Source organism: Eptesicus fuscus, chromosome 13 (genome assembly GCF_027574615.1).
Source record: "Eptesicus fuscus isolate TK198812 chromosome 13, DD_ASM_mEF_20220401, whole genome shotgun sequence".
NCBI classification, from domain to species: Eukaryota; Metazoa; Chordata; class Mammalia; order Chiroptera; family Vespertilionidae; genus Eptesicus; species Eptesicus fuscus.
The window spans coordinates 6,300,512-6,372,600 of NC_072485.1; the positions used below are offsets into that span (position 1 = coordinate 6,300,512).

At 44.5% G+C, this 72,089-nt stretch overlaps 2 long non-coding RNA genes and 3 pseudogenes across 2 annotated transcripts; 4 read left to right on the forward strand and 1 right to left on the reverse strand.

The window, feature by feature from the left end:
- Positions 1 to 5,888: 5,888 nt before the first annotated feature.
- LOC103293842 (protein FAM118B-like) lies at positions 5,889 to 11,685 on the forward strand (annotated as a pseudogene).
- A 1,144-nt stretch (positions 11,686 to 12,829) lies between these two features.
- On the reverse strand, positions 12,830 to 17,973 carry LOC114234630 (uncharacterized). Its single transcript, XR_003620833.2, has 2 exons — positions 17,843 to 17,973; positions 12,830 to 13,002 (listed from the first exon to the last, which is right to left on the reverse strand). It is a non-coding gene; the product is annotated as an uncharacterized LOC114234630 (long non-coding RNA).
- Positions 17,974 to 18,080: 107 nt separating this feature from the next.
- Positions 18,081 to 19,920, forward strand: LOC114234631 (uncharacterized). Its single transcript, XR_003620834.2, has 2 exons — positions 18,081 to 18,163; positions 19,073 to 19,920. It is a non-coding gene; the product is annotated as an uncharacterized LOC114234631 (long non-coding RNA).
- Positions 19,921 to 20,285: 365 nt separating this feature from the next.
- LOC114234626 (protein MEMO1-like) lies at positions 20,286 to 21,878 on the forward strand (annotated as a pseudogene).
- A 22,460-nt stretch (positions 21,879 to 44,338) lies between these two features.
- LOC103293844 (60S ribosomal protein L6-like) lies at positions 44,339 to 45,144 on the forward strand (annotated as a pseudogene).
- Positions 45,145 to 72,089: the final 26,945 nt, after the last annotated feature.

Here is a 72,089-nt window from a genome sequence, read left to right on the forward strand (position 1 = left end):
TTGGAGAAAGCCAGTACCCTGCTTGGTCACATGGTTCAGGGCAGTCTTTCCAGGTAAGGAACGAACGTTACTTTCCTGAGAGATGGCAAGGAAGGAACTTCAAGACATTTTGGGAACCTCAAGAACTTGAGGAATTCATCCAAGTGTGTAGGTATTGCAGGAAAACCTGATGGCACCTAGGTGGCTCCGCTTCTTTGCACTGAGGGGCTAGTTAAAGCTCAATCATGGAACTCCAGCAAAGCAGATTTTAAAAGAGCACATACAATCGTGTTCATGCAAACAACCAGGCCAAATTGAAACTAGACTTCATACAGTAAATAAATTGATCTTAATTTGGCTCTTTAATAACAAAGAGGGTGATTTTAGGGGGAAAAATTGTACTTCAATAGACTAATACACAGTTGTGAATATTAGACTTTCATTCCATTAATTGTCTTCAAAGTTTTATTTTTCACCGATGAATTAAACTGGGCCCTGGATGTATTTAGTTTTCTTAAATATTTGCCAATACTTCTTGCTGTATATATGTCAATAGCTCTTTTGAATAGAAACTAGAACACAGGCTATTCTTAAACAGGCTGATTAAGGGAACAGGCATCGCGCTCTCTATCCCCTGAGATTCGGGCCCAAATCTGTGGTATGCTTCCCTCGTTAACCTCATGGCTTTTACCCTTTTCAGAACCACTGGCCTGCCTGTTCCTAGCACTATTGTTTGGCCCCTATATAGTCAACCGTCTAACTAAATTCATACCCTCTTGCTTAGAATCCATCAAACTACAAGTGGTCATGGAAATGGAACCCTGCAGGGATAACCCAATTTTCTACGGCCCTCTAGATCCTCCTCTCCTGACAGAAACCTGACTGCTAGGCTCCTGACAATGCCCCCACTCAGCAGGAAGCCGTCTGGATTAGGGATTTTGTTTGCTGGGAATTTTTTTTTCTTTAATTACTGCTTCTATTTCATCAGTTGTTATTGGCCTATTCAGATTTTCTGATTCTTCCTGATTCAGGTTTGGAAGATTGTATTTTTCTAGGAATTTGTCCATTTAGTCCATATTGTCCAACTTGTCATATAGTTGTTCATGATATTTACTTACAATCCTTTGTATTTCTGTGGCATCAGTTGTTACTTCACTGCTTTTCTTTCTGATTTTATTTGGGTCCTCTCTCTGTTTCTTGATGAGTCTGGCTACTGGTTCATCAATCTTGGTTATCTTTTCAAAGAACCAGCTCTTGGTTTCATTGATCTTTTGTATTTTTTTTTTTAGAGCCTCTATGTTATTTATTTCTGTTCTGATCTTTATTTCCTTGCTTCTACTTACTTTGGGCTTTTCTTATTATCTTTCTAATTATTTAAGTTGCAGGATTAATAGTTTATTAATAATTTTATTTCTTGAGGTTGCCTGTAGTGCCATAAACTTCCCTCTTAGGACTGCTTTCACTGTGTCCCCTAGATTTTGTGTTGCTGTGTGTCCATTTTTATTTGTTTCCAGGAAGTTTTTTATTTCTTTCTTGATTTCACTGGTAACCCATTCATTGTTTAATTACATACTATTTAGCCTCCATGTGTTTGAAGGTTTTTGGGTGTTTTTCTGTAGTTGATTTCTAATTTCATTCCACTGTGATCTGAGAAGATGCTTTATCTGATTTCAATCTTCTTGAACTTGTAGAGACTTAATTTGTGTCCTAACATGTGGTTTATCTTTGAGAATGACCCATCTGCACTTGAGAGGAATGTATATTATGCAACTTTTGGGTGGAATGTTCTGTAAATGTCAATTAAATCCATCTGGTCTAGTGTTATATAGAGTCACTGTTTCCTTGTTAATTTTTTTGTCTGGAAGATCTATCCAGTGAAGTTAGTGGGGTGTTAAAGTCCCCTACTATGACTGTATTGCTGTCAATCTGTCTTTTAAAGTTCTCCAGGAGTTTTAAAAATATATTTAGGTGTTTCTATATTCATGCATACCAGTATATGTTTATCAGAGTTATATCCTCTTGTTGGATCGTTCCCTTTAGTATTATGTGGTGACCTTTATTATCTTTTATTATGGCCTTCATTTTGAAATATATTTTGCCAGGTATGAGTATTGCTACTCCAGCTTTTTTTGGTTTTCATTTGTATGGAAAAAAATTTTCCATTCCTCTACTCTCATCCTGTGTGATGCTTTTGTTCTGAAGTGGGTCTCTGTAGACAGCATATTATATGGATCATATTTTCTTATCCATTCAGCTATCCTATGTCTTTTGATTGGAGCATTTAATCCATTTACATTTAACATTATTGCTAGGTACTTATTTATTGCCATTTTAATTCTTTAGGCTTATACTAGTATTTCTCTTCCTCACTATTTCTTCTTATTACAGCAGTCCCTTTAACATTTCTTTTTTTTTAAAATATATTTTATTGATTTTTTTTTTACAGAGAGAAAGAGAGAGGGATAGAGAGTTAGAAACATCGATGATAGAGAAACATCGATCAGCTGCCTCTTGCACAACCCCTACTGGTGATGTGCCCACAACCAAGGTACATGCCCTTGACCGGAATCGAACCTGGGACCTTTCAGTCCGCAGGCCGACGCTCTATCCACTGAGCCAAACCGGTTTCAGCTAGTCCCTTTAACATTTCTTACAATACTGGCCTGGTGGTGGTAAACTCCTTTAGCATTTTTTTTTTTTTAATTTTTGTGTGTCTAGGAAGCTCTTTATTTCACCATCTATTTTGAATGATAGCCTTGCTGGATATAGTAGTCTTGGTTTCAGATCCTTGCTTTACATTAACTTGAATACTTCATGCCATTCCCTTCTGGCCTGTAGAATTTCTATTGAAGAAAATCAACTGACAGCCTTATGGGAGCTCTTTGTAGGTAACAAATTCCTTTTCTCTTGCTGCCTTTAAGATTCTCTCTGTCTTTAATTTTTGGCTTTTAAATTATGATCTGTCTGGGTGTGGACCTCTTTGGCTTCTTCTTGCTTCTCTGTGCTTCTAGAACTTGTGTGACTTTTTCCTCCACCAGCTTAGGGAAGATTTTTGCTATTATTTCTTCAAATAAGTTATCTCTTGCTCACTTTCTTCACCTTCTAGAACTCCTATGATGGGAATATTGTTATGTTTCATGTGATCCCACAGCTCTCTTAAGCTGTCCTCCTAGTTTTTAATTGCTTTTTACTCTCTGATTCTGATTGATTTTTTTACACTGTCTTCTAATTCACTGATCAAATCCTCAGATTCCCATAATCCTCTGCGTGTTCCATCCAATGTGTTCTTTATTAGTGCTATATCATTCTTTATTTCAGACTGATCATTTTTCATAGTTTCTATATCTTTTCTTATGCTGTTGAGCATCTTTGTAATCATTATTCTGAACTCGATAGCTGATAAATTTTTTATATTTATTTTTATCTTTATTTCACTTAGCTCATCTTCTAGAGAATTCTCTTGTTCTTTGAATTTGGACTTTTTGTCTCCCCATTTTGGCTGCTTGTTTGGATTTATTTCTATGTATTATGTAGATCTTCTATGACTCCCAGTCCTTTTGTAAGGTCTCTGGTGCAGGACAATGTCAGATGCTGTTTATGACTAGCCCTGAGTACCATGTTTGAAGCTATCAGTAACCCACAGCTTGTGGCTTCCTCTGCTGGGGCTGGGTGCCTTTGGAAAGGACCAAGATGCATACCAAGGTCTGCTTTCCTAGCACCTGGTCCAGAAGCAGATCAGGCAAAGACTCAAAGCATCCAGAGATCCGCCTCTGCTTGCAGGCTGGTTGTTATTCTCAGTCTCTTAATGAGCCTCAGGGTCTGAAGGGTGGAGTGATTGTTTTCCCCCAAGCAAAAGCTGCCTGGAAGTTAAAAGCCTGCTGGAGAAAGATGTCCTCTGCAGCATGGGAGAATAACTCAGCACAGGAAACCAGGCAGCTGCCTTCTAAATTCTAGCCCCAGGGCCCCCAACTCCTCACACAGTTCTAGTCCACTCTGCCCTCCCTCTGCCAGAGTCCAAGGTGAGTGGCTGCACACAAAATTTTGTGCATTGGCCCTTTTAAGAGGGTGCCTATATTTCTAGCCATCTCTCCCTGGCAGACAGCAACGCGGCTGTTTTTCACAACCAGATGTTATGTGGGCACCTTTCTCCTTTCTGGTGCTCTGGGCTGAGGAGCACAGCTTGGGGTTTAGACCCTAGAGTTGTCAGTGGGAACCCCCATAATTGATATATCCCTCTGGAACTTCAGTTGCCTTCTGTGGGAGCCCAGCCAGACCTCTCATGCTTCCATACTTCCTACCAGGCTTTATGCAGTCTCCACTTTACATCCTTGCATATAAGGACTCTCTCTAGCTAGTCTTCAGTTGATTATTCAGGATTTATTTTCTATATTTTAGTAGTAATTCCAGTTTGGTCCTAGGAGAGGGTCAGTGTAGCTTCCACTTAATCTGCTGCCATTTTGGACCCCTTAAAAAAAAAGGTGGGATGGTGTTGAGAATGTTCTCTCTGGTGATGTGGCTGAGCTCAGATTATAGGAGAAAACATTGAAGGGAGGAGACAGGTAAGGAAGCTGGATCAAATCAGGATGACCAAGTTCTCCCCACTGAGCTACTTCTCTGAAATAGAATTACCCATTACCTGACATCAGCAATCTTTTTGCCAAATATCTTCATTTTTGAATGCAAATTTCAAGATGCTTTTAGCTAGGAATACTTATCTAATTCTCTGTTACCCAGTGTGCATGGCCTGCTCATTTTCTCCTTTCTCCTCTTTGTTGACTGTGCAGCTACTGGCTGACTCATCACCTGTTAGCACAGCCTTAGTGGGGAGCACACCTAATGGAAAAAGTCTCAGTGTTGTAGGAACAAGAGAGGTAATTACTAATTACTGAAATGTCTCAAGGACATTTGAAGGAGGCAGGCATCTGCCCACTTTCTGGAGGCTCCAGGTAATTAGCAAACAGGTTTGAGACACCTTGCGGTGGCCTGAGGAGAGAGATGGCTGAGAATGAGGCTTTCAACCACCTTAGAAGATTCACTTATGGTTTTTTGCATGGTGAGCTTCTCACTCTGAAGGATGGCTTTGGGGTCGGACGGAGGGGCATCCCTCAACAGTGCCATCCTGAGAAGGGTGTCGCAGAAAGAGCTCCATGCGTTCCTGAATGGCAGGGGACTAAAAGAAAGCGAATGGAAGTAAACTGAACCCTTCACTTGGTCAGACTCTGAATAGTTATGGTGTAAACTGTGTATGGTGTGTGGTGCAGGGGGAGAAGTCAGCAGCCCAAAGGGGCCCTTGGAGAGCTCTTGCCTCAGGAGGAAGCTCAGGTCGGGGAACCCAGGCACAGAACTTTAAACCCTGGTAACTGGCAGCCACATTTTAGAGATGCCCTTATTTAGCTCACTTTGCTGGAGAAGCTCAATAGAGCGTCCACATATCCCGAGGCTGTGGTCTGAGGAAAGCCCACAATGACAGGCTCTTTAGATGCTGCAGACTTTGGATCAGATCTCAAACCAAAAGCCTCTGGCTATTTCCCTGGAGATACCCACAGGGTAACAAACAAATGGAGGCCCAGGGTGGTCCAGTTCAGGCTGGGCCACCACTCTGACCCCACTTGGGCATCTCAATGTTCTCACCCCCATGTGTGTGTGGAGGAAAAGAGGTTCCCGTGGGGAGGGCCTGTCCTGAGCAGGAGCAGGCTGAGGAGGGTTCCGAAGCTGGTGGGCTGGTCATGCTTGCGTTCCAGGTGGAGTCTGGCAGAATGGATCTGTAGTGTGGGGCGGATCCCTCTGCCTGAGGTTTATCCTGATCCCTGGAGGTGAATTTCATCCCCCTGGTGGAGGTCTGGGCAGACACAGGTCCAGGCCTGATCTGAGAGCAGAAGATTGAAAAGAAGCAGTGATAATGAACTGAAATGGCTCTGATGCCTCCGGTCCGGCTGCCAGTCATTGTGACTGCAGAGCTCTACCCAGATATCAGGAGGAGATGGTCTACGGGGACAGCCACCTGCACCAGTGAGGGGCAGGCACAACAGGTCACCAACAGGCAGTGCAGGTTCTGCAACCACCTTCGAAGCCTCACTTCGGGCTTTTGCATGGTGAGCCTCTCACTCTGGGGTCGGGACCAAGGGGTGTCACTCAACATCCTGAGAAGGGTGTCACAGAGGAGCCCCGGTGGTTCCCGAATGTCAGGGGGTAAAGGACAGCAAAGACGTGAAAGAAGTAAACTGAGCCCCTCACTTGGTCAGACTCTATGTAGGGACAGTTATGGTGTAACTGTGTGTGGTGTGTGGTGCAGAGGAGCAGTCAGCAGCCCAGAGGAGCCTTTGGAGCTCTTGTCCCAGGAGAAAGCTCAGGCTGGGGCACCCAGGCAGGTAACTCACTTCCTCATGAAAGAGCTCAACGGAACTCGGAACCCTGGTAACCAGGCAGCCACAGTCTATATAAGCTCCTGCCCAGCTCACTTAGCTAGAGATGCTCCAGGGAGCAGCATGTTTACTTGTTGCATCCCCAGGTCTCAAGGCCTTGGCCTCAGGAAAGTTTCAGACTTTGAGTCAGATCTCACCCCAGGCATGTCTGTCCTTTTTCCTGGAGGGACTTCAAGGTAACAGGAAGACCTGGGGTGGTCCAGTCCAGGCCAGGCCATCACTGTGCTCTCACCTGGACATCTCTAGGCTCCTCCCCGTGTGTGTGAGAAGCAGGAGGGCTTCACATAGGGAGGGCCTGCCCTGAAAAGAGTGTAGGTTGAGGAGGTGTCGGAAGCCAGGTGGGCTGGTCACGTTCACACCACAGGTCAAGGCTGGCTGGGTGGACGTGAAGTACAGAGCGCTATCCTCTGCCTGAGGTTTCTCTTGAGCCCTAGAGGGGAATCTCATGTCCCCCAGGTTCTGATGCCTCCAGATGGGCTTATGGCCATTCTCATCACAGAGCTCCGCTCAGGCGGTCTTTCAGGAGGTGGTCAGACCACTCCATCTCCCCTGGTGAAATGCAGGTGCGCCATGCAACCAACAAGGGTCAGTGAAAGCTTGGGCTGACTGGCTACGGAGGGGTCTCCAGAAACAGGGCCCAGACAGGGCTGGGCTGGCCCAGAGACTGCCCTGGACGCTTCCCAGATCCCACCCATGTGCACTTCTTCCTATGCAGCCCTGACCTGGAGCACTGTGCCCACTCCCTTGGGTTTGATTTGAGAACCTGGAGCCCCCGAGGCAAAGGCCAGCCATGAGAAGGCAGTGGGGTGCATGAGAGCATATAGGCAGGGGGCAGGGCTGGACACGTAGAAAGGAAACTCGGAGTCTGTCATTGGGCCAGGAACAAGGTCTGGCTTCAGATCACCCATCTGGAGGAAGATGTCCTGTGGTGAGTCCTGGGCTGCGGCTTCTCTGGCGGGCTCTGGCTGTGTTCTGTCTCTGGGGGTGCGGGGGGTTGGGGGGGTGTAGTGGTACATGGAAAGGCAGGCACATGGGTGATCTTTCCTCCTCTTCCAGCTCCAGGATTAGCCCAGCTTCAGTGCCTGCACATCCTCAGGAGCCAGATACAGGTGCAGAAGCCAGTGCAGAAGTAAAGGCAGCTCCCAAACTGGAGGAACATCCACTCCAGCAGCCTCTCCAGAGCTGCGGCCAGCACCAGCATCCATTTCCTCAGCAGGCCTGCGGCAGGAGACGGCACGTGAGCAACATTCCACAGCACCCCCCCGGGGGAGTCATCACCTGCACCTGTGCCCAAGAGCTGGAAAGTCACCCATCCCGCCGCAGGTAGAACCGTCGCCAGCGCCTGCAATAGATCTGGCACATGACCCACCAGCCCTGAAAAAGAGCTGGTTTCAGGAAGCTCCTCAGTGCCAGCTCTGGAGCCTCTTAAACTGCTCCCCGACCCAGAACTCCCTTTACCCTCCCCTTTGGAGCGTTTGTTTCGGTGTTATTTAATATTTTTGTTTTAACTATTGTATATTTCAGCTTATTTCAAGTTGTAAATTACATGTCATAAAATGTTTTTGTTTTAAACTGTGCAAATCATGAGTATTATGTACATTCACGAGGCTGTGCAAACATTGCCACCATCTATTTGCAGAATATTTATCTCCCCAAATGGAAACCCTTTACCAAAAGACTCACTCCCCATCCCTCCCTTTCTCAGCCCCTGGCAACCTCTGATCCGCTTTCTGTCTGTGTTCCTTTGCCTATTCTGGAGGTTTCCTATAAAGGGAACCCTACACAGCTGCCTTTCTGTGGCTGCTCACATATTTCAAGAAGGGACAGATTAGTTTGTTTTCTGTTTTTATTTGCACTAGGATTTTTGTTATTTGAAAGGGAAATTCCAAATGAATTAAAGATTCAATTTTTTTAAAAAAGTCCTTTTAGTTAGAATGTGCGTAATCTCAGGGTAGAGTAGAGGCCCCGGAGCCAGGAACCAGTCGGGAAATATCTGGTTCTTCCTGTGCCCAAAACAAAAGCAAGAAAAATGCAGAAAGCTGGAAAGAAAAACCATACACTGAGAAGCGTTCCTTACAACCCAAGGCCAGAGAAAGGGTTAACACCCCTGTCATGCAGGAAGCTCTCCAAAGGCAGTGTGTTGGAAATGGACAGAGAGCAAACACATGCATTTCCAGGGAGAGGCAGTGCACACTCCAGTACATGTGCGGGACACCTGACCTCCCAGTGGCAGCACACACCCTGTAAACACTGCGGGGAGGGCACTGGCACTCTCAGACCGGCAGGCTTCTCCTCAGGAGGCAAGCAGCCCTGGGACAAAGGTAGGGAACAGAAGCCCCAGCAGAGCCCCTAGAGAGAAGTGGGAAAGGCCAGCTCTGAAAGAACAGCGTGCAGGACCCTTCAGACTCCCACGGATGCTCACCTTCTCCTGGCAATGCTCATTCCAGGAGGTGACCCCACAGAAATACTTGCACAATTTTTAAAAGATGTATTTTCAAGACCACCCATCAGAGCACTGGTGAAATAGCCGGGTATGGGAAACACTCATGTCCATGTAGAGAGGTCGGGGTTTTACCCGCCCTGCTTCACACGGAGGAGTGGAGCGCAGCAGCTGTTAAAGGAGGTGCAGGGGTCTCTATGGGCCGCAGATGAAGACCTCAGTGATGCTCTTAGGTGAGACATGTGGACCAACCGTCTGCATCCAGAAGCCCACCTGTTAGACAACATGTGATTTCAACAGGCGGACATGCAAATGTGTAAATGCATGTGACAGAGACAGAAAGAGACAGAATGAGAAGCAGAGAGCCTGAGAGAGGCCCACCAAACCTCTCATGATGGTCACCTCTGAAGGCGACACTTGCAAATCAATTCTCCTTTAGATGGTGGTTAAATTTTTTATAAAGTGCATTGCTTTTATAATTCTAAAAACATTAAAATCATGCTAATGTTATCCATTTATTACTCATTATGGAGTTAAGGCAATTACTCAGTTCTAAATTTTTATCCTCCCCCGAGGATATTTTTTTCCCCATTGATTTTTAAAGAGTGTGAAAGAGAAGGTGGGGGGGGGGGGGGTGGGGGGGAGACACAGAGAGAGAGAGAAACATCATCGATTGGTTGCCTCTGTACCTGCCTAGACCGGGCCAGGGAGCCAACCCACAACCCAATACGCGGGCTGATTCTCTAACCAGCCAGGGCCAGTTTTAATTTTTAAAGGTGATTATCACAAGGAAAATAAGGATTTATTATAGTAAAATAGTGACTTCTAAAAAATAAAGTTATTGTGGGGTTGTTTGGAGCTGACACAGAATGAACAGAAAAAAAAGAACTTCCACTAGAGCAGCAGTCGCCAACCGGTGGTCCGTGGACCACTGGTGGTCCGTGAGGTCCGAAAGATTGGTGACCGCTGCACCAGAGGGATGGGTGGAAAACCAGGAATACACAGCACCCAGAGGAGATCAGAATGGACTTGTCAGATGCTTCCAACAGAAACTGGATGGCTTCTACAAGGAGCCAATCCTCTGAGATAGACAAGAGTTTTTGGATCCTTCTATGATGGTGCCCTCCCCCTTCCCCCAACCCCCGAAAAAAGCCCAGGACGCTGCTTCTAAAAAGTGAGAAGCCGTGGGAAGTTGTGTTGGTGATCAGAACACGCATCAGTGCTTTGGTTGCACCTCAGGTTCCAGCCCTGAAATCCTGGAAGGGGTTAATGTAGGGACAAGAAAAAGGCCTTTTCTTATCTTTGCTGTGACCTTCCATAATTTATGAAAAAAACACCTGGTAATTACACCCCAAGATTTTTGGCTCCTCTGGTTCAGACAGCTCTTCTGTTCAAACTTTGGGACAAGATAAGCTACTCCCAAGGTTGCATTCTGGCATCTTCCTCCTCCTTGCTGTTTTCACAATCAGGGATAATTCACATCAAGGACTCTAGTTAGTAGAAAGTTCCCTTCTCTCTTCCCTTCAAACAAACCTCTTTTGAACGCTTCATAACTTTTATTCTAAGTTTGTTTTACAGGCTTGGGAAAAATACTGATAAGACATCTCCTTAGGATATCTGCCAGACTATCTCCTGAAAAGCAAACAAACTAACTTTTCAAGACACACCCCTCCCACCCCCATATCTGCTCAACTTCAACACAATCACACCCTCCCTTCCTTGTCATCTAACATCAGCAACCAATTGTTCTTTAAAAGTGAAAGCCATTCTTTCTTCCCCTGTCCTGTATTGATGAGCAATACTTGGCCCTTTCCTCCCTCAGAAAGTAAAATAAATTTCCTCCCCACATCTATCTCTTCTTTCAGTTATGAATTATTTCACAGCCTGAGTCACTGGTCAAACCCTAACAGTTAATTCAGGCCTTCGTGATGCTGTCACTGACTTTGATCTTCTAGAAGATAATGAGAGCAAAAAATTTCAGGAATGTCTCCATGAAAACAAGAATCTTGTTCATGTTGCCCATGACCTTATTCAGAAACTCTCTCCTCGTGCTAGTAATGTTTGATCCACATATTTCAAGTATTGTTTATATGAAGTATTCGATGACTTGGAGTCAAAGACGGAAGACTCTGAAAAACAGGCATTTCAGTCAGTTCTCTGCCTGATGGAAAATGGGGCCCTGGAATCGACTACAGGTTTCGACAATCTCCTGGCACTGTACACAGCATAGCGAGGGAAACAACCTAATCCCTTGACCTTACTGATGAACAATAGGTTCTAGAGTGGGCTCAACAGAAGCGGAAGTTGGGCGTGGTACACATCCATGGGGTCTACACCAACCCTAATGCACTGTCCTTCATCCAGCTGGGGACCGGAATGTGCTCAGGAACACTGAAGTTACAAGAGAGGCTCAGAAACTCTATGAAAACAAGTCATTTCTTTCCCTGGATTGTGGCCAGACTGTGGATGACACCATTTTCCAAGCCCTTTCCTGGAGGCCGCCAAGCATAATTCTTAGAATGTTTCATACTTATTTGGAGAGGAGATGTAGATGAGTTCAAGAAGCTTTGAGAAAACATGCTGGACAAAGGGATCAAGGTCATCTGCTATGGAAATAAATATGCGATCTTCCAGAACATTTCAAGCGACTGACCTGTGAGCTCTCCACAAGGGGTAAGTTAGGGGTGGTGAAAAAGTTAGCTAAATGGTTCATCTGCAGTACACAGTGAAAGGAGAGACCACAGTACAGAACGCTACAGAAGTTACCACATAAGACCAAGCAATAAGGCCCTACCATGGACACTGTTTAACAGTAAACTTACAAGAACCCATCACAGCTCCTAGGAAAAACCAAAAGCCAGAAGTTGAAAGTTGGGGGTAGCCAACCTACATGGGATATGTGTGTGTGTGTGTGTGTGTGTGTGTGCGCGCGCGCGTGTGCGCGCGCGCGCGCGCATTCCAATTTAATCCTTCATGCTGGTTGGTTCTTGGTCTAATGAGGTCTGTTCCAGTTCAAGAATTCCCAAGTGACAACGCAGCTCCCCACCCCACCCCTAGGCTGGACATGCCTGTGTCCACGCACAGATCAGTGTGATATCCACTGAGTAGGTTGCTGCTCTGCAATGAGGGACTTTGGATGTAGACACTGTGGAACCACAATGGCCCTCGTTACAGTTCTGTACTCCATTCTTGGTTTTCCACTTAAGCTTAATGGCTTTTTAAAAACAAGACTTGAAGCTCTAGTTTTCTAGACCTTTTACAGTGTGCAGTATTTTACATACCTGAGCTGTATTAAAAGCTTGTTCATTTAATAAAAAAGAATAAACAACAGTCCTTCTCCTCAGGAGGCACACCCTAAACGGTTGTGTCCAGTGTTCCAGTCCTTCCCCTTAGTGAGCCTCTGTTCCCGTGCACACACACGTGTGCATGTGCAGGTGCTCGAGCATGTTCAAATATGTGCCTGTGCAGCTTGATTTGACCCTTCTAGTGTTTTCTTTCCTGCAATTGCACATGCAGTCAAGCATCAGGGATACTTGTCTATAATCTGGAATCACTCACTGGATGAATTAAAACAACACCTCAGTTGTGTTTCATCTATATAGCCACCTAATTCTGGGTACTGAAATGGGCATGAGAGTGTGGTGAGAGAAAACATGGTCATAAGTAGTACTGTGGCCAGCACGTCTCCAGGGAAGTGCTAGGAATCCAGAGTTAAGAGCAGGTGATCTGGTGTCAGCCAACATGGCCTCACTGGTGTCTGTAGGAAGGAGTTAGCACCTCTTCCTAATAACTTTCTTCCTATGCCAATGGTTTGACAGAATATATTTTGGAGAGTGTTGGTCATGAAATCTGTCCTGCTGATCACAGGATTCCAGGTAGGACCAATGGGGGAGATTTCCCAGGACCAGTCAGAGTATACCATCAATGAGTTTGAAAAATGTATGCTCTGCCAAGCAACAGAGTAAACGCTACCTATTTGGATTGAAAGTACTGTACAAATTCAAATTTTATTTTGATTCATGGTGAAATAACTGTTGTATTTTCAATTTCCCACAAGTAAGAGAAAACTGTACAAAGATCCTTTTGTATCATTTCCTTCCTGCTCCTCTCCTTTGTCGTCTATCTTCCACTCAGAAGAATGGCCCAGCAGAGGCTCACATCCTAATATATAAAAAGGGATTGAGTGAATGGTCAACAGAATAATATTATAATATATTCATTCACTAACCACCCCCACACCCCAGTGCCTTGTTCACACCTATCAAAGCTCCCTGAGTAATTCATGATCAGCAACCACGAAGGTACTGACAGTTGTTCTGTGTTCCCCTAGCTCCATCTGAGAACCTGTAGGCACCTTCTGAAATCTAAACATCTGCTATTTTAAGGCCCCTTTATCTTATAAAGAAACTAGAGGCCCAGTGTACAAAATTCGTGCACTGGGAGGGGGTCCCCTCAGCCCAGCCTGCACCCTCTCCAATCCGGGACCTCTCAGGGGATGTCTGACTGCCAGTTTAGGCCCGATCCCACCTAAACCAGCAGTCGGACATCCCTCTCACAATCCGGGACCACTGGCTCCTAACTGCTCCCCTGCCGACCTGATCACCCCTAACTGCCCCCCCCCGCCAGCCTGGTTGCCCCTAACCCCCTCCCCCCCGCTGGCCTGGTCGCCCCTTACTGACCCCCTGCTGGCCTGGTTGCTCCCCAACTGCCCCCCTCTGCTGGCCTGGTTGCCCCTAACTGCTCCCCCGCTGGCCTGGTCACCCCTAACCCCCCTGCTGGCCTGGTCGCCCCTTACTGACCCCCTGCTGGCCTGGTTGCCCTCAACTGCTCCCCCCCCCACTGGCCTGGTCGCCCCCAACTACTCCCCCTGCCAGTCTGATCGCCCCACACAGCCTGCTGTTCAGTCATTTGATCGTTCTTCACTAACCCCCCTGCTGGCCTGGTCACCTCATGCAGCCTACTGTTCAGTCTTTTGGTGGTTCCTCACTATCTCCCCTGCTGGCCTTGTCGCCCCACGCAGCCTGGTGTTTGGTCGTCCATCCAGTTGTTTCAGTAGTGGTGGCCCCTGGCTTTTTATATATTAGGATGTTGCTTTCTTCTTAAATCAAATTCAGATGTGAGAATCTGACAATGTACAGTACACATGACATACAAAGGGCCCTTAATGTGGTGGATCAGTGTAGACTGTGGGTCTTTTACCAGTTGATACCCTGATAGAAGACAACTTTTTGAAATGATCGTTGTCTGGTGTCCAGAGGAAGGGATTAGCCCCTCTTTCTGACAACTCTCTTCCTATGCCTATGGTTTGACAGAATCTATTTTGGAGAGTGTTGGTTATGATGAAATCTGTCTTGCTGGTAACAGGATTCTAGGTAGGATCTATTATAACCTGAAAGTGGTCTTTTTCTCAAGACCAATTTCCCTCAATTGAGAATTTGTAATTCACAGTACTTGAAAGGTACATGCTCCATGAAATGCTCCTTCAATTTTACAGGTGTCCACTACACTTTCTTTTAGGATCTTTGACCACTCACTCAACCACTGTTCTGTATCTGTTGTGCATGTGTGTTTTTAACTCAGTAAGAGTATAAGAAAAGACCCATGTAAAATTGCACAACTTGATCTAACCCTCATAGTATTGTATATAAATTGCCGATTCCTCAAGCATTAGGACTATTGATATGTATACTTGAATCATTTGCTGTCTGAAAAAAAAGTTGACTTTTATCTATATAGCCATCCTAATTCTGGGTTCCAAAAATGTGCATGTAGATGTGGTTAGAGACAATGGTCCCACATGTAGGTCTGTGGTGAGTGAGTCTCTAAGGAAGAGACTCTAGAGGAAAGAAAAAAAATCTTCTGGTGTCAACTGCACAGTCTCACTGGTGTCCAGAGGCAGGAGTGAGCCCCTCTCACTAGTAACTTTAGTTGTGATATATCTGTTTCTACAGAGTAGATTTTGAAGAGTGTTAGTGATGATGAAATCTGTTCTTCTGGGTACCAACACTCCAGGTAAAACCAATGGGGTAGGGTTCCTCTGAGCAGTCAGAATTACCAGCAGTGTGTTTAAAAAGTTTTGTCCTGCCAAGCAACACAGTGCACCAAACCCATGTTTAAATTGAAGGTAGTGTAGCTGCTGTGGCTCAGTGATTGAGCATCAACCTATGAACCAGAAGGTCATGGTTCAATTCCCAGTTAAGTCACATGCTTGGGTTTTGGGCTCGATCCCCAGTGAGGGTCTTGAAGGAGGCAGCCTATCAATGATTCTCTCTCATCATTGATGTTTCTATCTCTCTCTCTCTCTCCTTTCCTCTCGGAAATCAATAAAAATTGAAGATAGTGTGAAAATTAATTTTTACACAATGAATAATTTTAAGTTTTTAAATTCCTCGTATGTAAGAAAACTATACAAGGACTCTATTTTCTTTCCTTTTCCCCCTTTTGTCATCTGTCTTCCAACCAAAAGGATGGCCCAGAAGCTCAGTCCATATTCGTTAACCATTTTCATACCCTCTAGCCCCTTGTCCAAACCAAGAAGAGCTCCTTGAGTATTTCATCATTAGCAATCACCAAGGTAGTGATGGTTATTTTGTGTCCCTCTAGCTTTGAGACCCTGTTAAATGCAACTTCTAAAGTAAAAACATTTGTGTTCAAGTAAGCACCCCTTTATTGATGTTATATAGAAATGTTGCTTTAATGCTTTCTTTCTGTTTCTTTCTTTTTTTTTTTTGTTAATCCTCACCTGAGAATATATTTTCCATTGCTTTTCAGAGAGAGTGCAAGGGAGAAAAAGGACGGGGAGGGAGAGAGAGAAACATGGATGTGAGAGAGACACATCAGACTGGTTGCCTCACACACACACACACAGACGGAAGCAGGGCTGGGGAGGGCAGGAAGGAGAGGGGAGGAGTGAACCACAACCCAACTATGTTTTAGGTTAATGTTGACTCTGTGTCTTTTCCTCGTTGAATATATGATAGAAAAGAACATTTTGAAATGACAGCTTCCATTATAAACTGGATGGTGGAGACTTTCCCTCACAGTTTCCCACCTTGGATTAAGTATTTTGTAATTGGCTTGCCAATGAACTTGATAGGTACATGCTACAGAGAAAGCCCCTGCCTTTCAACAGGCTCATCTCTACTTGCTTTTGGGTCTTTGACCTTTGATTCCAAACCTGTTTTAGATCTGTGCTTTTTTTAATTTACCAAGAGTTAAAACAGACCTGTGTGTGAAATTGCATAGCTTGACTTGATCCTCAGTGCTTTTTTAAAATATAAATGTAGAGGCCTCAAGCATCAGAAATGTTGATATAAATTCTGGAATCACTCACTGGCAGAAAAAAAAAGTTTGCTGTGCTGTGAATGCAGACGAAAGAGCAGGGTGGCCTGGTGTCAGGCAGCACAGCCTCACTGGTCTCTGGATAAAGGGGTGAGCCCTTCTCCCTCATAACTTTCTTCCTGAGGTCTGTGTTTGCAAAGAGTAGAGCTTGGAGAGACTGATAAGATCTGGATATCAACATTCTGGGTAGGACCATTTGGGAGGCTTCCCAGGAGCAGTCAGAATACAACAGCAGGAAGTTGATTAAACTTACGCCCTCACACTCAACACAGTGCATCCAACCTATATTTGGATGGAAGGTACTATGAAATTTCAAATATTAATTTGATTCATGATGAATAATTGTAGGTTATTCAATAGCCAATATGTAAGAGAACACTGAAAGACTCTTTGTATTCTTTTTTTGCTTCTCTCCTTTGCCATCTGTCTTCTACCCAGTAGGATGGCCTAGCAAGGTTCAGGCCATACTTGTGAACTAACCACCACCATACCCTCTAGCCTGTTGTCCTCACCTATCAAAGCTCCCTGAATCATTCCTGATCAGCAACCACGAAGGTGCTGAAGATTGTTCTGTGTTCCCCTAACTCAGTGGTCGGCAAACTCATTACTCAACAGAGCCAAATATCAACAGTACAACGATTGAAATTTCTTTTGAGAGCCGAAAACCAACTTCTGCGCATGGGCCACGAAGTTTCAATCACACTGTACGTGCATGCCCGCACATGGTATTTTGTGGAAGAGCCACACTCAAGGGGCCAAAGAGCCGCATGTGGCTCGCGAGCCGCAGTTTGCCGACCACTGCCCTAACTCCATCTGAGAACCTGTTAAAGGGACCTTCTGAAGTCTAAACATCTTCTGCTTAATGTTCCCTTTATTTATGATATATATTTCTTTCTTTTTAAAAAACTTTTCAATTCAGACATGATAATCTGACAAGGTATGGTATACATGATATACAATATACAAAGCAACATCATGTGCTGGCTTGGTATTTACTGTGGGTCTTTACCAGTTGATAGCTAATAGAAGAAATCATCTTGAAGTGAGAGCATCCATTGTAAATGAGATGATAAGTTCTTTTTCTCAAGGTCAATTTCTCTGCTTGGATTTAGTATTTTATAATTGGCAGCCCAGTGTACTTCACAGGCACATGCTCAGGGAAGAGAGAAACATCAATCAGTTGCCCCCATACATGCCCTGATTGGGGATTGAACCCACCACCTTTTGGTGTATGGACAACTCTCCAATCAACCAAACCAAACCGGCCATAACTTCCTTCTTGATATCTCTTTTTACGGAGATTTTGGAGAGCGTTAGTGATGATGAAATCCGTCCTGCTGGGTAACAGGATTCCAGGTAGGACCAATGGTGTTTTCCAAGAGCAGCCAGAATATACTGGCAGTGGTTTTGAAAAAACTACATCCTGCCAAATACAGTGTGTACCCTAAAAATTACTCAAATGGAGGTACTGTGGAAATTACATCTCTCAGTTGATTGAAATAATTGTAGCTACTTAATGCCATGTGTGTAAGAGAAAGCTGTGAAGAGGCAAAGCCATACTCTTTTCATTTACATGTGGAAGGTCATTCTACTTAGTCCATCAGTATTGATACAAGCACAGATTGACATTCATTTAGAAGTCAAGTATGAGTGCACCCACTGCCAGGCTGGTCAGGTCTCAGTCAAGGTTGCACAGACATTAGCTGAAGTCCACAGTCAGCCACATGTCAGGGCCTATAGACTTAACACATTAACCCAGCAAAGCTCCTGCCCAGCTGGCTGCTTCCCAGCTTGTTGCATTAACTGCTCTTCCAGGGCTGGCCAGTTGAAATAACTGCTGATTCTTGGCAGAGCTGTCATATGACAGTTGGTTTGGAATGTTCTAGATTCTGAGATAGTCTGAGAGTCACGCAGACTGTTGACCACTGGTATGGTCACCTGATCATGAGAAGGGCTCAAGGCAAAAGATCCAACCCTGAATGTGTGTGTGTGTAAAAGGAGTGGGGGTGTCCATGAGTGCTTGTTTTTCCCAAGGGACCTCAGAGAGGCTTTGGTTGGAAAAAAAAATGAGCAGGAGGTTAGTCAGGTTTTAGAATCCTTTCCTGACTCAGGCCCTTGCCTGCATTTCTTTTCCAAATATTAGGCTGGTGGCCTGGATTGCTCTAAGGAAGTCTAAACAAGTGACAAAGACACAGATTGTTGGCTGTTCTGTGGAGAAAGATAAACTATATGAGAATATGTTAGCATAGGTAGCTAAATATTAATAAAGGAAGGGAGCAAAGGGAATTGGACATTGTTGAGCCCAATGGGTTGTGGAGCTGAATGGGACATCGAGCCTGCTGCATTAAGAAGCTACAGCTTCACATACCCTCTCGGGGATCACAGCATTTGCCCACCAAGGGGATCAACATTCCTCAGCCCCCCACTTTAGGAAGGAAGGACCACTTTTCTATTTCCCAGGTCCGTTTGCCCAGACTATGGGGGGAAGGGACAAACAATAAGGGGAGGCTCCTCTGCTGGGCACATGTGCAGTAGGAGCCAAGATGGCACCTGGGGGAGGAGCTTTCACTGTGAGGCATGCATAGGAGGAACTCAGGTGGTGACCATAGGAAGTGGAGTCTAGCCTGGGGAAAGGATCGAATTGGGTAAGGGCCACAAAACCTGGGAAGTCTTAGGAAATGGATTAGATAGGAGGAGGAACCATCAGAAGCTCGTGAAAGATTGGGAAGTGATTAGTTTGAAAGGGTACCAGGTCCTTCCCAAGCCTGAGATAATATAACCCAAGCTTAACAAAACTGTGTGTGTGTGTGTGTGTGTGTGTGTGTGTGTGTGTGTGTGTGTGTGTGTAACATGTGCTTACCCCATTCATTCACGTGTTCTCTCTCCATAGCAACCATGAGGGCCTCGCAGCCACCTGGGGCCTGTGGCAGACCATGTGGGCTTGGGCATCGCACCAGCCAGAGTGCAGCTGGGAACACAGACTAAGCTAGCCAGATGGGGACAGGCGTGGACTAAGGTTTGGCATGGCACAGAACTTTTGGACACTGGTCTTTGTACTGGGCCTGATGAAGACAAAGCTGGACTTTTTTTCATGGCGGGACAGACAGAGATGAGACTTTGGGAACCTGGGGGCAGCCTGCTATTTCCACCCAAATAAACCTTACCATCAGACCTCATCCCCCCATGTGTGTCCCAAAAAATGCTTTTCTCATGACACCACAAGGACCCCACTTCCACTGGCAACAAATATATGCGAGCAGGGTTTTATATCAATGAACCAAAGATGCCCCATATTATTGGCCCTGTGTTTTTTACAGCACAGCAGGCTGGACCGTTTGTTCAAAAACTACTTGACCCAATTCCAGTTCTTACCCATGCTATTGATTAAATTATAGTTGAAGTGAACTCATTTTAGCCATTTCAAGTGTTTGGGTAGTGTGGGACCTGTAGTGCCGTCTTCTGGCCACAGATCACATGGACCCGGGGTATGAACCAACAACTCACTGCAGCCCTCCGGGTTCTCTGACCCAGAGCCCCTCACCGTGGTGCTCAGCAAAATCACTACACACCACAGGTCCCTGGCTGAGTCTCTCCTCCCCCTGGAGCCACCTGCCCTTTTCACTTTCTAGATGGGGCGCCATCCTGTTGTCTCTGGAAGGCCGCATGCTGGGGTGAGCTCCCCTGCATGCTAATCTGTCAAAGTGCTCCCCAAATAAAGCCTGTTGTGTGTTGCTGCCAGCTTTGGTCATATGTTTTCCCTTGATCAGCATGAAACCCCTGAACTCAATACACAGCAGAGCTGGAGCCAAGAATCAGGTGCTGCTGTACGCTGTGGGGCAGTGAGGAGGGAGGCTGCTGCCTGGTCCTCAGCCCCCCAGACCGAGTCCTGAGTGGTTCTGGGAGGAGAACACGTTGCCCCACTTCTTTATACATGTGCAGCCCAGCGGGTATGCCATCAGGCCTTTCCCCTAGAGCTGCAGAAGGAAGCCCGTGGGACAGGTGGGGGGCCATCTTCATGGATATGCAAATTATGCGTTTGTACATCCGTTTTTATCTTTGAACTTTAGCTTTGCATTGAAATATTATGGGACTATGGGACGTGCATGAGCATAGGAGATACCCAGATAGCAGTCTGTGCGCTGCGGGCTCAGGCATGGACTCAGCAGGCCAAGGGCATCACACAGTGGTGGCTTGGCCTGGCGGCCAGGTGTGTATGTGCACCCCTGAGTGTTTCAGGGACCACAGGTCACCGTAATGCTAGCAGTAGAAGACAAACTAAGTTACACAAAGTAATATAGTATTATGTCAACTACAAGTTGACATAATGAAAAATGATTTAAAATTTTAAAAAGAAATAATGAATTTAATATAAAAATCATTGTAGTAAGCAAACCAGAACATTTATTTTAATTCAGAAGAACCAATTATTAATGAGGAAAACAATATTAATATTCCTTCATAATTGCAGATAACAGTGACTTAATGAATAAACAGGCATTTTGAATTATACACAAATCCAGATTCCAACTTGGTTTCTTGTACAAATCTCCACATTCATGTGACATCTTTTTCTGAAATTAATTAAAATACTAATTTTGTCATTGAAAAAAAAAAAAAGGTGATGCAAGCTGCTATGAGTTGGGGGTGGGTACGGGGAGTCCCTGAAGGAGTAGGGGGAGGGACGGGCTTAGAGTTACTCAGGTGGGGTTACCAGCGGTGGCTCTGGGAGCCCAACTGGGGGCGGGGTTAGGAGACCGTGGGGCCAGCCAGTCAGAACCAGACCCTGCAGAGGAGCAGTGACTTCGGGGGTGGAGCCAGAGCTTTCTGGGTTTCTGTGAAGTCTCCATGGGCCCCATTTTCTGAAGGTTTCTGGAGTTTGTGGTGATTATTGCTTCAGCCACCACTGCCCCTCATTTCCCTCCTGGGCTGGGCTGATCTGATCCCTGCTGTGCCTCCTCTGGGGCTGGGCCCAGCCGTGTTTCCTCCCCTAGTGGACCTTCTCCCGCCACTCCCACCTCCTCCTCATTCATCCTCCCGCAGCGCAGGGACACAGGCACCAAGAGGTGCACCGAGTGGTTTGCTGGGAGCCAGTCAGGCCAGGAACTGGCACAGCCTCAGAACCGCAGCTGAACGCACAGCTGAAGGTTGTCTCTCACAGGCACAGTCTACACAGAGACTTGCTAGAGTCATCATTGCCCCCCATGCAGGATACACCTCCTGCGAATCTGTGCTGCTCAGGCTTACAAACAAGTGGACCCATCTATCCCTGGAGAAGTCTCGTCCTCAGGCCCTCACAGCATGTGCCCCTCTCTCATGTGCCATTTCCAGGATGGATATATACAGGACACCTTTGTAGGACCTTCGTATTCACAAAAAGATTTACAGAAACATGTGGAAGACAGGAATGTTCAAACGCATGTCTCTGCAAACAGATGAAGATGAACACAGTGCTGAAATGCACTTGCGTTATCAGCTAAAGACATGGGAGGGAATGACTCCCAGCGGGAGATTTATGGACCCATTGAACACCTAGATGAACTGGGTATGAGAGTTACAGAACAATGAGACCCTGTATCTCTTAGCAATTGCTTGAAGAAATATCATAGTCATGTGTGAGGAAGACATCCCAGGGGGTGCTATTAAATGCTATCACAGAGCTCCAGAAGAATGGGACAAATATGAGCTTTTCTCTTTGAGTTACGCCCTGTCAAGCAGTGTAGAGACTAGCAAGACAGTTCAGTGAGTTCTGCTGCTGAAACACTCAGTCCACTGAACCTCTGAGTCCTCAGGGATGCCACCTGCACACTCTCACACTCCGTTCCCAGCCCCAGCCTAGCTCTGACCAACACACTGCTGGGATTCTGAAACCTCAGGCTAATAGAACTTTCTTCTCTTTTTTTTCTAGTAGGTGTAGTCCTCCTTAATTTTAACTCATTGAAAATGCTTTATAGTTTAGGTCAGTGGAAGGAAAACTGACACCAAATATTTTTTCCTAATTTTATTTTTCAATTAGAGTTTACATTCAATATTATTTTGTATTTGTTTCAGGTGTACAGCATAATGGCCAGACAATTATATATTTTGAAAAGTGCTCCTCCTTGATAAAAACAAAAACAAAATAAAACAAAGAAAACCTAGTGGGTATTATGCTAAGTGAAAAACTCAGATAAAGTCAAATACCGTACGATTTCACTTACATGTGGAATGGAAAGAACAATATAAATAAACAAACAAAAAAAAACTCATAGATACAGAGATCAGAGTGATGGTTGCCAGAGGGAAGATGGGTTGGGGAACTGAGTGAAAAAGATGAAGGGATTAAGAAGTACAAATTGGTAGTTATGAAAGAAGAAAACAAGATGGTGACATAGATAAATGTAGTTTTCCCTGCCTCTCACAACCACATCAAAATTACAACTAAAATACAGAACAACCATCATTCAGAACAGCCTGAAATCTAGCCGAATGGAAGTCCTACAACTATAAAATCAAAGAAGAAAGCACATTAAGACTGGTAGGAGTGTCAGAGGTATGGAACGAATTGGTCTACACCCACATGTGGTGTGTTTTGAATTGGGAGGGATATCATGGCTGAGGAGGCATCCTGTGAGGAGCAAGGGATTCCAGCCTCACACCAAACCCCTCAGCCCAGGGTTCCAGTGCTGGAAAGAGAAGTCCCTGTAACTTCAGGCTATAAAAACCAGCAGTGATTGTGGCTGAATGACACTGGAGGCTGCTGGAGTCCCAGGCAGTTCCTCTTAAAGGGTCGACACATGGACTTACTTAGACTCGCTCCAGTGCTGGGGCAGCAGCTTGAAAGGATCCAGGGACAGATGGGGAGGAACTAAATTGTCTGGCATCAAGGCAAAAACTGGGGGGCAGCTTTCTCCCAGACAAAAGTGCTGGCAGCGCTCATTGTTCCTATGCTGAAACCTCCCCAACCACAGAGCTGACTGGCAGGCACCATATCTGAGACTCCTTCAACCTGGCCCACGCTGTTTGCCCTTCCCTGAGACTTCTCCCCACCCAAATTGCAGCTCACCCAAACTGATTGTAGTGGCTTTCCACATGAATGGCCTGTCCTGGCTTAGGCTTCAGACTTCCCTAAAATTTCTCAAATAAGTAGCAGCTGGACTCAGTGTACCCCATACCTCTCTATAAGTGGCCCCAGCCCAGTACTGGCAGCAGTTTGCCAAGTTCTCAGCTTGGCCTCTCCTAGGCACCTCCAAGCCCAACACACATAGCAGCTATCTGCAGATCACTCTGTAGCTCGTGTCAGGTGGTCCCATAGGCAAGGCCCAGGCAGTGGCTGACTTTGTACCTCCAGGGAGGCCCCACAGCCAGTGCACCCGATGGATAACTTCAGACACGTCGGATAACAACTCTACCACATCCACAAGCCACACACTCAAGGGGCAGACTCAGTGAGCACCAAAGCCCCACTGAAGCAAGTCCTGCTCCATAGGGGTGCCTCCTGCACAGAAACCCTTCCACTGTATTTGAAGCTGGCCCTCACAGCCAATTGGCCTGGGGGTCAATTTATCCCAGTGATGCCAATAGCAATCAAGGCTCAACTACAATAGGACAGTGCACACAGCCCATACAGGAGCACACCTAGATTGCCCAGCTCAGGTGACTGGGGAGGCTGAGCCACTGGGCCCTACAGGGCACCTACTATACAAGGCCCCTCTACTAATTTCAAGAGCCATAGCAACTCTACCTAATACATAGAAACAAATACAGGGAAGCAGCCAAAATGTGGAGACAATGAAACATGTTGCAGATGAAAGAACAAATCTTCAGAAAAAGAACTAAATGAAATGGAAGCAAGCTAACTACCAGATACAAAGTTCAAAACAATGGTTATAAGGATGCTCAAGGAACTTAGTGAGAATTTCAAGGAAATAAGTGAGAACATCAACAACACAAAAAAGGACCAGGCAGAAATGAAGGATTCACTAACTGAAATGAAGAATAATTTACAGGGAATTGACAGTAGAGTAGAGGATGCTGAGAATCGAAACAGTGTTTTGGAATAAGAGGAAGCAAAACAAAACATACCCAATCAGGACAGCAAAAAGAAAAAAGAATAAAAAAATATGAAGATAGTGTAAGGATCTTCTGGGACAACTTCAAGCTTACCAACATTCGAATTATGGGGGTGCCAGAAGAAGAGAGAGAGCAAGATATTGAAAACCTATCTGAAGAAATAATGACAGAAAACTTCCCCTACCTGGTGAAAGAAATAGACTTACAAGTCCAGGAAGCGCACAGAACCCCAAACAAAAGGAATCCAAAGAGGACCACACCAAGACACATCATAATTAAAATGCCAAGAGCAAAAGACAGAGACAGAATATTAACCCTTTGCACTCGCTTGCTTTTTTCTCAATTCCTTTATTCTAATGCTAACCGTGTCGAGTCACACTCAACATCCGAGTGCAAAAGGTTAAAAGCAGCAAGAGAAAAACAGTTAGTTACCTACAAGGGAGTACCCATATGACTGTCAGCTGATTTCTCAACAGAAACTATGCAGGCCAGATGGGAGTGGCAAGAAATATTCAAAGTGATGAATAGCAAGAACCTACAACCAAGATTACTCTACCCAGCAAAGCTATCATTCAGCATTGAAGGGCAGATGAAGACCTTCACAGATAAGAAAAAGCTAAAGGAGTTCATCACCGCCAAACCAGTATTATATGAAATGCTGAAAGGTATTCTTTAAGAAGAGGAAGAAGAAAAAGGTAAAGATAAAATTATGAACAACAAAGTGACGACAAATACATATCTATCAACAAGTGAATCTAAAAATCAAGTGAATAAAAAATTTGATGAACAGAATAAACTGGTGAATATAATAGAATCAGGGGCATAGAAAGGGAGTGACTGACAATTCTTGGGGCTGACAATACAAAGGGCTGAAATAAATGAGTAATCGTTAACATAAAATAATAGAACATTTTAATAAAAGTTAATATTTTTTCTTAAACATCAACTTACCAGACACTGAATAACTGCACAAATTAATAAATATAATGCAAATAAACCTATTTTTCTTGTTCTCCGAAAGCGAAATATTTCCTGTTGCGCACACCAAAGAAGTCAGTCCAAGACTAATGACGTGGCAATTGGCTGCTAAAATATTTGTTGCTAGTATTAGTGGAGAGAAATGGTGCATCTACACGTAAGACATGTAAGGGAAATGAATGCAACACCATTATAGTAATCAGTCATTAGTGAACGTTGTAGTTCGTTATTAATAACTAGAGGTCTAATGCACGATGAGTGGATTAAAAAACTGCAGTACATCTACACAATGGAATACTACGCCGCTATAAAAAAGAAGGAACTTTTACCATTTGCAACAGCATGGATGGAACTGGAGAGCATTATGCTAAGCAAAATAAGCCAGTCAGAGAAAGACAAATACCACGTGATCTCACTCATATGTGGGATATATAATGATCAACATAGCTTGATGAACAAGAATAGATCCAGAGACAAATGGCAGGGGAGCGGATGGCTAGAGAGCAATCAAAGGACTTGTATGCATGCATATTAGCATAACCAATGGACACAGACACTGGGGTGGTGGGGGGTTGCCCCAGGGTGGGAATGGCTGGGGGGGGGGGGTCAAACAGGGAAAAAGGAGACATATGTAAAACTTTAGATAATAAATGAAGAAGAAGAAGGAGGAGGAGGAGGAGGAGGAGGAAGAGGATCAAAATATAAAACAACAACAACAACAACCACAAAACAGTGATGAGATAGTAAAAAAAAAAAAAAGAAGAAGAAGAAGTTTGAAACAACAATCAGAAAGAATATATGCACCCCTATGTTCATAGCAGCACAATTTATAATAGCTAAGATCTGGAAACAGCCCAAGTGCCCATCAGTAAATGAGAAAAAAAAAAGCTGTGGTACATTTACACATTGGAATTCTATGCGACTGTAAAAAAGAAGGAGCTCTGCCCTAGCTGGTTTGGCTCAGTGGATAGAGCGTCGGGTTCAATTCCGGTCAGGGCACATGTCTGGATTGTGGGCTCTATCCCCAGTAGAGGGCATGCAGGAGGCAGCCAATCAATGATTCTCTCTCATCATTGATGTTTCTACCTCTCTCTCCCTCTCCCTTCCTCTAAGAAATCAATTAAAATATATATTTTTAAAAAAGAAGAAGGAGCTCTTACCCTTTGAGACAGCATGGAGGGACCTGGAGAGAATTATGCTAAGCGAAATAAGCCAGTCAGAGAAAGACAAGTATCACATGATCTCACTTATACGTGGAATCTAATGAACAGAATAAACTGATGAACAAAATAGATCTCGGGACAGGGGGAAGGGGGGCAGAAAGAGATTAACCAAAGAACTTGTATGTATATATGCATAGCCCATGGACACAGACAATAGCATGGGGAAGGCCTGGTGGTGGAAAAAGGGGAGGGGAGTGGGGAACATCTCTAATACTGTCAAGAATAAAATAAAATAAAAAAGATTCCCCTGACCCAGTGAAAGCAGTGTGGGTGTGTTCCCTCTGTACCTGTTCTCTGGAAATATATGTCCAAGACTGACATTATTTCTATCTTAACTACTTAGTAGAATTCAGAGCAAGGTGATGTTGTCTCACCCGCTGCTAGGGACACCAGCACATGTGAGCCACCTTCCTGGCTTCTCTGCAAACTTTTGTCCCAGCCTTTAAAACTTCTCTTCCCAATGTCCTCGTGACAGTCACTTTTCCTTCTCCTCCACTAGATGCTGCTCTGCACCCACCCAAGACAACCACCGTTCCTGATTCCTGGGTCGCAGTGTGGACGAGACACAGAGCTGATGTGGTCAGTACTTCTTATTGTCCAGAAGGTGAACAGAGACCTGAGTGCTTACCAGGGTTCAATGACATTATGGTGACAACATAACTCCAATAGTTATAACTTGTCAAGTACTCAGCATGTGCCAGGCTTTTTTCACAGATTAGCTCCTTGAACTCCCACAGGACCCTGCGATGTGAGTTCCCATCCTACGCCAAGAGGAAACTGAGTCTCAGAGAGATGATGTGACATGCCCAGAGTCACATAGCTCGGACCTGGAACAGGCTGTGATTTGACAAAGTCCAAATGCCAGCGACATAATATTGTCCTGTTGCCCATAGCAGTTGCTAGTTAATGAGCTCCTACTATGTGCTGGGCACAGTGTGAGGCTTGGAGAATACATAGATGAATAGGACAGACCCATTCTGTGGGCAGTTTATCATGTGTCTACTCCCCTGGGAACCTTGAAGGCAGTGCCCACGTGTTCCCAGCACCTAGCCCAGAGCTAGGCACCAAGCCTGACCTCACTTAATGCTGCTGAATAAGTGAACAAATTGCTACAGGTTATACACCAAGCACTTAAGATGACTGCAGCTAAAATACCTCATTCTTAGACTGAAAACAAAAATTTAGTGATCTTTTCAGTATATAATGCCGGCCAATTTTCCATATGGAAATCTTTCATCTGACCTCAAACTCATCCAAAAACCAGTTCCAGATTTACTGTGGATGTAATTATGCAAAGTAGAACAATAAACTTTTAGAATAAAAGAAAGGAGAATGTTTTCATGATGTTGGAGGTAGGTAAAGATTACATAACTAGAATAAATGGTGCTAACCATGAAGGAAAAAATCAACTATTTTAAAATGAAGAACTTCTGTTCATCAATAGGCACAACTAAGAGAAAGAAAAGATAAGCCATGTAGTGGAAAAGGCTTTTTGCATATACATATCAAAGAGAGAGAGAGAGAGAGAGAGAGAGAGAGAGAGAGAGAAAATGGGCAAAAGATGTGAATAGACTTTTCACAAAAGAGGATATATTCCTTGCTAAAACTCAAATACATATATGCTCCACCCCATTAGTTTTCAGTGAAATGCAATTTGACAACCCAGTGTGATACTGTTGCACATCACCAGGATGCCTAACATGAAAGAGGCCAAAGGGGCAGTGCTGCTGGGGGTGTGGAGGCACTGGAACTCCAGTGCTAAGGGCTGAGTAAGTTGATACAATGCTCTGGACAACTATGTTCATATCTCCTAAAACTGAATACATTCAAACCTTGGAACTCCGTAGTTTTCCCTCTATGAAGTCCCAACACAGATGTGTACTTACGTTCACGTACGCACACAAAATGGACTGTTCGTAGCACCACTATTCCTAAAAGCCCCAGATGTAAAACTACCCAAATGCCCATCAATGGCCAACTGGATAAAGTGAGGCATGTTCACCCAGTGGGTACCACACAGCACTGAGGATGAGCAAGATAACCTGCACGCAACCTTGTGGACGAATCTCACAAACAGAGAGCAAACAAAATCAACATCAAGGAGCACCACGGTTTGCCAGATACAGCAGTCCCCCCTTATCCACAGGGATACGTTCCAAGACCCCCCGTGGATCCTGAAACTGTGGATAGTACTGAACACGATATAGACCATGTTTTCCCTACACATACATACCTATGATGAAGTTTAAGGTTTCTCTTTGGCATATCTGAATTGCCAGCATCACTACTCTTGAACTTTGGGGCCATTATTAAGTAAAATAAGGGTTACCGAACACAAGCACTGCAAATCACGACCATCCATCTGATTACCCAGATGACTACTAAGTGACAAACGGGCAGGTGGCATATACAGTGTGAATATACTGGACAAAGGGATGAGTCACATCCTGGGCAGTACAGAGAAGGACGGTGCAAGTATTTCTGGAATTTTCCATTTAATATTTTTGGATCACAATTGATTATAGTAATAATAGTAATAAAAGTAAGGAGAATGTTTTCATGATGTTGGAGGTAGGTAAAGATTACATAACTAGAATAAATGGTGCTAACCATGAAGGTTAGCTATTACTATTCTGCAGACGTTGCGAGAGCCCTTCAGTAGTAGCCACCTGTACCAGCTGGGCTTCCCTTTCTAACCGAAGGTCCTCTTCCAAATGGCAGTTTGTAGTGGCCAGCGCTAGTGCTTCTTCCCAAGAGGGCTCAGGCTACTGCTGCCACTGTGGCCTTCACATCTTTCTTTTCCTTATCTTCAGCCTCTCCCATAACTTTGCTACCCTGGCAGGTGTTTTCAGGGTGTCCCCAAACTCATGCACTGGTCCCCAAGCCTCCAATGCTTGTGCCAACTGGGAAAAGTGGGACTAAGCCAACAGGATAGCTTAATCTCAAGAATCACATAATCTTTTTTTAAAATATATTTCTTTATTGATTTCAGAGAGGAAAGGAGAGGAGAGAGAGATAGAAACATCAATGATGAGAGAGAATCATTGATGGGCTGCCTCCTGCATACCCCCCCCCCACTGGGGATCGAGCCCACAACCCAAGGCATGTGCCCTTGGCCAGAATTGAACCTGGGACCCTTCAGTCCGCAGGCCGATGCTCTATCCACTGAGCCAAGCTGGCTAGGGCAAGAATCACATAATCTTGAACAGGATCCCATACATTGTGAATTTCCCACTAGGGTCAGAAGTGCAAGGATTCCTGAAAGCCGGTCCTGTTCCCATGGCCCCTCTTTGGGTGGAACACACTGGGAAATGTTGCCCCATCTGCATGCTCTTCCTGGTATCTCTCCTCCCAGATTTAAAGTTGTGTGGGTTTTTTTTGTGTGTGTGTGTGTTTTGTTTGTTTGTTTGTTTGTCTTTTTGGCCCCATCAATCAGCCTTGAATCAGCTCCCAGATTCTCAGAGCCCCATCTGCAGCACAGTAAACATCAATAGTACAATTTTTCAGGGGACAGGATCTTGGACTTCACTTTGCATTATGTAGCACTTGCCTGGCCACTGTTGAGTACCACACTGTTGTCCGTGTCTATGTGTTATATAAATACTAGTGACCCGGTGCATGAAATTCGTGCACATTAAAAGGGAATTAATTAGAGGAAATATTTCAATATTGCTATTTGCCCTTTCTCTATAATAGAAGTGTCAGAGATAAAAGAAAATTAGTAAAATGTATATGAAAATCTTCCTCCTGTCAGAGTCTGGGGCACACCACGGGAACCAGAGTCAAGTCCCTGCCCACCCACATGTGCCTCAAAATTGTGCGAGACCCAGCCCCAGCCAGCCCCATCCCCATCAAGCCCTGCCAGGTGGGGGGCACAGCCTCAGGTCAGGTCCCCTGGCCTGGTGCCGGGGCGGGGGGGGGGGGGCACGCCTTGAGGTCCCCCGTCAAGCCGCGCAGGTGGGGGGTGCAACCTGAGGTCCCCCAGCCTGGCGCTGGGGCAGGGGGTGCAGCCTGAGGTCCCCCATCAAGCCCTGCTGGATGGGGGGTGCGGCCTGAGGTCCCTCAGCCTGGCGCTGGGGCGTGGGGCGTGGCCTGAGGTCCCCTGTCAAGCCCCACCAGGTGGGGAGTGCAGCCTCAGGTCCCCTGCCCCAGCCCAGCAGCACGCAGCCTCAGGTCCCTGCTGATTGCCAGTGGGGGCTGCTCCACCCTCTGCCCACCCTCCCTTCCATCCAGGCCTCTTCAGGCCCAGTCTGTTTTGTTTCCATCTCTCTATCCCAGTCTCTCCCAGCAATTGTTTGTTGATTTATTGATGATAGCCATTCTGGTAGGTGTGAGTTGAAATCTCAAATCTCAATTTGTATCACTCTGATGATTAGTGATTTTGAGCATTTATTCCTATGTCAAGATTACTGTGGGTATTTGGGGTCTTTTGTAGTTCCATACACATTTTAGGATTATTAGGATACATATCATTGGTATTTTGACAGAAATTGCAATCTATACATTGCTTTGGGTAGTTTGGACAGTTTTTAAAAATGTATTTTATTGATTTCAGAGATGAAGTGGGGGAGAGAGAGAGAGAGTGAGAGATTAATGATGAGAGAGAATCATCGATTTATTGCCTCCTGCACACCCCACACAGGGATCAAACCATGACCACTTGGGCCATGCCAGCTGTGCCAGTTTGGACACTTTAATGATACGAATTCTTCCTTCCATGGATACAGTATATGCAGCCATTTATTTGGATCTTCAGTTTTTTCTTAAATATCTTACAGTTTTCTGAGTACAGTTCTTTTACCTCCTTGATTAAATTTATTTATAGGTATTTTATTTATGTAATTGTAAGTGGGATTGTTTTCTTAGTTTCCCTTTCTGATAGTTCATTATTGGTGTATAAAAATGTGACCAATTTCTGCATATTTATTTTATATTCTGCTACTTTATTGAATTCATTTATCAATTCTAGTAGTTTGTGGTGGAATCTTGAGGATTCTCTATATACAATATCATGTCATCTGCAAACAATGACAGTTTTGCTTTTTCCTTTGCAATTTGGATGCCTTTTATTTCTTCTTGTCTGATTTTGTGGCTAGGACTGGGCTCAATGGTGATTTTCAGTCATAAAGGCTGTGCTAGGGAAGTGAGTAGTGAAATGCCACATTAAAAATATGCAGTACCCCGGGTCCGGGGGAGGCCACGCGCCCCTGGGTCCGGGCGAGACCAAACCAGAGGGAGTTGGACCTGCATTACCACCATTTGTCCACCATCCAGAACTGAAAAGTCAGTGCTGACATGTACACATAAGGAACTGGTGGACATTGAAATTGGGTCTCAAAAGATCTGTTGGTCCAGAAAGAAACTCACTACAGACTGATTCATTTGCCTGTCAGCATAACTATTATTGCTCGTCTCACATTCGGTTCTTATAAGTATATTTCTAGTAACACATGATCTCACTCATCTAGGGGAAATGATGAACAACATAGACTGATGAACAAGAACAGACCCAGAAACAAGGAGGCATCGATCGGACTGTCGGGCCTCAGAGGGAGGGGAGGGGAGGGTGGGGATAGGGGGGAGAGATCAACCAAAGGACTTGTGTGAATGCATAAGAGCCTAACCAATGGTTAAGGACAACAGGGAGGTGGGGGCATCCGTGGGGAGGGGTGTGGGATGGGAATGGGGGGAGAGGACAAATATGTGACACCTTAATCAATAAAGAAATTTTAAAAAAATGCAGTCAACACCATCTGTGGTCCAATAAATTTCAACCAATCACAAGTGTTTTACAGATTACACCCCTCCTCCCCAACAATTCACTTTCTTTAAAACCTGGAGTTTAGTAAACACAGTAAGATGAGGTCCATGGGCCAGTCACACCAGAATCACCCAAAATCCTTAATAAAAATGTAGATTCTCTCCTGCCCTGGAGCTTTGAGTCCAAGTAGTTTAGGAGATGGAGCCCAAGAATCTGAATTCTAGCAAACACCCGAGGTGGCTTTATGCCTAGTGCCATTGAAGAGCACTCCTGGGCAAGGCTGTGCAGTATCCTAAGGTTTCCTGCATTTCTGAGATCCAGTGCTCTAGTAAAGTGCTCCTACATTTTTTTAAGGTCCAGGTGATTCTAATATGCAACCACGTAAGATTCGTGATGAACATGGAGGTAGACTTCAATTTGTTACTGTCCCAGACTCTTCTACCAAATGACCTTCTCCCAGGCAGATACCATGTCTGAGCATGACATTTCTCCAGTGTTCAATAAACGTTGAATGAAAGAATAAATGAATGATTTAAGTAATGAAATCGCAACCAGAGCTTATTTGTTAAATTAGACCACGTGGGAGATTAAAGATAGCTGTAAACTCTTCATCGACCCTGGCATCGTTGGTAAAATTATAATACTGATATTGATAATCAAATGTATTGGGAAATACATTTGAGCTAAACACCTATTATCTGTACCCTACACTTGCTTATACAACTATCAGGTATGCTCACATTGGTACTCTTGCTGTATCTGTTATATTAATGCTACACCAGATATCGATGCTCAGACAGGTATGATCATGTTGCCATAAAGCAGGAGTGGGAACGTCCGGCCTGCAGGCCATGTAAGGCCCTTGAAATAATTTGGTCTGGCTCTGCCATGGCATTAGGGGTGAGTTAATTAAATGTTTGACCCAATATAGCAGGCTAATTTTTAAGTTGATAATTTTATATGGCCGGCGAATGATTTTGTAAATATTCACATGGCCCTTGGCAGAAAAAAGGTTCCCCACCGCTGCAAGTAACCATGGTCGAAGACCAGGAGAGGGAAGGGCAGAAAGAGATTGACCTCATTCATGTGGCCCAAGCTTTATAATCCATTATGCCTACAGAATGGAAATCCCATAGCAAACATGGACACCGAAGCTCAGTGCAGTTTTCTTGTTGGATGTGCACACTGATGTGCTGGGAGGGGGCGGTGCCCTGATGCCTCAGGGAGGGGGGCATGGAAACTCTGCTTCCAGGGCCCTCCCAGACCTCGCCCTATGTGTATGCTTTATAATAAAACTGTAATAAGAATACTGTTATCTTGAGTTGTATCAGGCATTTATAGAAAATTATAAAATCTACGGGGATCATGGGAATCCCTGAGTTTATAGCCAATCTTTTGGAAACATGGGTGGTCTGGAGACCCCCAAAGTTTGGCTGGTGTGTGAAGAAAGGACAGTATTAAAAAGGACTTTGTCCCTAGATTGTGGGATCTGATGGTAACTCTGCTGTTTAGTGCCAGAATGACATCGCAGTTACACTCAGAGTTACTGGAATGAGGACACATTTACACCCAAGAAGCAATGGTGAGGGGATGTTTTATTGAGAAAGTTGACACTTGCAATTTTGCTGTATATTAGGGATATGACTCCAGGGTAAAGACATACGCACACGCACACACACACAATCACACTAAACCACCTTATACATAGACACCCCCAACGCATGACGCCAACCTGTACCATCTAAAGGGAATACAATTGCATGTAAAAACACAGCCATGGTTCTTTATCTAGAAAATCGTTTTCTTTCACTGCACCATTAATTGTCATTCCTGGCTAAAGCTGGAATCAGAGTGGTTCTCTAGATGAAAGCCAGCAAGGAAGATTCAATTTCCTTAGCATTAGGGTCCTTTTCCTCGGCAGGTGACGGCCCCAGAACATGCACCACTTTCCTTTCTCTTGAGGCCAGCTGCAGTTACAGAAACGAAAGCTCTGTAAGGTGCGGGTCATGCAGGGTCCTGTTTGCACAAACCTTTTCTTCTGTTGGCTTTCGGAAACCAGATGGGAAACTATGCTCAAGACAAGGGAAGCTATAAGCAAGAGCACAGGACACTACTCATGGCCAGAAGGCGTGAACCTTTCCTGGAGGATGGGCCTCTCCAGTCTTACCTTGATTGGCAACTACAAAACTCTTCATCCAAGAGGAAAAGTCTCCGTTGAAGAAAAGGTCCCCTCCCAACAGTTTATACTGATGGGTTCGTATCTGAGTGCCTCTTGAACCTGTCATCAGGTGGTAAGAGACTATCCTTCCAGCCCCCAAGGAGACGGTAACTAACCTCTGTAATGCACATGGCCAGGTTTTCCTGTCTGATCTACACCAAGAAAAAAGAAATCAAGAAAGCAACTTTTCTTTTTTAAAAACTTTTAAAATGTTTTTATTGATTTTGGGAAGAGGGGAAGAGAGAGGGAGAGAGCCCAGAATCCCGGCATGTGCCCTGACTGGGAATCAAACCCTCAAGCTCTGGGTGCTGGAGCAAGGGGGCCTCAACCAATTATGCCACACCGCCCAGGGCCCCCCCCCCTTTTTTTTTAAAGGTAAAACATAGTCAATTTTCTCCTTAAACCACAAAACAGAGTCTTGGATTGTACAAACATTACTAGAGGTCCCGATTGGGAACAGGACAGTTAGGGGTCAGAACTCCTGAGGGATTTCTTTACAATGCCAACACCCAGGTTAAAAGACTCCGGGCAAGGGTGGTGTTAGAGCTGGCAGGACCCTTACCACACGTCTGGAGGAGTATACCTGGAGCCTCTGGGAGAGCAGCAGGCCCAGCCAGCTCCCCACCCAGCACCCTGGCCACCGTGGGCAGCACCTGCAGCAGAGTGGCACTTCCTGGGCCCTTGGCATCTGGCGAAGTCCTGCCCAGAAGCATCATGGCCACCCACCTCTCTGTCCTCCTCCTGCAGGTCTGGGCTGGAAAACGCTTCCAAGGACCTCAGCAAAATCTGGACCGGCGTCCTGGGGAGGTGCTGGTCTTGGGGCCCAGGTCTTCCCAGAGGGTGGGTGCTGTGGGGAAGGGGGCCTCTGCAGGCTGCTCTAGGGCCACCTTGCTCTGGCCCTCCTGGGACTTGCTGAGAACCATCTGTGCGCAGAGGGCATCCGGCTCCAGGGACTTCATCTTGGCTGCCCTCCACAGAGCACGCTTCTCCGCCTCGGGCACGGAGCTCCGCAGGAAACGGCCTGCTCAGGGCACGCGGCTTGGGGCTCCGCAGCAGAGCTGTTCCTGATGGCCCCGCACTCAGCTTTGGCTGTCAGGGCTGGGGCACTGCTTCCCAGGGGTGGAGGGGACAAGGAGCTGGCGCAGGGTGCTCCTTCTCCAGCTCCTCTTTGCCAGGAGCCGCCCAGTCCGTGGCAAGCCCGGAGTCAGCGGCCTTCCGCAGCATCTGCTGCCGCCTTGGGGCTTCCTCCTCCTCCTGCATCGTCCCGGTCCTCAGCACCCACCAGTGACCTTGTCTTCGGGGGGCCCTCAGCCTCGGGCACCCACACCACCAACTCAAAGTCCTTCTGTTGTTTGGGGAAGGGACAGCTGCTCCGGGAGACAGTGGGCCTGGGCGTGGGGGGTTGGGCCTTGTGTCCTGGGGAGGTGCTACTCAGCAGCAAAGTCCTGTAGGAGGGGAGTTTAGGGGGGAGGACGGGAGAAGGGCTGCAGGCAGTCTGGGGGAGCAAGAGGCCTAGGCCATATGCTCTCCAGCTGTCCCAGTTGGTACCCCAGGGCATGGCAGTCCAACTTCAGGCTCTCCGGGCTCCCACTGCGGGGTCTGTTAAAGCAGCTCTTTGGGCCTCCAGCTGGCCCAGCCCTCTGTCTCAGCGGGCCGTCCTCCAGCCTCACCGGGGAGGCTGTGCTGGTGAACATGTGCCAATCCTCACTCAGGCCAGACTCCGCGCTCGGCCTCTTCTCTGAGGGCCAGGGCCTGCAGGAGGCTTTGCTCCAACGCGCTTCCACACCCCCTTCATCACGTGGCTCGCCGGGGGAGGCACGGCCTGACACTGCAGGCCCCGCTTTTTGGCAGCAGCCTCCTGGGCATCCTCTGGAGCTCGATGGTGCTAATGGGGTGCTCCAGCTCTCAGAAGGGCGACTCCACTACCCTGGTCTTAATAAACGTAGTCATGTATCAGCGCTTCATTTAAATGATCACCTCACTCTCCTGAAATAAAAGTAGGATCTTCACCGTGGCCGTTTTGCCCAGTAGTTAGGGCGTCAGCCTTCGGACTGAAGCGTCTCAGGTTTGATTCCGGTCAAGGGCACATGCCTCGGTTGCAGGCTCAATCCCTGGCAACCAATAAATGTGTCTCTTTCACATCGATGTTTCTCTCTCTATGTCTCTCCCCTTCCTTTCCACTCTCTCGCAAAATCAATGGAAAAATATCATTGGGTGAGGATTAACAAAAAAATTAGAATCCTCTTATTAAGGAAGAAGTGGAAATGGAGGAAGGAGTAAGCCACCGGTATAACCTTCACCACTATGTTATTGAGTTCTCATTTTCTGTATGTGTGAGGATTCCTGAAAGGGGCAGTACATGCAAAAATGTGCTCAATGAACGTGGATAAAATCACGGACAATTAAAGTCTATCAGGTGGACAAAAGAGTTGACAATAAAATCCAGTGTCATATTTTTTTAATGCCACAAGAGTGAAGTTTTTCCTGTGCTTAGGAGAGTCTCCTGTCTGTACCCGAGGATTCAGAGTGAGTGCTGGACAATGCTGCTATGGGCAGTCCTGGCCATGAGGTTCAGTGAGCGTGGACATTAGGAAGCTCCTGCAGCAATCTGGGGTTTCTGGTGCTGTGAAACAGGGACTCTACAAGCCCCGCTGTAATGGCTGCATTTGGGTCTAGAGGTGAATTGGATTTGTGATAGATTACCCAGCTACCCTGTCTGCAACCATGGGTCAATGCTGAGATTTTCATAACATGTTTGAAACAGTGTTTGTTTTTTACTTTTAATTGAAGTATTATACACATATATTCTGTATATGTACAGAAAAATCTTGAATATCATGATTGAATAGCTCAATGAATTTTCACAAACTGTAATCTTCCTCTAGGAAAAAAAAAAGACAAAAATAAAAATACATTACCAGTTCTAGTTCTAAATCCAGGATGAATCACCTGCTACCTGTTGCCCTCATTTTTCAGGTAGTCACTTGGGGATAATAACAATCCCCATGGCTTGTTATGAGAATTAGGAAACAACCACATAGTAAGTTTCCCACATACAGGGGCTTCTGTGACGTGGGGTGAGCTCTTGGCAGTCAGGGATGAGTCCCACTTCTTCCTCTCCACCCCTAGGGCCTCTTATCAGTATCAAGCACACAGTAGGTGCTCACATTGCTGAAGGAAGTGAATCTCATTTTGGTGGCTCTCTGCGGGCCCAGAGAGGCAGCGTGGTCTCCCAGATGCCCTCCCATCCAGGCCCACTCTTACGTTTTTTCTCATTGGTTTTCAGACCAGGTGGAGACAGAGCCCAGCCCTACTCACTGCCTTTGTGCTGAGCCTTTGGAGGTGGGCTAACTTCCTGCGGGGAACACCTCCCAATGGAAGCTGGAAAGGAGGTGGGAGAGGGAGAGGAAGCCCCTTCAAAGTTAGCCCAGTGTCCCAAGGGGACTAAGCTACTCAGACATGAAATGGGGTTCAAGCCAAGAACTAATACTCGCTGTGTGACTGGACGGTCCCTTTCTGTACAGTCGGGCTGTTGATGACACTGAGGGCCCAGAGGGTTGGTGGGAAGCAGATAAGTGTGGGGCATACAGTCAGCACTATAAATGTACCAGGCACTGATGTCTGTATTTACACTACAGCTCCAGTCTTCCACAGATGGGGAAACAGAGGCCTAGTGAGGGCCAGTGATTTCTCCAAGGGCCCAGAGCCTATTTCTTGCTGGATCTAGCTGTAACCTTAGCCATTCTCCCTGGTCAAGCCCAAAATAACCAGCAGGACTAGTGCTCTCAGACGAGGTTGCGGGGAGGGTATGAGGAGAGCAGCAATAGTAACATTCCCCTTTGCTGAGGGCTTTTCTTATTTTCTCATTAAATCCTGGAAAAGCTTTGAAAGTGATATTATTGTCATCCCCATTTTACAGATGAGGAAACTGATGCTCAGAGAGATGAAGTCACCTACTCAAAGCACACAGTGGTGGGAAGAAGGCTCTAGATCCAGCTGCAGATGTATTTATTGAGTAAAGGGAGAGACAATGGACAAGCCAGGGACACATAGTGAGTTCTGTGGTTTGGAGAGTTCAGTTGGGCTTCCCCAACCAGCAAGGGGCAGATGTGCCTGTGCTTCCTGGGCTTGGCAATCTTTACCAGCTTTCAGAGTTCCAGAAGGGGAAAAACCCATTCCCATCCCGCTTCCCCATCCTCCCCTCTGGTTGGCAGAATTCTCCCCTGCACACACTCAGCAGCATCAGATGGGCATGAGGGTGGCATTCAGAGTCCCAGAGGACGGGCTGGGCTGGTGTGGGTTGTAACGGGTCCTTCCAGTCCCCTCTGGCCCGAGGCCTGCAGAAGGTGGTGGTATCAGAGAAGGCTCAGTAGGGAGCCAGGACATTTCATTCCCGCTGGACACTAGGACTCATGCCTCCACTCCCTGGTGTCAGTCAAGTATGAGAAGAGCATGGACTCCATCCCCCACTCAGCAGGAAAGAGGAGGTGCGGCCTCTGTCCACTGGGGTGGGGTCAGAGGAGGCTTTCTCCATCACTCAGTGGCAATGAGTTACCGTGGGGTCAGTGAGGTCCCATGTGAGCACTCATGAAGCATTCACAATGGTCCCTACCACAGAGGTGTCACCAGAGCCCTGCTGGGGGGAGCTGGAACGCTACACCCTAACCCCAGCAGTAAGGAGAACCTCACTCTCGGGGGTTAAAGGCCAAGTGGGGAACCTGGATGTCTACACTCACCTGGCAGTAATCAGCAGGACCCTCACCCATTGAGTAGTGTCAGAAAATCCAGCTAAAATAGAACATTTAAAGAAGACCCAGAGTCTAATAATATAATACCCAATATTTCCAGGTTTCAGTCCATGCCCCTTCCTTCTAGCCTTCAGTAACAGGTGTAAGATGAGGAGTTGGAAGTAGTAGCCAGGTCTTGGGTGGCATTGGCCCTCAGGCACCTTGGTGCTGGTGAGTGGTGCAGTGAATTATGTGAGTGATAGTCCCGGGAATGAGAGCTGGACAAAGATTGGTATGAAGGACAGGCACACACTATTTTGACAAATCTGGAATGTCTTTATACTTGTATTGGTTATTCCTTGAAGGTAAAGCCTGATGAATTTTTTGTGATCATTCCTTACTTTGCCTACAGTTTGGGTTAATTCGCATGTATGTCTATTATCTTATGTGTAGTTTAGGATTAGATTCAGGGTTGACAGCCATTAAAAAACACGGTTGGATTCTTTTACGGTTTAAAAAAAATGTTGTTATTGATTTTAGAGAGGGAGAGAGAGAGAAACATGGATCGGCTGCCTCCTGAACAGCCCTGCCGGGATCAAGCTTGCAACCTAGGTGTGTGCCCTGACCAGAAATCGAACCAACAACACTCAACTACTGAGCCACACTGTGCAGTACAGATTCTTTTAAGTTTTATCCTTAAGGCATCTGTCACTTCTGCGCTCCACTCTAACCACAAGGAGGAAACTCACTCCAATGCTTGTAAAATGGAACCTTCAGAAGTCCTTCGTTTTCAAACTGGGAATCTAGAAGAGTCCATCCTTCATGACTGCAAAATACTTATTTCTTAATATTTTGATTTTTCACAAACTGGTGCTTTTTAAAGAGATTATCAATTGGGTTGCTTTACTTTTTATGTCAAGTAAAGCAACCCAATTGATAATTGGGAGGAAGCAAAAATAAATTTGGGCCTGATTTCATATCTAGGTTGTGGATCCATGTGATCATAGCTCTTCCCTTGCGTCATGATAATTCCTTTCTGACTCTTGTGAGTACTATTTTAAAGTTTAGGTATGTGTTCTTTTTAATTGCAACATGAAAATCCTCGTGAATATTTCAGTATGTCATGGTACCTAGAACATTCCTGTGGGTTTCCATGACGCTAGTTCAGATCTTTTCAAGTGATTGAAAAGGTTGTTTACTTCCTTCTGGAATATCACTTTATATTTTTATGATGCACAATGTAACCTTTAAGTTACTGTAACAGGTTTATTGAGACATAATTCACATACAGTACAAGTCACACTTTCATGTGTGAAATTCAGTGTTTTTTTGGTATATTCATAGAACAGTGAACCATCACCACAATCCATTTTAGAAGCCTTATATTATCCCTCAAAAATACCTTACTCATTAGGAGATAATCACATTTCCCCTAAGTACCAAGGCCTTGGTAAACACAAAATTACTATTTCTATGGATTGGCCTACTTAGAACATTTGATATAAATTAAATGATGGAATGTGGAACCTTTAGTGTCTGGTTTCTTTCACTTATCATAATGTTTTTAAGGTTCATCCATGTTGTGGCATGGATATAGAATGTCATTTATTTTTCATTACTGAATAATATTCCATTGTGTGAATACAGCATAGTTTATTCATCCATGTTTCAGTTGAGGGACATTTGAGTTACTTCCAGTGTTTGGTTATTGCTAATAATGCATATTGACCGGCAGTGGCCCCTTCTCCTTAGCCAGGCCTCATAGCTGTCGGGGAACTAGCTGTACATCTCGCCCAGCAGAGGGCGAACTCCGGGGAACAGGGTTCCTGGCCCAGCAGCCCCTGCGTGAGGTGGCAGCTTTGGGATCAGGGCCTGTGGCTCTACCCGTTGTTCTTCTTGAGGACACTGGAGGGGAGGAACACCTGTTACTGAAGGCTAGGAGGGAGGGGCATGGATTGAAATCCAGAAATATTGGGTATTATATTATTAGACTCTGGGTCTTATTTAAATGTTCTTTTAAGAACAGAGGTGCCCACACCACCCAGATTCTGCTGGGGTGACACCTAAAGTATGGTCAAGGCAGGCTGGGGGTGGGGGCATACTTACTATCCATATTTCTCCATAGGAGGGTAGAAGCCTAACTGTGATGGGTACTAAATAGAAAACACAGAGGAAAACCACTGGAAACAAACCCAAAGTGTTGGACACACCCCTCCCCATAGTGCAACCTGTCCTCGGTGCTTAGAAGCCTCCCTGCCTTTTGTTCCCATGAAGGTGCCCTCAGACTGAGTTCTGGCCTCTCTCCCTTGTTGCAGTCGCCTTGGATATGGGGTGACAAAAGCAGGATTACAGTTGTGAGTATATGAAACACAGCTTATTCTTGTAAGTTATTCTTTTGTGTAATAATCATAACCTGCATATCTTTTTCCATATGAACAACTGAACTTACTCTTGCCCACCCCTGTAATGACTTCTTGTGTGTTCTCTCTGGGCTGGAGCAGAGGAAGAAGGATGGGCTGCAGAAGGGCACACAGGGTGCAGGTGAGATGGCCCAGGACCAGATCTTACAGGAGGAGATGCTCAGGGATCAGGCTTTTCCTCAAATGGACATCAGAGTGACCAGCCTCTCTGGAGTGTCATTGGCCCTATGCATCAGCACTGAAAATACACATGCCCATGAGCCCAGTGATTGCACATCTGGGAGGGTTTCTTGTAAATACACTGTCTCAGAAGATCCAACATCTAGTTTCAATGCACCAAGCCTGGGTCACGAAAGATGGGGAAATAGGTAAACACTCTAAAAAAAAAACCCACAAATAATGAGAATTAATGACTCAATTCTGAAATTAAGAGAAGTAGATAGTCCAGAGGGTGTGGCATGGTTGAGCATCAACCCATGCACCAAGAGGTCACCAGGTTCAATTCCTGGTCAGGGCCCATACCCTGGTTGCAGGTTCGATCCCCAGCAGGGGATGTGCAGGGAGCAGCTGATCAATGTTTCTCTCTCATCAATGTCTCAATCTCTCTATCCTTCTCCCTTCCTCTTTAAAAATAAAATAAAATAAAATAATTTAAAAAACATTAAAAAAACAACAAAACCTTTGATTCCACTCCACTTTGTCTGGCTAACTCTAATTGGTCCTTTATAACTCCAGCTTCAAAGTCATTTTCTCCACAAATCCTTCTCTATTCTACTTAGCTGTCTTGATTACGTGGAGCAGCATGAAGTCAGGAACTTTGCATGTTTACCTCTGATTCCCCAGCACCTAGAGCAATGCCTGGCCCATAACATGTGCCCCTTATGGGGCTGAAACTTTGCTGAGAGGACAATACTTATCGGATTCATTTTTATATTTTTCCAGAGTTCTAAGAAAAGTGCCTCATACTAGTAGATCAATAATTATTTGTTAAATACATATGTATGACTATATGTAACAAGTTTGTTCTTATATTTAAAGGGAAAATGTTTTAAATAATCATGATACCAGAGCCAAACAAATGCAAAGGAACCTCCAGGAAATAAAAATGTGCAATTGTACCAAGCAGTTTTTCCGAGTAAGTCCATGTGGGATTTTTAAAATCAATACAAGTGAATTGGATCTGCCAATATCAATGCTGAAGAAGCCAACCTTGAAGCCAAATACCAGCATTTGTTTCCCAAACACTGATTAAAACAAATATTTTTCAGCTGCCATAGCTTTTGGATCTGTTTTTGATATGCACACTGAGTGTAGCAAATAATATGGAGACTCTGGCTCCCTTCATTGCTACTTGGCATTGAGGAACCTAACCTCACTAGTAAAGACAGAAAACACCAGCTTCATAACCACAAAAGATAACTCTCCTTGGTTCCAGGCAGCCAACTCCAGTACCCGCTTTCCGATGGTCTGCCATTTATACTGGTGGCATGGACTTTAAAATTGAACACAGCCTCAAAGTAGCCTTCAAGTTTGGAAACTAGTTAAAATTAGACTAAGCCTTATGTCATTGCATAAAAGCACTGACAATGTCTCTTTGATACTCTAGATAGCCCTCTATATACATTTTTAAATTATAGAAATTTAAGCATATACTGCCGACCCTCTGTATCTGCAGGTTCTGCATTTGCAGATTCTGCATTTGCAGATTCTGCATTGTAGATTCAACCAATTGCAAATAAAAAATATTCAGATAAAAAAATGTTATGCTGTGGTTGATGTGTACTATGTAGTTAGGCCTATAATTGCTGCCTCTGTATTGAACGTGTACAGATTTTTTTGTCATTATCCCCTAAACTATACAGTATAACAATTATTTACGTAGAATTTATATTATATTTGGTATTTTAGAAAATCTAGAGATGATTTAAAGTATATGGGAAGATGTAAATAGGTTAAATGCAAATACGGTGCCGTTTTATATAAGGGACTTGAGCATCCTTGGATTCTGGTGTCCATGGGGGTCCTGGAACCAATCCCCTTTAGATACCAAAGACAGCTATATACAAAATTGGAGAGAAGAGTAAAAGGACCTGGAGTACCTTTCATCCAGCTTCAACCATTACCAGTTGTGAAAGGAGAACTCAGACACAAAACCACTAGGACAAGAATTAGTACTTTCACTGTTTTGCAGGAGAGGCCATACTTGAGAACAACTGAGCTCTTCAAAGAATACGAAGGTCTTTAGAAAGAGAGAGAGAAAAAAGAAAAGTTGCCAAGATAGTAGTTTGTTCCTTACATAATTACCACATATCAGGCATTGTCATCCATCTGTAGATGTCAATACTGAAAAATTAGGAACAAAGTTGTGTGCTTTAGGTTGTTAGCAGCTTACAAGAAGGGCTCAGGTCTTCATTTATATTTTAGAGACTAGTATTAAATTGGGTGTTTCTGTCTTTTTAAAATTTATTTAAGAATGCCAAATATTTGGAGATTTTGTTGCTGTTTTGCTTTGTTTGTCTCTTTTATGACTGTGGTAAATGATGTGCTAAGTCAAACGGCAGCAGGGCCAGTATCATTCCTGCTTGCTTTGCCCCTCCTGCCAGTTCCTACCCCTTAAGCATAGACTTGACCACATAGGCTTGTTCTGCATTCTTACTTATATCATTAATTTGGTGTGTTCTTTCTATTTGGCAAAATTAATTTACATAGGCGCCACAAGAGATGTTTATTAATACACAAAGATTTCCTTGCTCTTCCTCATCTTGCAATAAGGTGGGTGAAAAACTGAGAAGCCGGATACTAAGGAGAAGAAACCTGAAGCCAAGAAGGCCAATGCTGGTGGCGAGGTTAAGAAGGGTAACCTCACGGCCAAGATGCCCAAGATAGGGAAGCCCCACTGCGGCTGAAACCCTGTCCTAGTCTGAGGCATTGGCAGATATTCCCAAAAGGCCACGTGGAAGAATTCAGTAGCTAAACCGAGGGTTGAAAACAAAAAGGAGAAAGTTCTTGCTAGTGTCACAATACCAGTTGGTGGTACCCGAGTGGCTAAACTTCGCAAAATGCCTAGGTGTTATCCTACTGAAGATGTGTCTCAAAAGCTGTTGAGCCACGGCAAGAAACCCTTGTGAGCAAATGAGAAAACTGCTGGCCAGCATCACTCCCGGGACCATTCTGATGGTCCTCACTGGCACCCTAGAGGCAAGCGGGTGGTTTTCCTGAAGCAGCTGAGCAGTGGCCTGCTACCTGTGACCTGATCTCTGTCCCTTAATCGAGTTCCTCTGTGTAGAACACACCAGAAATTCATCATCGCCACCTCCACCAAGACTGATGTCAGTGGTGTGACATCCCCACACATCTCACTGATGCTTACTTCAAGAAGCAGCTGCGAAAGCCCAGACACCAGGTGGATGAGGTCTTCGACAGAGAGAAAGAGAAATACGAGATTACAGACCAGGACAAGGTTGACCAGAAAGCCATGGACTCGGAAATTCAGCCAAAAATCAAAGCAATTCCTTGGCTCTCGGGCTACCTCCGCTCTGTGTTTGCTTTCACCAATGGGCTTTATCCTCACAAACTGGTGTTCTAAATTTCTTACGAAGAACCTAATTAAATAGCTGATCGGTTTCCTTTGTGTCTTTGTTTCTTTTTATTCTAGTCTGCCTGGATATGTGGTTTGACTCAGTCAGTTTAATGGAGTGTTAGCCTCTGTGAGTGTGACTAGAGGGGTGGCAACAGCTGCAGTGAACTTCATCAGCATTAGATCTGCATTCTAAACTTCCTTCGGGTCTGGCTTCTCAGCTTTTTCACCCAGCACCTACCAATATAAAATACCATTTCCCTAATCATCACCAAACAAGTCAGCACTAAAATGTACATGGATGCTCTGGCTGGGTGGTTCAGCTGCTTGGAGTATCATTCCATGCACCAACAGGTTGCGGTTCAATTCCCAGTCAGGGCACATACCTAGGTTTCTGATTCAATCCCTGTCAGGGCATATATGGGAGGCAACTGATCAATGTTTCCCTTTCACATTGGTGTTTCTCTCTCCTTCCCTTTCTCTCTGAAAATCAATATAAACATATCCTAGGGTGGGATTAAGAATATAAAAAATAAAAATAACATGTACATGGATATAAAATGTGATGTCTTCGAGTCATAAACTTTCATTCCATTCAATTATTTAACATCCATTTTCCCCCCATCTGTTCTCAGTCCCACCCCCATAAAGATAGTTATTAGTTTATTAAAGCATAGACAGTAAATGAGTAGTTATTTACCTTCCCTTTTTTTAACCAAAAACTTATTGTACTGTATATACTATTATAGACATATAGATAACAATGTATTTTTGATCATTCCATAAAAAGTATCCATCTTTACTGCTAATAGTACAATAGTCGCCTTTTGTCAGTGGGGGGATGTGATCCAAGACATCTAGTGGATGCCTGAAATCATGGATAGAACAAAACCATGTATAGACTGTTTTCTCCTATATATGCATACCTATGATAAAGTTTAATTTGTAAATTGGGCACAGTAAGATCAATAATAATGGGACAGTTATCTATATATATAAAAGCCTAAGTGACCGAAAGACCAATAGCTATGACGTGCACTGACCATCAGGGGGCAGACGCTCAATGCAGGACCCCACCTTCTGGAGAGACCTCGCTCACTCCACAGATGCCAGGGAGGGACCACAGGAGGTTGGCTCTAGGGAGTGTCCAGCCCGTATTGTCCACGCCCACCTGCCAGCCACCTTCTAATTAATTTCCTTTCAATGTGTACGAATCTGTGCACCGGGTCACTAGTGCTATAATAAAAGTTATGTGAATGTGGTCTTAAAATATTGTTATTTTAGTCACCCTTGTGATAAGAGGTGACAAAACACTTAGGTGCTGAGATGAAGTAGGCATTGTGACATAGCGTTAGGCTGTTGAACAGACAATAACTCAGGAGGACCATCTGCTTCGGGTGATCCTGGATCACTGAGTCATGACAATGACAATGGTTCGGGATCCTCTACAGCTGAAGTTTGTTTTTACTAACTAGCTGGCCAGCATATGTAGCGTGGACACACTGGACAAAGGGATAATTCACATCCCAAGCGGGATGGAGAGGGACTGTGAGATATTTTATCACACAACTCAGGATGGTGCACAATTTAAAACAGGAATTGTTTATTTCTGGAATTTTCCATTTAATATTTTTGGACTGTTTGACTGTAAGTAACTGAAATCATGGAAAACAAAACCGTGGATAAGGACTACTGTATGGCATGCTATTTTATGGATATTTGGGTTTCCATCATTTGTAATTATATACAACTAGAGGCCCAGTGCACAAGATTCATGCACTCACGGTGGTGGGGCGGAGGGGGGTCCCTCAGCCCGGCCTGTGCCTTCTCGCAGTCCTAGAGCCCTCGGGGGATGTCCAACTGCTGGCTTAGGCCCACTCCCCACAGTCAGACATCCTTAGTGCTTCTGGCTGAGCAGCACTCCCCCTGTGGGAGTGAACTGACCACCAGGGGGAAACTCCTGTGTTGAGCGTCTGCCCTGTGTTGGTCAGTGCACATCATAGCAACCAGTTGTTCTGCTGTTCGGTCGATTTGCATATTAGCCTTTTATTATATAAGATGTTGTAGTAAATAGCATTAAGTATGAATAGAGAGCCAATTAGGTAAGAATGGCCTTTTGCTGAATTAAAGGATTTATGCATTTGAATTTCTATCAAAATGCCAAATTGCTCTATAGAGGTTGTACCCATTTATATTCATGTTCAAGAGTGCTTATTTCACCCTGGCCTGGTAGCTCAATTGCTCAGTTGCTTAGAGCATCATCCTGATGCACCAAGGTTGTGGGTTTGATCCTCAGTCAGGGCATATACAAGAATCAACCTATGAATGCATAAATAAGTGGAACAACAATTTGATGTTTCTCTCTCTCCCTTCCTCTCTCTCTCTACCAATATAAAATACCAATCAATTTTTTTAAATTTATAAAACAGTGCCTGTTTCCCAAAGGCTTCCTAAGCAATTGGGTTTTCAGCAACAGAAAGATGGCTCTGATGTTTGTTTGTTTTATAGTTGGTTTTATTAATACATAATTTACATTTGGTAAAATTCATGATTTTTAGTGTGTGGTTTTGTGACATCGATAGTTATGTAAGCATCACTGCCACCAAAGTTCCTGCGTTTTCTTTTTACTTTTTTAAATCTTCACCAGAGGATATTTACCAATTGATTTTTAGAGAGAGTGGAAGGGAGGGGGAGAGACGGAATGAGAGAAACATCGATGTGAGAGAGACATATTGATTGGTAACCACCTGCAAGGCCCTGTACCGGGCCAGGGATTGAGCCTGCAACTGAGGTATGTGACCTTGATCATAATCAAACCTGTGACCCTTAAGCCCACGGGCTGATGCTCTATCTACTGAGCCAAATGCACTAGGGCAGTGTGTTCTCTTTCAGTAAATTTTTTCATCCACCCCTTTGACTAATGCCATTAGCCTGCTCTCTGTATTTCTCAGTCTTTTTCTATTTTGGTTTTTCATTTGTTCGTTTATTTTTTGTTTGTTGTTGTTTTTGTCTTAGATTCAACTAATAAGTGAAATCATACAGTATTTGCATGCTCTTTTAAAGTCAGCTCCCACTCCAGGACAACATGAAACGTAACAACATTAGAATAGGAGGTGTGCTGGAAGAGGCAGAAAGGGAGAAAAGGATAGAAAACATGTTTGAAGAAACAATGGCAGAAAACTTCTCTAACCTGGTAAAGGAAAAAGTTACACAAGTTCAGGAGGCAAGAAGAACCCAAAGAGGCCCATGCCCAGACACATCATAATTAAATTGCCAAAAATTAAAGACAAAGAGAGAATCTTAAAAGCAGTAAGAGAAAAGGAAACTATTACCTACAAAGGAGCTCCCATAAGGCTGTCAGCTGATTTCTCATTAGAAACTCTACAGGCCAGAGGGAATGGCATGAAGTACTCAAGGTAAAGGAAAGCAAGGATCTGAAACCAAGATTACTATATCCAGCAAGATTATCATTCAAAATAGATGGTGATTCTTTAAGAAGAGGAAGAAGAAGAAAAAGGTAAAGATAAAAATTATGAACAACAAATACATACCTATCAACAAGTGAATCTAAAAATCAAGTGAATAAAAAAATCTGATGAACAGAATAAACTGGTGAATATAATAGAATCAGGGGCATAGAAAGGGAGTTGACTGACAATTCTTGGGGGGAAAGGGGTGTGGGGGTGCAGGAAGAGATTGGACAAAAATATAACACCTATGGATGAAGACGGGGGGGTGGTAAGGGCCGAGGGTGGGGTGGGAACCAGGTGGAGGGGAGCTATGGGGGGGGAAAGAGGAACAACTGTAATAATCTGAACAATAAAGATTTATTTTAAAAAATACATGGTGAAATAAAGGGCTTCCCAGACAAAAAAAAAAAAAAAAAAAAATGGCTAAAGGAATACATCACCACCAAGCTAGCATTACAAGAAATGCTGAAGGGACTGCTCTTGAGAAGAAGAAATAGAAACCTAGATATACAGAATTAAAATGGCAATAAATAACTACCTATCAATAATAACCCTAAATATAAATGGATTAAATGTTCCAATCAGAAGATATAAGGTAGCTGAATGGATACAAAACATGACCCAACTATATGCAGTCTACAAGAGACCCACCTCAAAACAAAAGACACACAAAAGATGAGAGTGAAGGGATGGAAAAAATTTTCAATGCAAATGGAAAAGAAAAAATAGTTGGAGTAGCAATACTCACATCTGACAAAATAAGACTTCAGAATGAAGGCCATCACAAGAAACAACAAAGGTCACTACATCATACTAAAGGGATCGATCCAACAAGAGGATATAACCCTGGTAAACATATATGCACCCAATACAGGAGCACCTAAATATATAAAAAACTTCTAGAGGACTTTAACGGAGAGATCGACAACAACACGGTTATAGGTGGGGACTTTAACACCCACTGACTTCATTGGATAGATCTTCCAGAAAAAAAAATTAACAAGAAAATAGTGACTCTAAAGGAAACACTGGATCAGATGTATTTAATTGACATTTATAGAACATTTCACCCCAAAGAAGCAGAGTATACATTCTTCTCAAGTGCACATGGGTTATTCACAAAGATAGACCATATGTTAGGACACAAAACAAGTCTCCATAAGTTCAAGAAGACTGAAATCATATCAAACATCTTCTCAGATCACAGTGGAATGAAATTAGAAATCAATTATAGGGGGGAAAAAACACCCCAAAAACATTCAAACACATGGAGGCTAAATACCATGTTATTAAACAATGAATGGGATACCAATGAGATCAAGAAAGAAATAAAAAACTTCCTGGAAACAAATGAAAATGAACACAAAACAAACCAAAAATCTCTGGGACACAGTAAAAGCAGTCCTGAGAGGGAAGTTCATAGAACAAAAGGCCTACCTCAAAAACAAGAAAAATTAATAATAACTATTTAAGCCTACAATGTAAAGAACTAGAAAGAGAACAAGAAAAGTCCAGAGTAAGTAGGGGGAAGGAAACAATAAAGATTAGAGCAGAAATAAATGACAAAGAGAATTAAAAAAAAAATACAAAAACTCAATGAAACCAAAAAAAGAAGAAGTAAACCTGTCATTATTCACAGATGACATAATAATGTACATAGAAAACCCTAAAGGCTCCATCAAAAAACTACTAGACTTAATAAATGAATTTGGCAATGTAGCAAGATACAAAATTAACACCCAGAAATCTATGGCTTTTTTATACACCAATAATGAACTCAAAGAAAGAGAAAAAATTTTTTAAAAAATCTCATTTATCATTGCAACAAAAAAAATTAAGATACCTAGGGATAAACTTAACTAAGGAGGTAAAAGACCTGTACTCAGAAAACTACAGGACATTGAAAAATGAGATAGAGGAAGACATAAACAAATGGAAGAATATACCTTGTTCATAGATTGGTAGAATCAACATAATTAAAATGTCCATACTACCCAAAGCAATCTATAGATTCAATGCAATCCCCATTAAAATACCAACAGCATATTTTACAGACCTAGAACGAACTTTCCAAAAATTCATCTGGAATAAAAAAAGAACCCAAATAGCCGCAGAAATCTTGAGAAAGAAGAACAAACTTGGAGGGATCACAATACCAGATATCAAGCTATACTACAAAGCTACTGTTCTCAAAACTGCCTGGTACTGCCACAAGAACAGACATATACACCAATGGAACAGAACAGAGAACCCAGAAATCGACCCAAGCCATTAATACTTGACAAAGGAGGCAAGAGCATACAATGGAATCAAGACAGTCTCTTCAATAAATGGTGTTGGGAAATTGGACAGGTACATGCAAAAAAACAAAGAAAAATGAAGCAAGACCACCACTTACACCATACACAAAACTAAATTCAGTATGGATAAAGGACTTAAACATAAGATGGGAAACCATAAAAATCTTAGAAAAATCCATAGGCAGTAAAATATCAGAAACATGTTGTAGCAATATCTTTACCGATACAGCTCCTAAGACAATGGAAACTAAGGAGAAAGTAAACAAATGGGACTACATCAAAATAAAAAGCTGCACAGCAAAAGAAACCATCAACAAAACAAGAAAGCCCACTGCATGGGAGAACATATTTGCCAATGTTATCTCCAATAAGGGTTTAATCTCCAACATTTACAGGGAACTCATACAATTTAACAAAAGGAAGATATACAATCCAATCAAAAAATGGGCAAAGGACCTAGTAAATACTTTTCAAAAGAAGACATACAGATGGCCAAGAGACATATGAAAACATGCTCAAAGTCACTAATCATCTGAGAGATGCAAATCAAAATGACAATGAGGTATCATCTCAACCTGTCAGAATGGCTATCATCAACAAATCAACAAATAACAAGTGCTGGTGAGGATGCGGAGAAAAAGGAAGCCTCCTTCACTGCTGGTGGGATTGCAGAATGGTGCAGCCACTGTGGAAAACAGTATGGAGTTTCCTCAAAAAATTAAAAATGGAACTCTCCTTTGACCAAGTAATACCACTTCAAGAAATATAGCCCAAAAAATCAGAAACACCAATCAGAAAGGATATATGTACCCCTATTTTCATAGCAGCACAATCCTACCTTATAATAGAGAAACATGCAAATTGACTGCACCTCTGCTATGCCCATGATTGGGCCTGCAAGAGGCTGGGGGCGGGACTCAGGGTGGCCTATCTGGCCATTGAGAAGACCAAGATGGCGGTGCCCAATCCTCTTAGTTCTGGGGGTCCCGGGGGCGATCACCACCGGGGGGGCGTGGCCGGGCCAAGCCAGGCACTCCCGGGGGTCCCGGGCGGCAATGGCCACCCGGGGGGGCGTGTCCGGGCCGAGCCAGGCGCTCCCGGGCAGTGATCGCCACCCAGGGGGCGTGTCCGGGCCGAGCCAGGCGCTCCCGGGGGTCCTGGGTGGCGATCGCCACCCTGGTGGGGCGTGGCAGGACTCGCCCAGCCCTTCCCATGGTCCCTGGGAACATTGCAGGAATGTGGTTGCTGAGACCCAGACCAGGCCTCTGGCCACAGATTCATAGCTTTGCGGAGACCTAGGGCAGGGATCTGCCTCATCTGCAGAGAGACAGAGGTTCTGCAGTGCCCCCAAGATGTGGGTGGGCCCAGCCAGGGATCAAGGGGCATGGAAGGACTCCTGGCAGAGGGGCAAGGACCCTCACCCCTGAGGCGGGGGTTGAGGGGTGGAGCCACCTCAGTGAAGGGGTGCTGCACTGCAGGGTACTGGACTGACTGATGTGATTCAGAGAAGCTCCCAGTGCTAATGGGCCTCGCTCAGGCGGCCTTCACACTTCAGAGGCAGTGACTACTGCTCCTGCCTTCACCCAAAAGCAAGCTCGCTACACCCTGCCCCATAGCAGAGCATGCCTAGGCAGTGAGTGGGAAGCCTTCCACCTGCTTCGGAGAAGGGGGGGGCAGTAAAGAATTGGGGGAGAGGAAAGAATGTGGAGCATCCGCAATGAAGAGGTGCTTGAGAAAGAGGCTCGGGAGTCTGACTGGAAGGTTTGTTCTGTTTGCTGGGCCACTGCCCCTTAGGAAGCGCAAAGAGCATGGCTCTGAGGGCTTCCTGTGTGCTCTGAGGGCTTCCTGAGTCAAGTTCCACAGCCAACTGGAATTGGCCTCAGTTTCCTGGTCTGTAAAATGGATGAAGCATGTCCCAGTGCCTTCACTGAGCTTTGATGGCCAATTGAGATACTATATAAAGAAAATGAGGGAAGAAGTGAGAAAGAAAAGGAAGGACAAAAAACACAAAAGAAAGATTGAAAGGAACCTGTAAACCCATTGTCACTTAAATAGGGAATATAGTCAGTAGTGTTGTAATGATGGTATGATGCCAGGTGGGTACTAGAAATATCGGGGAACACTTTGTAAAGTATATGATTGTCTAACCACTATTCTGTAACGAATATAAAACCTGAAACCAATACAAAATAATGTTGAATGTAAAGAAATGAAAATTGGAGTGAAATTTTTATAAATTTCAAAGTTTAAATAAAAGCTGTAAAGGAAGGAAGGGGAGAATAAAAAGTGTTTTTCATTTTGCCACTTCATTAAAAAGACAGTTGTCTTTATATGGTGCTTTTATACTTTTCTAAGTCATTATCTCATTTTAATTTCCGGGCAACTTAAAGACAAGATAAGTATTCCCTCCACTATTCAAAGAAAGGAAATCTTGGTGTCTGGTCCTAATGATTCAATCGTCAAGCCCTTATTGTAAAGCAGGGTTAGTAAAATTTTCTATGCAGGGTCATATCTATACTAATAAAAGCCTTGGGGGTGATCAGGCCAGCAGGGGAGGGTATTTGGGGGCAATCAGGCCCGCAGAGGAGCAGTTAGGGGTCAATCAGGCCAGCAAGGAAGCAGTTAGGGGGCAATCAGGCAGGTAGGTGAACGGTTAGGAGCCAGCAGTCCTGGATTATGAGAAGGATGTCCAACTGCAGGATTAGGCCCGATTCCAGGAATCGGGCCTAATCCTGCAGTTGGACATCCCCCGAGGGGTCCCATATTAGAGAGGGTGCAAGCTGGGCTGAGGGACACCCTCCCCAGTGCACGAATTTCGTGCACTGGGCCTCTAGTTTATAATAACTAAGATCTGGAAACAGCCTAAGTGCCCATAAGCAGATGAGTGGATTAAAAAACTGTGGTACATCTACACAATGGAATACTATGCTGCTGTAAAAAAGAAGGAACTCTTACCATTTGCAACAGTATGGATGGACTTGGAGAGCATTATCCTAAGCGAAATAAGCCAGTCGGAGAAAGATAAATATCACATGATCTCACTCATTTATGGAATATAATGAACAACATAAACTGATGAACAAAAACAGATCCAGATACAGAGAAGCATCTTTCAGACGGTCAAAACTCAGAGGGAAGGTAGGGGAGGGTGAGGGTAAGGGGAAGAGATCAACCAAAGGACTTGTATGCATGCATATGAGCCTAACCAATGGACACAGACAACAGGAGTGTGAGGACATGAGTGGGGGGGGGGGTTGGGGGGCAATGGGGAGATAAGGACACATATGTAATAACTTAATAAAAAAAAAATAAAATGGTAAAAAAAAAAGAAAAGAAAGCTGATGATCTGAAAGGAAATCCTCACAGTGTTTGAGCCCCTGTGTGCAGTTGTGCCAGTGCACAGGTGAGCCAAGGATTCACATGCAAGCAACTTTATTGGAAGGAGCCAGGAACACGGAACATGGGTGAGCAGAGGAGATGTGATACAGGGAAGAAAATACATCCAATAAAATTTACCGTATGTCATTTCCCACAGCAAGTAAGCTGAGTTTTCATCCTGAAAGGAAATTCTGGAAAGTGGCACAAGATTCAAACTCAGAATTATCTCAGCTAAGGTGTGAAGGATAATGTTATACCCCACATCTCTCCATCAAGAGCTGTCCCTGACAGGCAGGATTCCCTGTCACTTCTGCCATCATGTATTGAGAAAAGTAAGTTCCACCTGGTGCTGACCATGGCAGTCAGGCTGGTGTGCAAGGCCAGTACTGAAAGGATCTCAAAAACATGGGAGCAGTGCTGACCAATTTTAACAGATTTTACTACTTCACCCTTCACTGCAAACACAATTCTGTCAACACTCCTCTCAACAGTCCACAAGGTGTAACTACTATTCCTGATGGCACCTCCAGAGAGTACCCTCCCCCAAAGATAAACCACTTGACACAACAAGTCTTATTCTATTGTATTCATTATTACATGTTTTAGGATTTTGGATATCTTAAAACTACAATGATGTGAAATAAAGTTAAAATAAAACAGAGTGAAGAAGAAAGGAAGAGAGGAAAAAAGAAAGGAAGGAAGAAAAAAAGCAAAAACTGGAACAACCTCTAAGAGTTGTCTATGCAATATATTAAAATGAATCACCTGAACAAACTGGCTTTCAAATCTAGATTCCTACTCTTGAAGATGAAAATCTCATCACTCTTACAGGAAAGTTGTGCTAGCTCAGGACTGTGGGTTCAGTGTCAGGTTAGAGTCCCTCTCAATCTCCACCTCTTTCTCTGAAAAATGGAGTAAATGAGATAAAATAGCTCAAAGAAATGTTGTCATGACCACATAAAATTATACATGCAAAGCAGCAATTTTCAACTTTTTTCATCTTATGGCACATAAACTAATTACTAAAATTCTGTGGCACACTGAAAATGTATTTCTTGATGATCTGTCAAAAAATAGGTAAAATTTTTATTCATTCACACTGGACAGCTATTGTTGTTTTTGGCTGTTGTCATTTTTTAAAAATATATCCTTTTATTTCAGAAAGAAAGAGAGAGGGAGAGAGAGACAGAAACAACAATGATGCGAGATAATCATTGATTGGCAGCCTCCTGCACACCTCCTACTGGGGGTTGAGCCCACAACCTGGGCATGTGCCCTGACTGGGAATTGAACTGTGACCTCCTGGTTCATAGGTCAAAGCTCAACCACTGAGCCATGCCAGTCGGGCTGTTGTCATTTTTTAAATTTGACAAGCTAAGGGAAAAGAGGTCAGTGCCTCAGACTAAATAGTCAGGTATTGCAAGTTTTAAAAATTTTTGCAGTTGAAAATCACTGATGTAAAGCAACAAGCAGAGTCCTGCTATGATAAGCAATTCTTATGATTAGTGTGTGATTTTTGTTCCATTTCTTCCAGAGAAAATAAACACACAACCAAATTAAGGTGAAGAATTAAAAAAAAAAAGAGAGCCAGAGGGGGAAAAAACACTTTAGAATATAATTGAAGTAATCTTGTTATTTTCAGATTTTTAATATTTCCTGCAACTTTTGTGATATTATACTATGTTAGTACAGTTTTGGTAATATTATTATATTTAAAATCTTTTTTCCTGAAATATTAATGTTTATTGCATGTAATATTAAAACACACACACAAAAAGAAAAAAAAAGACTGAGAAAAGAACAACAACAAAAAACACCTATTGATGACAGGACTGAACGGTTTAATAACTAACAATACCTACAAAGAGAAAAGTGAAGCAGAATGCATAAATATTTTCAAAGGATTTAATCAACAATTGTCCTGAGAATAGCAACATAGTATGGACAACTAGGGCATTGACAGAGCTCCAGAGCTTTTTAATTCATCCCATTAAGTGTGTATTTTATTATAACTAATTGGCACAGGTTTTGAAAATAGAAAACGGGGAATAAATTTTGTTGACAGTTATCATGCCAGTCTTTGTACATGAACATGCATATACTCTATCCATCCTGAAGACACACAATTACTAAAACATGTTCATTTTCATATTAATAACATCTTACTTGTATGCCTTGTATACAATTGATCTAGGGAGGTTGATTTGCCAGTTCTTCCCATACTGTGGGCTTGACACACAGTTCTCAGAATACAGAGACTATAATACAAAGTGTTCCTTCCCTGGCTAGTATGGCTCAGTTGGTTGGAGCATCATCCATATACTGAAAGGCTGTGGGTTTGATTCCTGGTCAGAGCACATATGGAAGGCAACCAATAAATGTTCTCTCTCCCTCTCTCTCTCTCTCTCTCTCTCTCTCATTATATCTTTGGGTGAGGATTAAAAAAAGAGTATTCCTAATGATTTCTAGCATTCCTCTTTTACAAAATGAGAAAGTAAATCTTTGGTGCTGTCCTAAAGCTGTCTGAGAAGCTGCAAAATAGTTTGGTTTTAAAAGACATCTGTGAGGTTTTCTCATTTAGATTTTGGGCTAAATTTGGGTATAAGCCAATATAAAAAGTTATCAGAAGAGACAAGATGAGAGCATAGATGCTTAAACACAAGAAACAGTTACAGTCTTGGATACAGTGAAAATACATACCATCAAATAATAAGTACTAGGAACTGTAGCCTTTTCAGAAGTAGACTTTTGTTTAAAAAATTATTTAAGTGCATAACCCCAAAAAAATATGAAGTGTTAACAGGTTCTCCTGTAAGTATGTTTCAGTGACACCTGGAATCTCTGCTAGCTGGGCACAGAATAACTTTTTGCTATTTCTTGTTCAGAACAGACTGGATACTCAAAGCTCAATATTCTTCTGAAATCCCTAACTTTCTCTTCTTCATCATTTATAAGTTCCCTTGCTTAATAATTTTAATATTCTATCATAGGCACATATTTAGACATACAAAAAAATAAGAGAGTTAAATGGAAAATTACGAAGCTTTAAATTTTAAAACATTGAGTTGACCAGACTTTGAGATGTTTATCCACATTAAATTTATCATCTTAATAAAACTGTTAATGTGGTGAAGGCCAGGGGAGGGGGACCTGGGTAGAGGTGGGCAAAGAGGGAGAAAGAGGGGGAAATCTGGAATAGTGTCAACAACAAAAATTGTTCAGATTTCCCTTGAAAAATAGATGAAACATATCCATTTTCTTGTATACATAGACATCGGTTTCTCTTTCAATGACTGCATAGCCTCATGACTATGTATATGAGTTTCAACTTCAACCAGAGTTCCCACCTTCTGTTCTCTCCAAGGCCCAGAGAAGACTGGCAGATGAGTGGCCGAGAACGGTCTGCTGTACGCATGCACCTTAGCAGGAAAGGAAGGCCCACTTGTGCCCCACGAGCGTGTTACATATGCATTCACATTTTTTAAAGTGGCAAAAATGAACCAACACAACCCAGATTTTCTTTTGCTTTCTTACAACACAGAATCAGTCTTGTTCCATTCAAACCTCACCACTACCAACTGGCCCTCTGGTTATTTTGAAGCAAATCTTAGGCATGTAATTTCACCTGCAAATATTTCAGTATGTATCTTCAAAAGATTTTTTTACTCTGTGAATAAGACCATAAGCAATTATCAAATGCAAAAATTACCAATAATTATTTAATGTTATCAAATATCCAATCAGCATTCATCTTTCCCCAATTTCTTATAAATATTTTCAGCTTCTCTATTTAAATCAGGATCCAAATAAGACACATTGCAATAGAGCAATAAGTCTTTTAAGTCCACTTTAATCTATAGGTTTCTCTTCCTTATCTTTTTTCCTTGCAATTTTTTTTTGTTAAAGATCGTCCTGTAGAGTTTCCCATAAACTGGATTTGCTGACTTCATTCTTAAGGTATCATTTTTTTAAATCCTCACCCAAAGATATGTTTATTGATTTTTAGAGAGAGGAAGGGATGGGGAGAGAAACATTGATGTGAGAAACATCAATTGCTTGCCTCTCCTTAGCGCCCCAACCAGAGACTGAACCCACAACCTAGATATGTGCCCTGACTGGGAATGGAACCTGCAACCCTTTTGGTGTACCGAACAACACTCCAACTAACTGAGCCACCGGGGTGAAGCCCTAAGGTGTCATTTAACATGTTCTCTATCCCCTGTTTCCTGTACATTGTTAGTTGCATGGAAGGGCTTAAACACATTCAGATTCAATGTGGGTTGTTTTTTTGTTTTTGTTTTGCAAGATGTGTAGTAAAAATTTAATCTTTTCCAACAAGGGGTCTGGCTTTGGTTTCTGGGAGGTAATATTTAATCTCTTAGAATATCATGGCTGATAAGAGTGCTTCTTTTTTTTAAAATTTCTTTATTGATTAAGGTGTCACATATTTGTCCTCATCCCTTCATTCCCATCCCACACCCCTCCCCACGGATGCCCCCACCCCCCTGTTGAACTTAACCACTGGTTAGGCTCATATGCATGCACACAAGTCCTTTGGTTGATCTCTCCCCCCTACCCTTACCTTCCCCTATCCTCCCTCTGAGGCTCGACAGTCCGATCAATGCCTCCTTGTTTCTGCGTCTGTTCTTGTTCATCAGTCTATGTTGTTCATCATTTCCCCTAGATGAGTGAGATCATGTGTTACTAGAAATATACTTATAAGAACCGAATGTGAGACAAGCAATAATAGTTATGCTGACAGGCAAATGAATCAGTCTGTAGTGAGTTTCTTTCTGGACCAACAGTTCTTTTGAGACCCAATTTCAATGTCCACCAGTTCCTTATGTGTACATGTCGGCACTGACTTTTCAGCTCTGGATGGTAGACAAATGGTGGTAATGCAGGTCCGACTCCCTCTGGTTTGATCTTGCCCAGACCCAGGGGCACGGCTTCACCCGAACCCAGGGGCGCGTGGCCTCACCCGGACCCGGGACCCAGCCTCACCTGGATCCAGGGGTGCACAGCCTCACCCGGACCCAGGGGCGCGTGGCCTCACCCGGGCCCAGGCCCGGGCCCCAGCCTCATCCGGACCCAGGGGTGCGTGGCCTCACCCAGACCCAGGGGTGTGGTCTCACCCAGACCCGGGACCCAGCCTCATCCGGATCCAGGGGCGCACAGCCTCACCCGGACCCAGGATCCTGCTTCACCCGGACCCAGGGGCACGTGGCCTCTCCCTGACCCAGGGGGGCGGCCTCACCCGGACCCAGGACCCAGCCTCACCTGGATCCAGGGGCTCACGGCCTCACCCTGACCCGGGATCCAGCTTCACCTGGACCCAGGGGCGCGTGGCCTCTCCCGGACCCAGGGGGGCGGCCTCACCCGGACCCAGGACCCAGCCTCACCGGACCCAGGGGCGCACAGCCTCACCCGGACCCAAGAGTGCTTCTTTTTGACTGGGGGCCTTGGGTCACATGTAATCAGCTCAGCATCGAAGGGGCTGGGCTATCAACCAAATAAAAACTCTAGACAGGCCCAGCCTGGTGTAGCTCAGTGGTTGAGCATCAACCCAGGAACCAGGAGGTCACCAGTTCGATTCCTGGTCAGGGCATATGCCCAGGTTGCGGGCTCGATCCCCAGTGGGGGGCGTGCAGGAGGCAGCCAACCAATGATTCTCTCTCATCTTTGAAGTTTCTATCTCTCTCTCCCTCTCCCTTCCTCTCTAAAATCAATAAAAAGATATTTTTAAAAACCCCACAAAACTCTAGACAGGAGGCTCTGGTGAGCTTCCCTGATTGGCAGTGATCTGTGTGTATTGTCATTCAACAATTCTGGGAGTAATGCTGCGCACAGCTCTATGGGGAGGGGACAACTGGAACATCCGTATTTGGAACTTTCCTGGACTCTTCTGGTTTCCTTCTGTGGACCCTGAGAAAGAAGATACCTACTAAGAAGGGCTCCTGGTGGGTAACTGGGCTAAAATTAAAAACAAAAACAAAAAACATCCTAGCAGCCATTTCTATACAGGGGCCTCTCTTACAAATCACACTTCAGGGAGAAACTTGCACTTAGTCCTGCTCTGAAGTGCCTTCCTGCACGGTGTTTATGCCACCTGAGTCCATCCTTATAGAGGAGTGCCTGGGATCTTATTTCAACCAATAGGACTGAGATTTTGCCCATCCAACTGGAGCTACTTTTAATCTGTATCCTTTAGCTTGAAAACTGTTAGTATAACACTTTCACTGAGCTCTGCGAGCCCTTCTAGAGAACTATCAAAACTAAGGGTGGTTTCCCCAGACTTGCAATTAATGCCAGAAGTGAGGGCTGGCTTGAGGACTGCCCCCTAAATTTCCCACAAGACCACTACATAGTGGTGGTGTCTACCCACTATGTATCAGGAGGTACATGATTTCTGGGTATTTCTGTTTCTGGCGTGATCAGTCATTGATGATCATGGCTTAAAATCATTAATTATTCAGGGACTGTAAAATGGTATTATGGTTCTATCATCTATTCTTTATTAATCTTCTTTGTTAGTCTTCTCTTAACACATATGTGTATTAAATATAGATAGATAGATAAATATCTAGATACTACCTAGGTCTATTTCAGATGTACATCTCTTTCAGATAATATAGGAATGACAGGAAAAAACATTTCTTTTCTTTATCAGTTTTCAAATTAAAGAGGTAGTTCCTTGCATCCTTCACCCAAGAGACCAATGACTGGGTTTTTTGTATGTTTATGTCATGAATTTAAGCATCAACCCATTGAGTTACTATCATTATTAATGTTCATATTTGATCATCTTTAACCAGTGAGGGCTTATCTAAACTGACTGCAGAATCCTTTTGACATGACCCTAGTACTCTTTGATAGCTTCTTTGCTTTCTGGTATAACAAGTTTCTAGGCTTATCTGGTATATTTCCTGTTTCAGACCAGGAATCAGCCATTTCTCCAGAAGCCCTCTCTCAGGCTAGGTTGCCCAAAGAAAGAGTTTGAGTCAAATATTTACACGCAAGAAGTCTCAGAATCAATACCTGTCAGGAGTGGCAAAAGTAGTGAAAGGAGTTTAGGGATAAAATAGGCAGGTTTGGGGAGTTTTAGGAATAAGAAGGGTCCATGGAGGAGGAATGCATAGGTGAGGGCTTGGAGCCACCAGAAGACATACATTCACAGAAAGAAAAAGAAAAAAAAGAGGTGCCACAGGATAAGAGGAGAGGAAGATATCCATTCACGGAAGATAAGGAAAAGCCACAGGATATGGGGGAAAGGAAACAAACTTTCACAGAGAATAGAGAAATGCCAACAAATGGCAGAAAGAGAAAAACAGATTTCCACAGGAGATAGAGAAACGTTATCAGATAAGGGGGAGAGAAGAGGGGAACACCATGTGGGGTTTGGGCTTTGAAGTTGATATTCTGCAAAAAGAGTGACCAATTAGAAGGGAGCATGAAGAAGCAAAGAGCTACAGCATTTATAAACCTTAGAAGAAGGGACTTTGTGGGTAATCCCCTTGGGACCCCGCCCTACATGGGAGTCTGTATTTGCTTCCAAAACATTTCCACCCTTTTCATCTACCGCCTTTTGTCCGTGGCTTCATTCTTTGAATCCACCTGGACGAGGACCCAGGAAAGAAATCACCCTTGCATCCTGCTCAGGAAAACAACCTGAATCAGTTGATGCGTTGGCTGGGAACATGGGAGTCAACCTCTTCACAGGTGAGCATATGAAGGACCCACAGACTCTATCCCTTTATAATTTTGGAGACATTATAATTTTGGAGACATTAACGGACACTCGCCACACTTAAACCTGGCTGCCATCTTATGCAGGCCTTTCTCCTTTCTCCTTTACTATCCCTTCCCGGATGCACTCTCCACCTCAAGGGCCAAACTAAAGCAGGCAGACGTCAGTCAAATTAAGAGCCACAAGGACGACTGCCACATGCAAAGTCTCCCATGTGAGGAAAAACTGGTGCCGGGTTGGGTTAGAGCCGTGGTGGGCAAGCTGAGGCTCGTGAGCCACATGCGGCTCTTTGGCCCCTTGAGTGTGGCTCTTCCACAAAATACTACGGCCTGGGCGAGTCTATTTTGAAGAAGTGGCGTTAGAAGAAGTTTAAGTTTAAAAAATTTGGCTCCTAAAAGAAATTTCAATCGTTGAACTGTTGATATTTGGCTCTGTTGACTAAAGAGTTTGCGGACCACTGGGTTAGAGCATTAGGCTCCCGCCAGTTACCAGACAAAGCCCGGACATCAATTAAATGAGTGCTTGGGTCCCTGCCCAGCTCTGAAGATCAAAGAGGCAATTCCTCCCTCCAGTTGGAGACTCTCCGATGTCCTGACGTGAGTGAGGGCCCTCGTGGAGGTGCCCAGGATTAAATTCCTAAGGCGAGAAGGCGGCCTCACAGGGCTCTTACATAAATGCAATTAAACTCTGACCCGTCCAGGGAATGCACATAAGGGCTGGTCAGACAGCTGGGGAGAGAAACTGACGCACGTAAAAGAGGGGGGATTACCAGAGGCATCACTTCCCCTGGGAGCTCCCTCCATAAGCGGCACACTTAGACCCACAACACAAGTCCACTCCCCGGCCCAGATCCCACTCAGGTTTAGTCGGAGAGTCATCTGCCTTTTCTTCTGCTTTCCATCTCAGTCAGCCCCCTCACAGACCACTATCTCATGGGCCAGACCCCAGAACCTGTGTAAGAGTGCTTTTTAGTTGTAGGGGCAGGGGAGCAGAATGTGTGTGTGTGTGTGTGTGTGTGTGTGTGTGTGTGTGTGTGTGTGAGAGAGAGAGAGAGAGAGAGAGAGAGAGAGAGATGGGCAGCTGCTTGCAAGTGAGGAGGGCATGGCCCCACCCTTTGCTGGCATATTGCAGCACTCCAGATGGTGCACAAGTATTTAGAATGTGTTCATAAGGGACAATCTAAGGAATGCTAGTGACTCACTTTTCTTGATTGTTGGAAGAGTTATGGGTGGAAAATGATAGAGCAGGAACATGGAAGTCATAAGACATGGTTATGCATTTTTGAAGGTCATAGAAAGAAGGTTTTAGTCTTTTAAGTATCTACTCTCAGTCTGAGTGGGGTTTTTTTAACCAGGCAGTTTTACTGAGAACAAGATCAGAGGTTTACTGCACCTAAGGGGTTAATTCCTTAGCGTGATCCATTAGCATGATAAGACACACTCCTGCAGGAGACTAATGACAGCTGCCTACTGATGGGGTTGATTTAAGTTTAGGAGGGCTTTCCAGACCCCTTGGAATTCTAGGGTTGGAGCCCCAACTTCCCAAGTACTCTGCACGCAGCCGATATTAATATCAGTCTTACAAGAGGGCCTGAGGGCATTAGAGAACTAGTCCTATCGTTGGGCACATGGGCACACCGCAGAGAGCAAACACGGGTATGCACCACACCCCAGAACAGGGAGAGTTGGAAGGACGGCTTGGCTAGGCATAAGCCCCCCGAGATCACAGTGGTAAGTACGGTAAGTCCAGCCCACCCTTATTTGCAACCATACCCAGTGAGGCAATCTTTCACTCCGTGTGAGTGAGAGCTCCCTGCACCCTTAGCTAGGAGGGAGGACGCCCTCACCATCGAAGGGAGAGTCACGAAGGATAATGGATGTCCTTTTGTGTGTTTTCTTACAGATGGGAACTGTGTAGCCCACACTACATAAAGACAGCTCCCTAGGGTGCAACCTTAGCAATTGGGATAAGAATTGGGATAATTTCAACCCACAAACCTTAAAGAAGAAGCACCTGATTTTTTCTGCCCTCAGGCCTGGCCTCTGTACCAACTAGTGAATGGAGAGAGTTGGCCCTCAGAGGGAAGGAAGCATTAAGTATAACACCATCCAGCAGTTAGATCTTTTCTGTAGGAGGAAAGGGAAATGGTCAGAAGTCCCATATGTCCAGGCTTTCTTTGCTCTAAGGGACAAGCCAGATCTATGCAATAACTATAAACTTGATCCCTCCCTCCTGACAATAGTAACTCAAAACCCGCTGGAGGAGAAGGCTCCAGTACCATCAGAGCCCTCTTGCCCTCTGTCTGAACCCTCATGTGAATCGTTTTGCCCCCTTTATCCTGGACCTCCAGAAAAAGTGCCTCTGCTAGCAGAAAAGCAGACACAGAGGGCTGTCCCTACACAAGGCACCCAGAAGGTCTCTACCCCCTGGTAGAGCAGGGGGGCGAATTTGGGTGTATGAGATCTCAGGCCCCTTTCAGCCTTAGGACCTGAGCCAAATAAAGAAAAACCTGGTGGTAAATTCCCAGATAATCCTGATAATTATATCGAGGCCTTTCAGAGCCTAAATCAGATATCTGTCCTATCTTACCGGGACTTACTGCTCCTTCTAGAGCAAACCTTGTCTTACGCAGTGAAGGAGAAGGTTTTGGCAGAGGCTCGAAACTTTGGCAACCATTACTACGTTTCTTGTGTACAAGACATTACAAACCCTGAAGAGAAAGAAAGATGCGTGACAGGGTCTCAGGCACTTCCCAAAGCAGACCCAGAGTGGGACCCTGATGTTGAGATGTGGAAAATAAGACATTGTCAGGCTTGCTTAATAGAAGGCCTCAGGAGAAGCAAGTCTAAGCCCATTAATTACTCCAGATTAACTACCATCAGCCAGGAGGCTAATGAAAACCCCTCCGCATTTTTTAGAGAGACTTAGGGAGGCATTGGTGAAGCACACCAATATAACCCTAGTTTCATTGGAGGGGCAGTTGACTTTAAAGGATAAATTCATCTTCAATCAGCCCCAGACATCAGGAGAAAACTACGAAAATTGGCTATTGGCCCCGAGAGCACCTTAGATGATCTCCTAAAAGTCGCCACCTCTGTGTTTTATGATAGAGACCAGGAAGAAGAGGATAGAAAAGGAGAAGCCAGGCCAGCACTAAGGCTTTTCGAGAGAACAAGGGCTCCTATTAGAGCCCCGAGGCAAATGGGCAGTCCCAGCCACCTGTTACAACTGTGGCCAGATTGGACAAATGTGCCGGGGTTGCCCCAAGGGGCGTGGTGAACCCCCCCCCCCCCACACACACACACACACACACACACCCGGGCCTCGCTCCCTCCCTGCCCAAGCCCTGTCCTGTTTGTCAAGGAAACCACTGGAAGTCAGACTGCCCCCTCCCCCCCGAAATGGAGGTCCCCTGGGGCAGGGCCAGAGACCCAGCTGGCCCAACAGGACTGTTGGGGCCCAGGGTCTCCCAACCCGGCTCCTCATAGGACTATCATTTCCACCCAGGAGCCCTGGGCAAGCCTAACAGTTGAGGGAAAGGAAATTAATTTCCTCGGAGACACAGGAACCACTTTCTCCATACTTCTCTCTAACCCTGGTCAGTTATCTTCAGAGGCGATAACCATTATAGGTGTATCTGGAAGGCCAATAAAGAGATATTTTCTCAACCTTTAGGGTGTAGCTGGGGTGAGCTGTTCTTCTCCCATGCCTTCCTAATCTCATCAGAGAGTCCTACAGCTCTCTTGGGAAGAAATATCCTAGCTCATCTGGGAACTACTGTCCACATGCCTCCAGAGCAGGTCCTATGCCTCCCCCTAGTGGAGACTGAAATTAACCCTGATGTTTGAGCCACACAGGGCAGGATAGAACAATCCATCAGAGCCTCCCCAGTCCAGGTCTGTCTCAAGGATTCAGCCTCATACCCACATCAGAGGCAATATCCCCTCAAGCCTGAGGCTCAGGAAGGACTCAAGGTTATAATAGACCATCTAAGGAAGCAAGACCTGTTAAAAGCATGTAACAGCCCTTGCAATACTCCCATATTAGGAGTGGGGAAAGCTAATGGTGAATGGAGATTAGTTCAGGACTTACAACTAGTAAATGAAGCAGTGATTCCCATTCACCCATTTGCCCCTAACCCTTACACTTTGCTGACTCAGATTCTGGAGGACACAGAGGGGTTTACAGTACTAGATCTCAAAGGATGCCTTTTTCTGTATACCCCTGCATCCTGACTCACAGTTTCTATTTGCCTTTGAAGATCCTAATAATGAGAGCAGATCCTAATAATGAAGATCCTAACAATGAGTACTGTCCATCCTAACATGGACAGTACTGCCTCAGGGTTTTTGGGATAGCCCTCATTTATTTGGGCAGGCCTTATCAAAAGACCTTGGGCAGTTTACTTTCCCTAGCACTAAGGTCCTCCAGTATGTAGATGATCTTTCACTATGTACCCCATTGGAGGAAATCTCCGAGGAAGGGACTAAGGCTTTACTAAATTTCCTGGCGGAAAAAGGGCTATAAGGTTTCCCAAGCCAAGTTTTGTTCCCGTTCAGTTAAATACCTAGGCCTTAATCTATGAAAGGGAACATGAGCTTTAGGAGAGGACTGGATAGGCCCTATTCTTGGCTTTCCTTGGCCCCAGACCCTGGAGCAATTGAGAAGCTTCTTGGGCATCACTGGATACTGCTGGCTATGGATCCCTGGCAATGGAGAATTAGCATGCCCACTTTACCACTAGTTAAAGAGGCACAGAAGGACAGTGTCTGAGTAGAGTATATGGGGTGTTATCCAAGGTGTCCCTTGAGATAAACTTAACCATGCAGGTGTTCGGACATTAAGTAGTTGCTAGCGAAGAGACTACTCTAAGCAAGCAGGACCGAGGGTAGGCATTATCATCTGACCTTATAGTAATACAATCAAGACTGCCGGAGGAATTACACCACACAAATATATGCAGTTGCAAATCACACAGCACTTTATTACTCACACAAATTCCTGGTGCCGTGGGTACAGGCTTGCCGGGATCCCAAAGTGTGGCTTCCTCTGAAGGCAGCTGCAGCGCCGTCTGGTAGCTGGCAATGTCGGGTCAGGAGACAGAGTTCTCGCTGTACCGTCCGAGATCTCCTGAAGTTTGGTCGCGGCTCTATTGGGGGTAGCAGTCATCTTCTGCCGTCTGGCATGGAGCAGGGGAGCTCCGGATCAAGTCGATCAATGTCTGAGGTTTGGGACCCATTATTATAGCCAGATTGTTTACCTCACGGCAATCCAGGTACTTATCAATCAGGCACAGGGACTCAAGGTGATAATCAATCAATTACGTCAATGGTACAGGTGCATATCAGTCAGGGCAAGTGTTAATCAATCAGGGTACAAAATAGTTTTCCAATTTACACTTTAAACCAAAACAAGTTCTGGCCTTTCCAGGGTGAGTCATGTTCGTACATCATGTCTCTCTGGCCAGTCCTTATCTGTGGAGTGCACTCCTGCTCGTGTGCTCTCCACAGCAAATCTTTATCTATGGGGTGCACTCCTGTCTAGTTACTTTGCAAAACATCATATTAACCCTTTGCACTCGCTTGCTTTTTTCTCAATTCCTTTATTCTACTCGGGATTTAATTTTTTAAATACCCCAGATTTTACAAAGCGCGTGAGTAGAATAAAAAACTGGAGTTCCTTTTAATACAAACTTATTTATTTGGATTTTTTTATATTTCAAATTATTTATACATTCAAAGAGTAATTTGCACTCGACATCCGAGTGCAAAAGGTTAAGTTTCACACAAGTATTTTTCTACATGTCCTATAACACTCTTTAATTATTTTCTACTGCTATAACATTGTAACACTCTCTACTTATTTCCTATCATTATCACTGTTACTATGACAGACATTTCAGTCTGGGAACCTGAGGCCGAGCGGGCCTTTAAACAACTCAAAAAGGCCCTGTTACAGGCACCGGCTTAAAGTCTCCCAACAGGCCAGGAATTCAACCTATATGTAACAGCAAGGGGGAATGGCCTTGGGAGTCCTGACCCAACCTCGAGGACAGACCCACCAGCCAGTAGGATATCTGAGTAAGGAAACTGATATTGTGGGTAAGGGCTGGCCCTCCTGCTTATGGGCAGTGGCAGCCATCACTCTCCTGATCCCTGAGGCAGTTAAGCTAACTTTGGGACAGGACTTAACAGTATACACACCCCTCTTTTAAATACCAGGGGAGGCCTATGGCTTTCTGATAGCCGACTTTTAAGGTGTCAGGCCCTCTGCTTGAGGGCCCAGCTGTTCAGATCAGGACTTGCCTTGCCTTGAACCCTGCCTCGTTTCTTCCTGAGGAGAGGAGAGAGCTTTTACAGGAGTGTGAACAGGTTATTTTACAAACTTACGCAGCTGGAGAAGGAAAAGCCTCCAAGTGATCACCAATGGCAGCTCTTATGTTGAGCAAGGAGTCAAAAAAAGCCAGAGATGCAGTTGTTTCTTTAAATGACACTGTTGAGAGGCAGCCGCTTCCCCCAGGGACTAGTGCACAACTGGCAGAATTAATTGCTCTCACCAGAGCCTTAGAGTTAAGCCAAGGAAAACGAGTTAACATCTATACTGATGCCAAATATGCCTTCCTAGTGCTCCATGCCCATGCAGCCATCTGGAAGGAAAGGAGTTACTTAACTGCTAATGGGTCCCCAATTAAATATCATAAGGAAATGGACCATCTCCTTTCAGCCGCTTTTCAGCCAGCAGAGACTGCAGTCATACATTGCAAGGGGCATCAGAAGGAACAGATGAAATAACAGCGGGAAATCAGCGGGCAGATGTTGCAGCCAAGGCTGCCGCCCAAGAGCCCTGGAAAACTATAGCCCCTCTAGTCTGGGAAGACTCCCTGCGGGATGTTAAGCCCTACTATACACAGAAGAAAAAGGAATGGGCTGGCTCTCGAGGATAGACTCCCCTTCCCACTGGATGGATACGGACAGAGGGGGATAAGCTCCTCCTTCCTAAAGCCAATCAGTGGAAGGTTATTAGGGCATTGCACCAGGCATTTCATCTAGGGGAGAAAAGACCTATCAAATAATTCAGCCATTATTTACAAGAAAGGGTCTCATGAAGAGCACCCAACAAGTAGTCAGATCTTGTGAGGTCTGCCAAAGGAACGATCCTAGTAACGAGAAATGAGTATTACCTGGTCTTCAAAGAACCGGAGGGCATCCAGGGGAAGAATGGCAGATAGGCTTTACCCACATCCTAAAGCTAAAGGATTTCTATGCCTCCTTGTGTGGGTAGACACTTTTACCAACTGGATAGAGGCCTTCCCCTGTAAGACACAAGAGGAAGTCAGAACTCTAACTTCAGAAATTATTCCCTGCTTTGGATTCCACACTCTCTCCAGAGCAATAATGGCCCCTCATTCAGGGCCCAGGTCACTCAAGGGGTCTCAAAGGCCCTAGGAATAAAACACCTCCTCCATTGTGCCTGGAGGCCTCAATCTTTTGGGAAAGTAGAAAAGGCAAATGACATTCTAAAAAGACACCTTCACAAGCTTGTCCAGGAGACTCACCTCTCCTGGCCACTAGTTTCATCTATAGCCCTGCTAAGAATTAGAAATACTCCCCAAAACGTAGGGCTTAGCCCCTAGGAAATGTTATATGGCCATCCTTTTCTTACCAATAACTTCCTTGTAGACAAGGAAATCATGGCATTAGTACAAGATATTACAGCACTGGCTAAATTTCAGCAGACTTTACAACAACTCTCTGAAGCCAGACGCAGGGATCCCCAGGCTCCATCCCTAACACCTAGAGATCTGGTACTCATTAAGGCTTTACCTATCCTCTCTACTACTATGAAACCATGATGGAAGGGTCCCTATCCCATAATTTTATCCACCCCCCACTGCGATCAAGGTCAGTGGAGTAGACTCCTGGATCCATCTGCCTCAAGTAAAGTGTTGGTTGCTAGCACAGGAGGAGGACGAAGTTGTATTGCCATCAATTGAATCATGAGACTCCTACTCATGTGAGCCTCTGGAGGACCTGAAACTTCTCTTTCGAAAGCATCCTGGAGAGTCAACAAGTGCAGATAAGTAACATGTTCTGGTATTTCTTGGTAATCATTGTTTTCATCTTCCTAATAGTTCTTTCTCTGCCTTTTTTGGAGTTTCAACAGAACCCTAGGCTGGTTCCTGGAGGAGACCTTTTCTGCCCTTGCTGGGACACAGAAAACATAAAATGCTCCTACTTATAACCCTTTTCTATGTCCCTAGTTTAGCAGGGGACTGGGAGACTAATGTCCTAATGAATTTCTCAGCCTTACTGGCTCCCCAAATCCCCAACTGCTGAGTGTGTTATGAGCAGCCCAATTCAGGGTCAGATTATCTCAATTGGATATATATCTCCCATATTCCTCTGAGAGTCATGCTACCTTACCCTTACATGAGCACTTTTGGGCATCTCCAATCTGATGATAGTTGTTCCTAAAGCTCTTAAAAACGTAGCCTTCACTAGGTCCGTAGGAGGTTACTCTTATATGACAAACATAGAGCCTAGTTTTAACCAGACCTGAGACCCTCCTTGTCTTGGATACCCATATTCCAATCCTGTAATCTCCTGGACAATACTTCCCTGCAGCCTCTCTCAACAGGCCCCATGCTATGCTTGTGACTACAAAAATTAAAAAGACATATACAACTGGTTTCTTAGACATTCTATTGTAAACTACAATCTCCAGAGATCAGTTCTCCACAGCAAACTCCCTACCTACCTAGGTCAAGGACTTGAACAGATCGATGCTTCTCTAGATGCCAATTCCACTATCCCTGTTCCTCCTGACCTCCTGTGCCTCCCGGAGGGATATCTGTTTGCAGGGGGGCAATGATTCAGTATCATGGGGACTCCAGCACCTAGACTGGAAAAAAATGTGTTGGGTTTGGACTATAAGACAGCTCAAGCTGAATCAGACCACCACCAGAGTCTTCAATAATTCAATCATTCAGCAACAAATCTCTTCCCACACATAAGGTGGCCCAATCTAACATGTACGGGGGCCTATTACTCTCATGGTTCTAGGAGTAATGGCTCTCATGACTGCTATAGCTGGATTGATGGTGGGTGTCACTTATAAAGCAGTCACAGTCACCATCCTAACCAGAACCATTTCCCAAGTCTCTGAAGATGCTGGCCAGAACTTTAGGGACATCCAGAAGTCTACTGATTCTTTAGCACATATGGTCCTTTTTCACAGGGTAGAGTCTGTGCCATGATTAATACTTCTTGCTGCATCTACGTAAACACCTCCAAAGAGGTAGAGGAACTAACAATTCAAATCCTTCAACAAGTAGCTTGGGTAAAAGAAAGGGCCTCACAATCTCTTGCCCCGGATATCTGGGCACAAATTAAGGATATGATGCCATCCCTGAGAAGTTGGCTAACTCCCCTTCTTAGACCTTTGTTTATGTTGAGTTTATTGCTCATCTTTGGCCCTTGTCTGTTTAACCTTTTGGTATGTTTTGTATCCTCCTGCTTAGAAGCCCTGAAGCTACAAATGGTCCTCCTGATGGAACCACAGATGGAGGCCACTGCATTTTTCTTCCGTGGACCACTAGATTGCCCACCTCTGATGGGACCCTGACTGCTGTCCCAATCGATGTCCCTGTACAACAGGAAGTAGCCAGAATGATCGTCGGCTCTTGTCCCCAACAGCAGTTGGGGTTTCCTAATCGGAGAGGAGACTGAAAGGAGTTTGAGGGATAAAATAGGCAGGTTTAGGGAGATTTAGGAATAACGAGGGTCCATGGAGGAGGAATGCATAGGTGAGGGCTTGGAGCCACCAGAAGACATACATTCACAGAAAGAAAAAAAAAAAAAAAGAGGTGCCACAGGATAAGGGGAGAGGAAGATATCCATTCACGGAAGATAAGGAAAAGGCACAGGATATGGGGAAAGGAAACAAACTTTCACAGAGAATAGAGAAATGCCAACAAATGGCAGAGAGAGAAAAACAGATTTCCACAGGAGATAGAAAAATGTTATAAGATAAGGGGAAGAGAAGGAGGGGAACACCATG